This window comes from Erinaceus europaeus, chromosome 13, assembly GCF_950295315.1.
Source record: "Erinaceus europaeus chromosome 13, mEriEur2.1, whole genome shotgun sequence".
NCBI classification, from domain to species: Eukaryota; Metazoa; Chordata; class Mammalia; order Eulipotyphla; family Erinaceidae; genus Erinaceus; species Erinaceus europaeus.
The window spans coordinates 92,388,909-92,460,997 of NC_080174.1; the positions used below are offsets into that span (position 1 = coordinate 92,388,909).

Sequence of the window (72,089 nt, forward strand, 5' to 3'; positions counted from 1 at the left end):
ATAGATTTTGTGGAAAATGGGTTGCTCAATTTGTTTAAGGCCACTAGAAAGATAACAAGCTTGAACTTTCTATAAACCATTGTCTTCTGATGCATAGGGCCAAGAGAATGGCATAAAAGGTAGAATATTAATCTTAATCAATAGGACATTTGCCTAGCACACAGGTACAGGAAGAACAAAAGACACAGAAACGGTGATGTGGTCTCTAGGGCAGAAAGTGCCCCTGGAATATAAACATTCCACAAAACATTCCCTACCTGTGCTGTTCTTACTTGGTGATTTTTGTTTCAATAATCAAAGCCTTGGTGATCTTTGTTTTAACAATCAACACCTTGGTGATTTTTGTTTGAATGATCTAAGCCTTATGAGACTATAAAAAGAAAGTTCTGCTTAAGTAAGACAGAGATGTCTGCTTGAGCTTGATTCAGCATCACCACATTCATCTCTCATTCTTCATTCTTCACCGATGCCCCTCCTCCTTCAGGCTAACCCTAATAACCTGCTGGGGCTGGCCCCTGGCAATAAATACTCTGACAGATAGATGCAATCTCATGCAAAATAGGGCCTGCTAGGTAAATAACAAACACAATAACTATAACTAACACTAGGATGTACCTTGTGCACATGCTCTTGTGCTATTTGGTCCAGTTTGGCCAACCTTAAGTCACCCTTGTCCTTAGTAATCCAAGCAGTGTTCCCTTGACCTTCTGTCACAATCTCAGCCTTTCCCAGTGATTGCATTTTCTTGTCCCTGTAGAGTCAAGTGTCTGGTCTAATTAGTTGTTGGTCTGGGAGGTTCACGTATTCTAAAATTGGTACTTGTCTGATTGCCTCTCGAATAGGGGAGTCCCTATAGAGTCTAGGCCTGTTGTTTAACTCAGAAAATGCCTTTACTATTGCTTCCTCAAGATTTTTATATTCACTGTTTGTTAATTTAGCTTTAATGAGCCCAGTCCATCTCTCTTCATAACCTGCTGCTATTGGGTTGTAAGCAATATGGAATTCCCATATGATACCTAAGTTCTGTGCCCATTGTTGGATCATGTTTCCAGTAAAGTGTGTTCCTTGAGATCAAGGAGCTAACTGTATGACAATTGGAATACCATATACTGATATCCAATTGCATAAAGTAAAAATACCAGATTTTGGGAGGGGCTATTGCCACTTCTTGCTAATCCTAGACCTGTTCATACATCCACTATTGTACAAGCATATCTGTCCCTGTACTGTTTTAGGGGTCCTATACAATCTATTTGTAGGGTATGGTTAAGATGTAATTTTATTGCAGTCTGTCCTGGGTATCTATAAGAAAATCTACTTGTTCTTTTGGACAATTCTTACAGGACCTGATAGCCAAGTGACTTTAGCATTCCTTTCTTTAAACCACTTGTGTATTCCATGATTCCCGGGATGCCCTAAAAACTCATGAACTTCTATAATTTCCTCTAGTGTGATGGGTCTAATCTGGGAGTCCCCTTTTAACTTTAATTTTGTTCCTGTGTTTTCTGTCACTCCCCATCCCCTGTCTATTTTTCCTATAAGAGCTGCTAATTTATCAACCTCATTATTATATTTAGTCTGTAAAGATTCATCTTTCTTATGAGCATCTACATGGTATACCTGAATTTTGATGTCTCTCCCAATCTGGTGTAGCTCCTTCCATGCTTCCTTACTCCAAATCGCCTTTCCATTGATTTTCCAATCTGTATGTTCCCATTTTCCTGACCTTAAGTCTATCTCATTCACTACACACCATGAGTCAGAGAACAAATATAAATCCTTTCTCTCCTTCAAAGACTTTCTGGCAGCTAAAAGAGCTGCTATACCTTCTGCATTGTTGTGTGGCATGGGACGTGCCTTGATCAATAATGATCATCTTATCGGATGGTCGCAGTGCTGCCGCTTTCCATGTCACCATATTTTGTGTGGTAGTGGAACCATCAGTGAACCAGAGAGGGGGAGTATTGTCCTGGTCCCCATCATTCAATATTACCAGTTTTTGGGGAGGGGAGGTGTGTGTGTGGGAGGAATATACCCGCCCCCCAGAGCTTGTTGTAACACCTGCTCAGACACTATGGGTACCATCTGTGGAGGTTAGAAACCAACTGTTACTTGTTAGAGACTTTTACACAGAAACCAACTGTTACTTGTTAGAGACTGTTACACTGAAACCAACTGTTACTTGTTAGAGACTGTTACACTGAAACCAATGGTTCCTTGTTACAGCTGTTAAACTGAAACCAAAGGCTCCTTGTTACAGCCTTTAAACTGAAACCAACTGCTCTTGTTCCCTGTACTATAAAAAACAGAGCAAGAATGTTGTGATCATCAGTGCAGACTCTCCCCTTGTGTGGACATGTGTCAGCCGCCCAATTAAGCGTGTGAATAAAGGCTCTTGCTGTTGCATGTAATTCTAGTCTTCCTTGTGTGAGATCCGGACTCTGTGCACAACACCATCCTCTTTGCTACCAGGGATACCAGGAAGAAACTCGAGAGATACCATTGCCATTGAAGTACTTTTCCTTCCATGGGTAGGCCAGTCCATGCCTCTGCCGGTGACTTGAACAAAGCTAATATGGGCAGGGTAGTTTGGAGTACTACCAGATTATTCCTCAAAATAGACTGGCACGTTCTCAAAGCTTCATAGACTGTCCATACATACTTTTCAAACAAGGAAAATTTGTTCTCTGACCATGGGAATCTTTTACAATAAAATCCTATGGGAGTTAGCCTGCTCTGTTCCGTAACAAATTTATTCCAGTTTCCCCAGCTGAGTTTATAGAATACATCAATGACTATTGTTTGACTTTTTTTTAATATCAGTGTGCTTCTTATATTCTATAAGTCACTTCTTCACTATGCCAAAGGCTTCTTCTTGTTGTTCTCCCCATTCAACATTTTCAGTTTTCTTAGTTATGTCATATAAAGGTTTACGCTCCATTTGTAAGTGTGGTATGTGTTTCCTCCAATACATGAATGTACCTACTATAGCTTGCTGGGTTTGAGACTTATTCTGTGGTGTTCATAGGGCTTTAATTTTGTCTATTGCAGCCTCGGGAATTTTAGGTCCCGTGTTTGACCAATGTACTCCTGAGAACTTTACACTGTTGGGAGTTGGGTGGTAGCATAATGGGTTAAGCGTACATGGCCCAAAGCACAAGGACTGGAGGAAATGTCCCGGTTCGAGCCCCTTGCTCTCCACCTGCAGGGGTGTTGCTTCACAAGCAGGTCTGTAGGTGTCTGTCTTTCCTCTTCTCTCTGTTCCCCTCTCTCCATTTCTTTCCTATCCAACAACAATGACAAAAGCAATAATAACTACAATGATAAAGAACAACAAGGGCAACAAAAGGGAAAATAAATAAAGAGAGGATGACAGAAAGAAAAAGGAACTCTACACTTTCAGCAGGGTTTGGACTTTAGCCTGATTAATAGTCCATCCTTGTCTCAGTTGTTTAATAGAGCCTGTGTCACAGTGTCCTTATTCTTCCCTATAATTAAAAGATCAGCTACATAAGAAAAAAATTCACATCTCTTTGGTAGCTGTAATGTCTCCAGGCTCCATCTGAGTCTGGTCTATGAGCTTTGTGCCATGTGCACTTAACATGCTCCACTATGGTCCGACTCCTGTTTTACTTGATTTTTGTGGATGCTTTTTTTTTTAAATTTTTTAATTTTATTTATTTATTTTTATTTTATTTATTTATTTTTGTGGATGCTTTTGTTGAAAAAAAATTTAAAGGGATGGATAGAGATGTCAGTCAAATTTGTGGGCTTGGTAATGGTCCTAACAGGCAGGATAATTCACTACATGTTTCTATAACCTCTTCTGTTTCCATTACACAGCTAGGGTATTGTACCTTTTATTCACTACAGTTTTTTCCATCTAGGGGACATACTGTCCAGTGAAGAGGCTGTGCTGCTAGATTTAAAGAGAGTCTCAAACTATTGCTGTGATTGACCTTCCATTTTCTGGCCTGAAAGACATTCAGGGAATGAGGAAGAGATGGCAGTTTCTTGGGTAAGTGACTTGTCCCACATCAGATTCTGTTTCTTTTTCCTCTTGAATACTTTGTCCTTTAATTTATACATGTTTAATTTACTGTTTCTGTTTTGCACATCATATTTCTGTATCTCTGTCTCTTTCTCTTTCTTTCTGCCAGGGCACTGCTCATCCTTGGCTTTCATGCCTGGCTTATATCCCTGGCTTATGGTCAGCGAATAGAACCTAGTACCTGAGAACCTCAGGCAGAAACTTTGTTATCTTCCCCTCTCTTCCATTTCTCTTTTCACTTTACTATTTTTTCTTTTATTATTTAATTTTTAAAAGTCTCTTTTGATTTTTTAAAATATTTATTTTCCCTTTTCTTGCCTTTTTAAAAAAATATTTATTTATTCCCTTTTTTTGCCCTTGTTTTTTTGTAGTTATTTATTTGTTTAATTTTTTTAAATTTATTTCTTTTTTTAAAATTTCTTTTATATTTATTTATTTATTTTCCCTTTTGTCTTTTTTAAAAAGAATTTATTTATTTATTAATGAGAAAGATAGGAGGAGAGAGAGAAAGAACCTGGTACATGTGCTGCCAGGAATTCAGCTCAGGACCTCATGCTTGAGAGTCCAATGCTTTATCCACTATACCACCTCCTGGACCACTAAATTTATTTCCTTATTGGGTAATTAATGTTTTACATTCAACAGTAAATACAATAATTTGTACATGCATAACATTCCCCAGTTTACCATTTAACAATACAACCCCCACTATGTCATTTATCATCCTTCATGGACCTGTGTTCTCCCAACCTGAATTTTAAAATTATTTATTTATTTATTTTCCTGTTTGTTGCCCGTGTTTTTTATTCTTGCTGTTGTTATTGAATTTGTCATTGTTGGATAGGACAGAGAGAAATGCAGAGAGGGGGAGAGAAAGACAGACACCTGCAGACCTTCACCGCCTGCTTCACTCCCCTGCAAGTGGGCTCGAATCAGTATCCTTATGCCGGTCCTTGCCCTTTGCGCCACCTGTGCTTAAACACTGCACTACCGCCTGACTCCTGTGAATGATTTTTAATTACCCTGTGATTAAACTTCTTACTGCGGTTATTTATGTTACTCTACTGAGTTGTGTGATAACATATATTGCTGATTATCCTTTTGATGTATATTATGTAAATATGTTTTCTTATCTTTATTACTGCATCTCTTTGTCTTGGTGATAGGTCTTGTCATTATACCAAATATTTTCAGTTTGTTGTAGTCTCAGTGGTTCACTTCTCTATTTGTCTTTGATGTTGAGCTCAGGTCTCTGAATACAAGATTGAATTTGTGGTCCATTATGAGTCGCAATCAAACCCTGCTCACTTAACACTGTCTCCATTTACACAGTGGTGAACAAAAAGTGATTTGTCTTCTAGTTGAAAAATTAAAATGATTAGAGTTACCTAGTGAAAGAAAGTTCCTCAAGTTTTCACACATCACGTCTCTGTAGAGTTTCTTTTCTGAAGGATTCAATAGTGCCCACTCCTCTTGAGTGAATATCACAGTTACATCTTCATAGGTCATTGAGCCCTAAAATATGTGCAATATGTTCATGGGAGAAAATGCGAGTGATAGCAGATTAGCCATTCAGTCTCTACTTTAGGAAGCCTATGAAGGATTGTCTCATCTGCAAACATGTCTTTGGTGATGTGAAAACCAAATACCTGTTAATCATGGTCTAGAAGTTGGTACATTGATTAGAACACAGGTCTCTGCTGTGGACCACCACAGCAGATAAGCAGCAGGAGCGTCAGGGGTCTTGAGGCAACCTCCCCGGTGGGTCAGGAGTTGGTGCAAGGGAGAACAGATAGACATCACACTCTATTGGAGGGTGAATCTGCACTCATTTTAATAGTGAATCTGCATTAGCTTTTATACTTTTTTCAGTTTACATTCAGGTTGCCTAAACAGCTAGCTCATAAGGAAGTAGCAATAAACATCGTAGTCTTGTGGCTTTGGCAGGCTATATGTTACTCCCCTATTTCTGTAAAGAATGGTACAATACTTAGTATAGCCCTGTTCTCAGGGGAGGTCATACCCAGAATTGTTTTTGACTTTTTTTTCATTTTTTAATTGATAGAGACTGTAAATTGAGAGAGAAGGGGGAGATAGAGAGGAAGAGAAACAGAGAGACACCTGCAGAACTACTTTAACACCTATAGAGTGACTACCCTGCAGGTGGAGAGCCAGGATCTTGAACCAGGATCCTAACCGGTCCTTGCTCTTTGCACCACTTGTGCTTAAACTGCTGTGCTACTACCTGACTCCCTTAAGATCTTTTTATAATTTTGAATATTTGTGACTTTTTTTTCAGTATATGTTTTTAGTGAAATCTATTGTTAATGTCTGCTGTTTTGGCTCATTATGTAAAATAATGCCCTGCATCTTGATAATAGAATCAATTACAGTTTTATGTATTATAATGTCATTAATTAATTGTTCATTATTTTTACAGTAATACAGCAGTGAAAATCTCTGAGGGCAAAAAAAGTCAGAATGGTAAAAAAATTTCAAGAATGTGACGTATACAACAAATTATTCACTTATTCTATTCATCTTCAACAACATGAAAGAATTCACAGTAGAGAGAAACCCTATGAATGTAAACTATGTAGTAAAACATTTAGTTGTTCCAGTCATCTTCGGGCACATGAAAGAACTCACAGTGGAGAGAAACACTATGAATTTAAACTATGTAGTAAAAGATTCAGTTATTCCACTTATCTTTGGACACATAAAATAATTCACAGTGGAGAGAGACCCTATGAATGTAAACTATGTAGTAAAACATTCAGGCAATACACTCATCTTCAGGTACATGAAAGAACTCACAGTGAAGAGAAACCCTATGAATGTAAACTGTGTAGTAAAACATTCAGTGATTTTGGTACTCTTTCGAAACATAAAAGAATTCACAGTGGAGAGAAACCCTATGTATGTAAACCATGTAGTAATACATTCAGGTGATCCAGTAATCGTCAGAGTCATGAACAAACTCACCGTGCAGAGAAACCCTATGAATGTAAACAGTGTAGTAAAACATTCCGTTGTTCCGCTAATCTTCAGGCACATCAAAGAATTCACAGTGGACAGAATCCCTATGAATGTAAACAGTGTAGAACAACATTTGGTTGTTCCGGTAGTCTTCAGAGACATGAAAGTATTCACAGTGGAGAGAAACCCTATGAATGTAAACAATGTAGTAAAACATTCAGGCTGTCCAGTAATCTTCGGGAACATGAAATAATTCACAGTGGAGAGAAACCCTATGAATGTAAAGAATGTAGTAAAACATTCAGTCGTTCTAGTAGTCTTCAAAAACATGAAAGAATTCACAGTGGAGAGAAACCCTATGAATGTAAACTATGTAGTAAAACATTCAAGCCATACAGTCATTTCAGGTCATGAACAAACTCATAGTGGAGAGAAACCCTATGAATGTGAACAATGTAGTAAAACATTTAGTTGTTCCAGTAGTCTTCAAAAACATGAAAGAATTCATAGTAGAGAGAAACCCTATGAATGTAAACAGTGTGGTAAAACTTTCAGTTGTTCAAGTCATCTTCAGAAACATGAAAGAACTCACAGTGCAGAGAAGCCATATGAATGTAAACAATGAAGTAAAGCATTCATGGAGTCTAGTTCTCTTCACTTACATGATAGAACTCACAGTGGAGAGAAAGAATGCTCATGGATGTAAACAGTGTAGTCAAACATTCATTTAAGTCAATGTTCTTTGGAGACCAGAAACATCTCACAGTGGAGAGAAACCCAGTGAAAGTAAACAGCAAAACATTGATTCAGGCCAGTCATCATTGTCAACATGAAATAACGCAGAACGGAGAGAAATTTGATAAGTGTAAGCAGTGTTGAAAACATTGTGTTATTCTGGTCCTCTATGTAGACATGAAAGAATTCACAGTGAAACAAAACCCCAAGAAAGTCATCAAGCTTTCCAATGTTCCACTAACTTTGAAACACATGAACATATTCGCAATGGAAATCAATGTTTTTTTTTAACTTCCCTTTTGTTGCCCTTGTTGTTTTAGTGTTGTAGTTATTATTGTTGTTACTGATGTCATCGTTATTTGATAGGACAGAGAGAAATGGAGTGAGGAGGGGAAGATGGGGAGAGAAATATAAACACCTGCAGACCTGGTACTTGTGCATTGCACCACATATGCTTAACCTGCTGCACTACAATCCAACTCCCACAAATCAGTCTTTTGAGCATAATCTGTACTATAGATTAGAGAGAGATGTAACTTGAGACATGATGCAGAGGCTTGTGTTTCAATATAATAGCTCTCAGGTGTGAGCCTCTGCACTACATGGGCTAGAGATATGTTCTGTTTTATGGTCTCTGTATCTGTCCATCTTGTGTAAATATATAAGTAAATATATCTAAATAATTATAGGGATTACAGTGCCATGTGAACCTGTACCTCTGAATATTCTATAAATGTAAGGAATATGAGTAAGTACTTTGATTCTTTATCCTTTTTTTTGGTAATATTTATCTTATTCATTTGTTCCATTTTGTTGCCCTTGTTGTTTTATTGTTGTAATTATTATTATCGTTGTTGTTGGATAGGACAGAAGTGGAGAGAGGAGGGGGAAGACAGAGAGAAAGATAGAGGCCTGCAGACTGCTTCACTGCTTGTGAAGCAGCAACTCCCCTGCAGGTGGGGAGCCAGGGCTCAAACCAGGATCCTTACGAAGGTCCTTGCACTTTTTGCCACCTGTGCTTAATCTGCTGTGCCACAGCTCAACTCCCTCGATTCTTTATCTTAAAGTCTCATATACAAAAAAAACCCACTTGGTACTGAGAACTTACTGATGTCAACAATGCCTAGATGTATTCAAATCAATAACAGTTTTTGCACATATAAAATCATTGGCATTAGAAAATCAATTCTTTCCAGTGTAGACATTCTAGAATGACCTTACAGACCTAGAAAGGAACTTGAACTAGTGAGAACAGTGAATGTAAAACAGTGGAATAATCATGGATCTTACAATATGTGAATCTTTATTTTCTTTTTGCATAAATTGTATCTGTCTAGTTGAAAAGTACATATTCTCTCTAAATTTCTCATTTTATACTTTTTTATTTAAAATATTTTAATATTATTTGGTAAGACAAAGAAATTGACTGGGAGGTGGTAGTAAGGGAAAGAGAGCCACCTTCAGCACTGCCTCCCAGTCTGAAAGCTTGTGCCCTGCATGTGAACACTGGGGGCTTTTACCCATGTCCTACTTCATGGTATCTAATTTTGATTATCAGGTTGCAAGTTGTGAAACAGTGCTGCAGATGTCTTGCCCCCTCTCCCCCTTCTCTGTTGATTTTTGTCTATTCTATTAAAGAAAATACTTAAAAATTATCTCCTGACAGATAAATGATTTCATAGCTAAAAACATCAAATATTTATATAAAAACATGCAGAACACTCCTCCATATAGGTTTGTCAACATGTTCATCACTACAAACTTAGTTGCAAGGAAACCAAAAGTAAAAATAAATGAATACAGTTACATCAATTGAGAAGGTTATATGAAGCAAAGGGAGTCTACCATAACAGATGCTTCCCACAGACTCTGAGAAAAAGTTTTGTCTTACATCAGAGTATTGATAAGCAAAATATATAAAGAATTCATCAATTAAAAGATTTATTCATTGGACAGGTATAGATAGCACAGTGGTTATGCAAAGAAACTTATTCCTGAGGCTCTGATGTCCCAGGTTCAATCCCCCCCTGCACCACCATAAGTCAGAGCTGGACATTGCTATGGTGTTTCTCTGTTTCTGCATCTCTCAAAAATAAAAATATATTTTTTATAATTTATTTCTTTATTGGCGAATTAATGTTTTACATTCAACAGTAAATACAATAGTTTGTACATGCATAACATTCCCCAGTTTCCCATTTAACAATACAACCCCACTATGTCATTCATCATCCTTCATGGACCTGTATTCTCCCCACCCACTCCCCCATCCCAGAGTCTTTTACTTTGGTGCAATACGCCAATTCCATTTCAGGTTCTACTTGTGTTTTCTTTTCTAATCTTGTTTTTTAACTTCTGCCTGAGAGTGAGATCATCCCATATTCATCCTTCTGTTTCTGACTTATTTCACTCAACATGATTTTTTCAAGGTCCATCCAAGATTGGCTGAAAACAGTGAAGTCACCATTTTTTACAGCTGAGTAGTATTCCATTGTGTATATATACAACAACTTGCTCATCCACTCATCTGTTGTTGGACACCTGGGTTGCTTCCAGGTTTTGGCTATTACAGATTGTGCTGCCAAGAACATATGTGTACACAGATCTTTTTGGATGGATGTGTTGGGTTCCTTAGGATATATCCCCAAGAGAGGAATTGCAGGGTCATAGGGTAGGCCCATTTCTATCCTTCTGAGAGTTCTCCAGACTGTTGTCCACAGAGGTTGGACCAATTGACATTCCCACCAGCAGTGTAGGAGGGTTCCTTTGACCCCACACCCTCTCCAGAATTTGCTGCTGTTACCTTTTCTGATGTATGACATTCTCACAGGAGTGAAGTGGTATCTCATTGTTGTCTTGATTTGCATTTCTCTGACAATCAGAGACTTGGAGCATTTTTTATGTATTTCTTGGCCTTTTGGATCTCTTCTGCGGTGAATATTCTGTCCAAGTCCTCCCCCCATTTTTGGATTGGGTTATTTGTTGTCTTGTTGTTGAGTCTGGCAAGCTCTTTATATATGTTGGTTATTAAACTCTTATCTGATGTATGACATGTAAAGATCTTCTCCCATTATGTGAGGGGTCTCTTGGTTTGGGTAGTGGTTTCTTTTGCTGTGAAGAAACTTTTTAATTTTATATAGTCCCATAGGTTTATACTTGCCTTAGTCTTCTTTGTAATTGGATTCGTTTCATTGAAAATGTCTTTAAAATTTATGCGGAAAAGAGTTCTGCCAATATTTTCCTCTAAGTATTTGATAGTTTATTGTCTAACATCCAAGTCCTTGATCCACTTGGAATTTACTTTTGTATTTGGTGAAATACAGTGATTAAGTTTCATTCTTCTGCATGTTTCAACCCATTGTTTCCAACACCATTTGTTGAAGAGACTCTGCTTTCCCCATGTAATAGTCTGGGCCCCTTTGTCAAAGATTAGATGTCCATGGGTGTGGGGCCTCATTTCTGGGCTCTCAATTATATTCCACTGGTCATGTTCCAGTACCAAGCAGTTTTGATGACAATGGCCCTATAATACAGTTTGAGATCTGGGAGTGTGATGCCTCCGGTTCTGTTCTTTTTTCTCAAGATTGTTTTGGCAATTCTAGGTCTTTTCTGGTTCCAGATAAACATTTGTAGCATTTTTTCTATTCTCCTAAAAAATGTGCTTGGGATCTTGATGGGGATAGCATTAAATTTGTAGATGGCTCTGGGTAATATATTCATTTTGATGATGTTAATTCTTCCAACCCATGAACATGGAATATCTTTCCACTTCTTTGTGTCTTTTTCAATTTCTTTGAGTAGTGACTCATAATTTTCAGTATACAAGTCTTTCACTTCCTTGGTTAGATTTACTCCTAGATATTTTATTGTTTTTGTTGCTATAGTAAAAGGAATTGATTTCTGGATTTCAATTTCTTCTTTTTTGTTAAATTAATTTATTTATTCTTTTTGTTGCCCTTGTTTTTTTTTGTTGTTGTTGTAGTAGTTATTATTGATGTCATTGTTGTTGGATAGGACAGAGAGAAATGGAGAGAGGAGGGGAAGACAGAGAGGGGGAGAGAAAGACAGACACCTGCATACCTGCTTCACCGCCTGTGAAGTGACTCCCCTGTAGGTGGGGAGCCGGGGGCTCGAACCGGGATCCTTCCGCTGGTCCTGGTGCTTAGCGCCACCTGCACTTAACCCACTGCACTACTGCCCGACTCCCTTTCAATTTCTTCTAACTTAGTGTTTGCATAGAGGAATGCCACTGACTTTTGAATGTTAATTTTATAAGCTGATACCTTACTGTATTGCCTGATGATTTCCAAAAGCTTCTTGCTGGATTCCTTAGGTTTTTCCATGTATACTATCATGTCATCTGCAAATAAGGAGAGTTTGACTTCTTCTCTTCCAATCTGTATGCCTTTAATTCCTTGCTCCTGCCTGATTGCTATGGCAAGAACTTCCAACACTATGTTGAATAGTAATGGTGATAGTGGGCAGCCCTGTCTAGTACCTGATCTGAGGGGAAATGCTTCCAGTTTTTCACCATTGAGTATGATGTTGGCTGTAGGTTTGCTATATATAGACTCCACTATCTTCAGGAATTTTCCATCTATTCCTATTTTTTGTAGTGTTTTGATCATAAAGGGATGTTGTATTTTGTCAAAGGCTTTCTCTGCATCTATTGATATGACCATGTGGTTTTTGGTCTTGCTTTTGTTGATGTGGTGGATCACATTGATTGATTTACTTATATTAAACCAACCTTGCATGCCTGGGATAAACCCCACTTGGTCATGATGAACAATCTTTTTGATACACTGCTGTATCCGGTTGGCTAGAATTTTGTTCAATATTTTCGCATCTATGTTCATCAGAGATATTGGTCTGTAGTTTTCTTTTTTGGTTGTGTCCCTGTCTGATTTTGGTATCAGGGTGATCTTGGCTTCATAGAAGCTGGCAGGGAGTATTCCAGTGTCTTCAATCTTCTGGAAGACTTTTAAAAGTAGAGGTATTAGTTGTTCTTGGAAGGTTTTGTAGAATTCATTTGTAAAACCAGCTGATCCAGGACTTTTATTCTTGGGAAGGTTTTTGATAACTGTTTCAATTTCATTAGCTGTGATGGGCCTGTTCATGTCCTCCACTTCCTCTTGACTTAGTTTTGGAAATTGGTAGGTATCAAGGAAATCGTCCATTTCTTCCAGGTTCTCTAGCTTGATGGCCTATAGTTGTTCATAGAAGCCTCGCATCATATGTTGAATTTCTGCGATGTCTGTTGTGTTATCTCCTCTTTCATTTAGTACCCATTTTATTTGGGTCTTCTCCCTTTTTTGTTTTGTGAGTCTGGCTAAAGGTTTGTCAATTTTTTCACTCTTTTGAAGAACCAACATTTACTTTCATTGATTTTTTGTATGGTTTTCAATGTTATTGATTTCTGCCCTAACTTTAGTGATTTCTATCCTTCTGGTTGCTTTAGGGTTCCTTTGTTCTTCTAGGTCTTTAAGATGTCCAATCAGGCTGTTTATTTGTGCTTTTTCTTGTTTCCTAATGTGTGCTTGTATGGCTATGAACTTCCCTCTCAGTACTGCCTTAGCTATGCCTCAAATATTTTGATAGTTTGTGTCTTCATTTTCATTGTACTCTCGAAACATTTTGATTTCTGCTTTTACAAATGAATTCTACAAAAAATTCAAAGAAGGTTTTTAAATTTCAAGTGGATCCAGGACTTGGATGTTAGACCACAAACTATCAGATACTTAGAGGCAAATATTGGCAGAACTCTTTTCCACATAAATTTTAAAGACATCTTCAGTGAAACGAATTCAATTACAAAGAAGACTAAGGCAAGTTTAAACCTATGGGACTACATCAAATTAAAAAGCTTTTGCACAGCAAAAGAAACCACTACCCAAACAAAGAGAGACCCCTCACAGAACGGGAGAGAATCTTTACATGCCATACATCAGACAAGAGTTTAATAGCCAACATATAAAAACTGCTTGCCAAACTCAACAACAAGACAAAAATTCGTGGGTTTTGTAATGGTCCTAACAGGCAGGATAACTCACTACATGTTTCCATAACCTCTTCTGTTTCCATTGCACAGCTAGGGTATTGTACCTTTTATTCACCACAGTATCTTCCATCTAGGGGCCATACTGTGCAGTGAAGAGGCTGTGCTGCTAGATTTAAACAGAGTCTCAAACTATTACTGTGATTGATCTTCCATTTTCTGGCCTGAAAGACATTCAGGGAAAGAGGAAGAGATGGCAGTTTCTTGGGTAAGTGACTTGCCCCACATCAGATTCTGTTTCTTTTTCCTCTTGAATAATTTGTCCTTTAATTTATACCTGTTTAATTTACTGTTTCTGTTTTGCACATCATATTTCTGTATCTCTGTCTCTTTCTCTATCTTTCTGCCAGGGCACTGCTCATCCTTGGCTTTCATCTCTGGCTTATATCCCTGGCTTATGGTCAGCGAATAGAACCTAGTACCTGAGAACCTCAGGCAGAAACTTTGTCATCTTCCCACTCTTGCATTTCTCTTTTTCACTTTACTCTTTTTTCTTTTCTTTTTAAAAAATTTTTTTTTGTTTCATGATGCTTTATTTTAAATAATACAGATATTTTCTCTTTTTAAAATTTTACATTTACTTGTAAAGCATTGATTTTTTCGACCCATTTGAATTTTTTTTTTTTTAATTTTTTATTTAAGAAAGGATTAGTGAACAAAAGCATAAGGTAGGAGGAGTACAACTCCACACAATTCCCAACACCCAATCCCCATAACCCACCCCCTCCCCTGATAGCTTTCCCATTCTCTATCCCTCTGGGAGCATGGACCCAGGGTTGTTGAGGGTTGCAGAAGGTAGAAGGTCTGGCTTCTGTAATTGCTTCCCCGCTGAACATGGGCGTTGACTGGTCGGTCCATACCCCCAGTCTGCCTCTCTCTTTCCCTAGTAGGGTGTGACTCTGAGGAAGCTGAGCTCCAGGACACATTGGTGGGGTCTTCAATCCAGGGAAGCCTAGCCAGCATCCTGGTGGCATCTGGAACCTGGTGATTGAAAAGAGAGTTAACATATGAAGCCAAACAATTTGTTGAGCAATCATGGATCCCAAGCTTGGAATAGTGGAGAGGAAGTGTTAGGGAGGTACTCACTGCAAACTCTAGTGTAGTCCTGCTTTCAGGTATATATTTTGCAGTAGTTTATGGATACGTGTGCACATAAACTCTCTCTCACAGAAACTGGTGTATATCTAGGTTATGGGACTTTGTTAGAAAGTGAACTACCTGAGATGAAATTAGAGTGTACTATTAAAGGAAAGGTCTCACCCGAGTAATGAAGCTGAAGGGTTGTCATTCCACACGTGAAGTCTCTGGATACATTCTGAGGTGAAGCATGTTGAGGTAGCAATCGTTGCTCTGGTTAGATTGTGATCGGCAGATGCAATGTTATTTGGTTTGGATTGGGAGATGCATACGGGAAAGTGGGCCCTATCCAAGGGTTCCAGGTCTGGGGGAAGTAGGGGCTCTATAGTGAAGATGTGAGGTTCCTGCTGTCTTAGGGTTCAAAAAGACACTCAATAGTTAATATTATCATCACATTATTTGTTAATTGGGTTAACTTTGAAAAGTCCCTTTGTTATGGTTTGCTGGACAGTACCCAGTATCTTGTATATAGCTGTGCTATTGGAAGCTTCTAATCTACTTGGTCTAGGCTTTTGAGAGAGTCCGCATATCAAATACATAGCCTATATATTTAAAAGATTCAGTTTGTCTTTTGAGAAACTTTGAGACATACAATTGATTTCCCCCTCTCATATTAATTAGCTACTGATTTATATGTCTACATTTTGCTAGGAGTGTACATAAACACCATTCCCACCCCCAAAGGACTGTGACCCATCCCTCCCGCCCACTCCCACCCCCCACTGGCCCAGGAAGCTACATGCCTACCCCTCACCACTGGGTTTTTACTTTGGTGCCTTACTTACAATTTGATCAGGTCCTACTTTTAGTTTCCCTTTCAGATCTTCTTAGTCAGCTTCTGTTTATGAGTGGGATCATCCCATACTCATCTTTATCTTTCTGACTTAGTTCACTTAACATAATTCCTTCTAGCTATGTCCAAGATGGGTCAAAAAAAAAAACAAAAAAAAACAAAAAAAAAAACAAAAAAAAAACAAAAAACAAAAAAAAAACAAAAAAACAAAAAAAACAAAAAAAACACAAAAAAACAAAAAAAACAAAAAAACAAAAAAAACAAAAAAAACAAAAAAAAAAGAAAAAAAATGTTTTGTATTTATTTATTTATTACCTTTTTTTGCCCTTGTTTTTTATTGTTGTAGTTATTATTGTTGTTGTCACTGATGTCATTGTTGTTGGATAGGACAGAGAGAAATGGAGAGAGAAGAGGAAGACAGAGGAGAGAAAGATAGACACCAGCAGAGCTACTTCACCGCCTGTGAAGCGACTCCACTGCAGGTGGGGAGCCGGGGGCACGAACCGGGATCCTTCCACTGGTTCTTGTGCTTTGCACCACATTCGCTTAACCCGCTGCGCTACTGCCCGACTCCCTCTTTTTTATTATTTAATTTTTAAGTCTTTTTTTAGATTTGATTTTTTTAGATATTTATTTTCCTTTTCTTGCCTTTGTTTTAAAATATTTATTTATTTATTCCCTTTTGCTGCCCTTGTTTTTTGTAGTTATTTTTTGTTCAATTTTTAATTATATTTATTTATTTATTTTCCTGTTTGTTGCCCGTGTTTTTTATTCTTCCTGTTGTTATTGAATTTGTCATTGTTGGATAGGATGGAGAGAAATGGAGAGAGGAGGGAAAGACAGAGAGGGGGAGAGAAAGACAGACACCTGCAGACCTGCTTCACCACCTGCTTCACTCCCCTGCAAGTGGGCTCGAATCGGTATCCTTATATCAGTTCTTACCCTTTGCACCACCTGTGCTTAAACACTGCACTACAGCCTGACTCCCGTGAGAGATTTTAATTGCCCTGTGACTAAACATCTTCTTGGTTAAAGAGACTGTATATTTCTTTCTGCACATTAATTGTGGTTATTTATGTTACTCTACTGAGTTGTGTGAGAACATACATTGCTGACTAGCCCTTTGATATATGTTGTAGAGCCAGATGTTGTAGTGCGTGGGCCACAGAGAAGAGAGAGAGAGGGTCCGGAGTGAAGAGGAAACACAAATCTTTATTCGCGCTGGCACCTCAGAGTTGGGTGTTAGAGAAGCAGGTTGGGCCACGTGGAGGTAGAGAAAATGGCCGCCTCACGCAGTAACCTTTCCTGCGTCTGAGCACCAAAGTGAAGCGCCAGCAAGAGAGAGGTGTGGAAAACGCAGGGTTTTTATAGGAGTAGCTTTCGCGAGAATGGGAAGGGGGAGGAGTAACCATAGCACTCCAGGATAGGATGATAACTCTCATGAGAATGGGAGGGGGGAGGAGTAACCAGAGCACTCCAGATATCGCAGGGTTATTGACAATGTCCTGAGGGCACAACATGACTGAACAGGCACTCTGAGAATGTCCCAACTCTCCAGGGAACTAGCAGTAGCCTGAGGGGACAACATGGCAGATGTGACTGCATTGGCACAATTTCCCAGCAAATATATAGCATGTAAATATGTTTTCTTATTTTTATTACTGCATCTCTTTGTCTTGGTGATAAGTCTTGTCATTATACCAAATATTTTCAGTTTGTTGTAGTCTCAGTGGTTCACTTGTCCATTTATTTATTTATCTTTGATGTTGAGCTCAGGTCTCTGAAGACATTTCCCATTCAAATATTATGTACTGTACTGAGGATGACTTCTGTAGACTTTTTTGGAGACTAGTCTAACATCCAAGTGCTTATGTATTTTGAGATGTCCCATGGTGTCATGTGATGGTGTTGTTTGGTTTTTATATGCATGCACTAACTGACTCATTTTCCACATCATTTTTTATAGAGACTTCACCTATTTACATCTATTTCCACAGCATTATTTTCTTGCTTTAAACATGTTCTTAGGTAGGCACCTGCAAAGCTTTCCCCCTGCAGGTGGGGACCGGGTGCTGGAACCTGGGTCCTTGTGCATTGTAACCTGTGCACTCAACCAGGTGCGCCACCACCCAGCAAACCCTTATTTATTTATTTATTTATTTATTTATTTATTTATTTATGAGAAATATAGGAAGAGGGAGACAGAAAGAACCAGACATCACTCTGGTACATGTGCTGCTAGGAATTGAACTCATGCTTGAGAGTCCAATGCTATATCTACTATGCCACCTACTGGACTACCCTATTTATTTCTTTATTTATTTTCCCTTTTGTTTCCCTTGTTTTATTTTTGTATTTATTATTGTAGTTATTGATGTTTTCCTTGTTATATAGGACAGAGAGAAATGGAGAGAGATGGGGAAGATAGAGAGGGGAGAGAAAGAGAGACACCTGCAGACCTGCTTCACTACCTGTTAAGCCAACTCCCCTGAAGATGGGTAGCCGGGGGATTGAACCAGAATCCTTCCACCGGTCCTTTTGCACTTTGGGCCATGTGTGCTTAACCCACTGCACGACTGCCTGATTCCTTCTATTAACTTTTTAAAAAAAAATTTATATTTATTTTCCCTTTTGTTGCCCTTGTTTTTATTGTTGTTTTTTAGTTGTTATTGTTGTTGATGTTGTCGTTGTTAGATAGGACAGAGAGAAATGGAGAGAGGAGGGGAAGACAGAGAGGGAGAGAGAAAAAGAGACACCTGCAGACCTGCTTCACCGCCTGTGAAGCGACTTTCCTGCAGGTGGGGAGCCGGGGGCTTTAACTGGGATCCTTATGCCGGTCTGCACTTTGTGCCACGTGCGCTTAACCCGCTGTGCTACCGCCTGACTCCCTCTATTCATTTTTTAATGAATTAGATACAGAGAGAAAGATACACAGAGAGAGACACCAAAACCAGAGCACTGCTCAGCTCTGGTTTATGGTGGTGCTGGCTATTGATGCTGGACCTTTGGTGCCTCGAGCATGAAAGTCTTTTACAGAACCATTAGGCGTTTCCCCATCCCATCCCTTCGACTCTCCTGAAGGAAAAGTCACAGGAAGCAGACACAAGCTGCCCCAGCTGAGGCCTGAGATATCCCTGCCCTATCTACCTGCAGAACCACAGGAAAATAAACATTTCCCCCAACCACTGGGTTCTGGAGTGTTTGTCACACCGTGATCCATGACTGATTGTCTTATGCTTTACATTGGCTTGTTCTAGCCCTCCCCCCCGCCAAGAGAATTGGATCAGGCCTGCTAATTTCGCGGGCCCGCTTGGCCCCGCCCCAAAAGGAACCCCGGGAGAGGGTTCCTGAGTTCGAGAGTTTGAGAGTTACAGAGTAAGAGAGAGTGCCAGAGAGACAGAGTTCCTGGGTTCCTGAGTTCCAGAGTAAGAGAGAGAGTGCTTGTGCCGCCGCAAAGAGACAGCAAAGTTCTGTTTGGTGATTAGTTTGTCTTAGTTTATGAATCGTTGTTCCTGAATAAAGAAATACAGCTTCCCTGCTCAGCCATTGTCTCCGCGTCTCTGTTACCCGCCCATGAAGCTAGCCAGCCCGGCAAGAGCCCACGAAATTTTAACAACAAATGGCGCCCACGTGGACCTGACCTGCGCATCTCTCAGATAAGTAAAGACAATTTGGCTACCTATGCACTATGGCCTTCTCTTCTGCTTGTGAAGAGATCTCCAAAGGCCTCTGCTCTTTCTTCACGAGACTGTTTTGCTGTTTCTGGAACATTTATCTCTGGACCACTCTGTGGTTTCCACTCGCTCGGGCAAACTTAGAACAGCCAGCGGGAAGAGCCAGCGGGTGGGAGGCGAGGCACGGAGCTGCCGTTTCCACCTGGTTAAACAGCCAGCCAGCCGGCTGTGCCCAGACAACCCCTCGCACTGCGTCTGCAGCCCCGCAGCCCCGCAGCCCACAGGAGGCTGTCGCCAACACACAAGAGCCCCTGGAGCCCAATGCCAACATGCTGGAGCCCTATGCCAACACACAAGAGCCCGAGGCCAGCCCACAGGAGCCAGCTCTCCACCGCGTGGCGCAGGGCACTGGACGCGTGATCCCTCCACACTGCTCGGCCACTGCGAACAGGGCAGCAGACATGGCAGGGCCATGTGGCAGGGCCGCAGCGGCCCATCATGGCCACCACCCCTGGGCACCTAGGCCCACGCCTTCTGCAAAGCTGGCCTGCCTGCCCTCTTTCTATGAATTCTGGAACCATCCCGGGCCTCCCGGACCCCCGGGCTCCCTGCCAAAACTGGGCACACGAGATCTCCAGCTGCTGGTCCGGTCTGAAGGCAGACAAGCTGGAGTACGCAGAGATTTGTGCAGAGATCGCAACCTGCAATTCCTAAAAGTGAAGCTGCGTGAGAAGCCACCTCCGGATGGTGAAACCCCCCCCCCCCCAACAACTAAGACAGTACAGACTTAAATTCGTGTTTAAAATGACATGTCTTCGTAACAAAGGCTTCTCTCCTTGTGTATTAATGACCATGTTTATGTGTATGTTTAAAGTTTGGTAAACAGTAGCTTTAAGGCTAAATTCTTACTAGTCAAAGTTAAATGAAAAAGGTTTTCAACATAATTCTCATAAAGATAAAAATGAACTTACATTTAAAGTCTGAGGTAAAATTTAGTTAACAATCAATATATTTTAACTAAGTTGGTCTAAACAAAAGGTTAAATAGACTTGTTGATATGTAAAACACTACCTTCTCTATTAGAAATGGTAGATCGCACAATGGCTATGCTAATTATTCTCATGCCTGAGGTTGCCTCTCCGGCCCACACCTAGGGTGTGTCTCCATCTTGAATAGGTGTAACAAAAGGTTAAAAGACATTGTTGATATGTAAAAGTCTCAAATTCCTTCTCTATTAGAAACGTTGGATCGTGCAGTAGATATACTAATAACAAGTTTTGTTTCATAGTAAGTTGCAGCCAGCTGCTTGTGGGACTCTAAGCCATTCCCTGCCCCCATGCAATTGCCCGTCGAGGCAAGTAGCCCCCCAGAGGCAAGAAATGTTTTTTTTTCAGATATGGCCCCCTCAGGCCTTCCTTTGGCAACATGCTGGTTTTTGTTATATATGTTTCTGTTCACCCCACACCCTTGATACTATAGTCATTTAGTTAAAAAGAAAAGGGGGAATTGTCGTATGCTTTACATTGGCTTGTTCTAGCCCTCCCCCCGCCAAGAGAATTGGATCAGGCCTGCTAATTTCGCGGGCCCGCTTGGCCCCGCCCCAGAAGGAACCCGGGGAGAGGGTTCCTGAGTTCGAGAGTGCCAGAGTTCCTGAGTTAGACTGAGTTCCTGAGTTCCTGAGTTAGACTGAGTTCCTGAGTTAGACAGAGTTCCTGAGTTCCTGAGTTAGACAGAGTTCCTGAGTTCCTGAGTTAGAGAGAGTTCAAGAGTTCCAGAGTTGGAGAGTTCCTGACTTCCAGAGTAAGAGAGGGAGTGCTTGTGCCGCCGCAGAGACAGCCGAGTTCTGTTTGGTGATTAGTTTGTCTTAGTTTGTGAATCGTTGTTCCTGAATAAAGAAATACAGCTGCCCTGCCCAGCCGTTGTCTCCGCGTCTCTGTTACCCGCTGTGAAGCAAGCCAGGCCGGCAAGAGCCTCCGAAAATTTTAACAACAACTGATGTTCTGCCCATCCCCCTGGGGCAGGGTTGGACCTGCAGGTGGCCCATCCTTTGATCCCTCCCCTCCAAAAGCCACTGAGACTCCTTGCTTAGTATTTGTTTCTTCTTTCCTCCCAGCCTATTTCCAGGACTGACACAGCCGTGCCCACTGCTCTTTATTACTTGAATATATGTTGAAGTCAACAAATGATGCCAGGGCCCAGGTAGAACAGATGAAATGTGACCAAGTTCTGGTGGGTGATGGATAATGAGTAGGGACTGGAAAATCAGTTGTGTTAATTCCTGGTCTGTCACTGGGACTGAGAATTAATGAGAAGATCTGTCTAACTTAATGGTATTTAGACATTAACAGAGTGTGATAGAATTGTCCACCGGTGCTGCCTGGCATCCCAATGACAGGAGGCCTGCACAGCCCGAGGAGCAGCAGGTGTAAGCAGGTAGGACCCAGGCTGAGCACACAGACACCCGGTGGGGTCCCTGCAGCCTCCCACGCTCCCCTGGGTGGGTCCCAGCACTCCCATGTGGGTCTCATTGGCGTGGTTGCCTCCTGCCAAGCGTGGGCATCCAGCTGGCATCTTTGAAGGCAAATGCTCCAGGGTGGATCTCTGGACCTGCTTTGAGGTCACCGCTCCGGACACTCTGTGGGAAGATGGATAGTAGCTGGGGGACAAGGGGGCAGTTCATGTGTCGGCAGGGTCTGAGATACAAGACAGGCCTCCTGGCCCCTCGGCTCTGCCCCCCAAATCGAGGTCCACCCCATCGTTATTGTTGGCGGTGCCTTGAAGTACCTCGTGGACCCCATGGCTGAAGCTGCGGTCAAACTGGAATGTTTGCCTTTCAGACGAGATCAGGCGTGTTCAGGGTGGTATGGCCGAAGACATCTGCCTTTCTGAAGCTCTAAGACCAGGGCTTGTCCCAGCTTGAGCCACCCATGGAGATCACCACCTCCCCCTGGCGCCCAATCCCTGGCATTCACACTTTTCTTGTGTGTGGTTTTCTTTCATGCAGAAAATGTTGACTTGCATATCCAGTGATATAGAAGACATGAGAATATGCAACTCTGAGGGCAGTTTCTGCCTCTGTCTCTCTTTCAGAAATATTTTTATTCATTTATTATTGGATAGAGACAGAGACATTGAGAGGGAGGGGGAGATAGAGAGACAGAGAGACACCTGAGTCCTGTTTCACTACTCGTGAAGTTTTCCCCGAAGGTGGGAACCAGGGCCTTGAACCCAGGTCTTTTTTTTTTTTCAGTGCTTTTTAAAAAAAATTTCTTTCTTTATTGGGGAATTAATGTTTTACATTCAACAGTAAATACAATAGTTTGTATCTGCATAACATCTCCCAGTTTCCCATTTAACAATACAACCCCCACTATGTCATTCATCATCCTTCATAGACCTGTATTCTCCCCACCCACCCACCCCAGAGTCTTACTTGGGTGCAATATGCCAATTCCATTACAGGTTCTACTTGTGTTTTCGTTCCTCATCTTGTATTTCAACTTCTGCCTGAGAGTGAGATCATCCCATATTCATCCTTCTGTTTCTGACTTATTTCACTCAACATGATTTTTTCAAGGTCCATCCAAGATTGGCTGAAAACGGTGAAGTCACCATCTTTTCCAGCTGAGTAGTATTCCATTGTGTATATATACCACAACTTGCTCAGCCACTCATCTGTTGTTGGACACCTGGGTTGCTTCCAGGTTTTGGCTATTACAAATTGTGCTGCCAAGAACATATGTGTACACAGATCTTTTTGGTTGGACGTGTTGGGTTCCTTAGGATATATCCCCAGGAGAGGAATTGAAGTGTAACAGGGTAGGTCCATTTCTAGCCTTTTGAGAGTTCTCCAGACTGTTCTCCACAGAGGTTGGACCAATTGACATTCTCACAAGCAGTGCAGGTATCTCTCTGCCTCCCTGTCTCCCCTTCCCTCTTGATTTCTGGCTGTCTCTTTTCAATAAATAAATGAAGATAAATTAAGTCTCATGCCTGTAACATGTGCTCTCAGCCAGGTGTGCCATTACCCCGACCCGACTCTCAATTTCTCTTTCTCGACTGAAAATAAATACAAATCAAATCAATAAAATAGCAAACAGCTTAGATTGTTCTCACTAAGTCACCATCGGTGCCAGAGCAGCTCACTAATTCATTATCTAGAGCTTCCAGCTCCTTAAAAACCACAAGAAGCCAACCCTGGACCACCAGGCTAGAGAGGCAGCACTGGGCTCCAGGGCAGAGACATCTCTGTTTCCGGGAGCGTCAGCTTAGGCCAGCCCCACAGCCTGCTAGGACTTGTAGTTCCCGCGGCTCTTCTCCCACGGCTGACTGCGAGGAGGCGGACTACAGCTCCCGTTAGGCCTAGCGGCGCAGCGGGGTCCTGCACACGTGCTGTTGGGCGGTCCGTTTGAGTTGCTGTAGCTGCCAGCCGGCTGTGCGGAGTCTGTTGCACGGCGGCCTCAGGTCAGTCGCGGCTGGTGGGTCTCGTGTTGCAGCGGGAGCCGGGGGAGGCCTCGGCGTGACCGGCCTTAAAGACCTGGGGCTCTGCGTGTGTCGGGGAGGTGCGCCAGCCTCGCCTCTGGCCATTCTGCGCCGCCTCCCTGTTGGTCTGGGTCCCGCTTCCCCTCGCCCCGCTTTGGGGCCCTCGGAGCCGCGGGGAGATGCGGGACCCGCGGGCACGGGGCGTGAGCCGCTGGGGCGGGCGCAGGGTGTCCCGGGCAGGCTCTGGCCGGGCTCCGGCGGGCGACCGTGGGCGCGGACCCGCCGCTGGGAGCAGCGCTTAGCGCTGTGGCCTCTGGCCTTGGCTGTGGGCGGACTGGTGCGTCTGCGCAGGCGCGGGGCTGCGGTTCCGGAGTGAGCGCGGCGCCTTCGCGGTTGCGCGGCTGCAGTTGGCTGCCAGCTGCGTGTCTGCGGCCTGGCGGGACTGGCCTGCTGGAGCTGGTCCCGCTGCAGGATCCTGTGCAGCGACTCTGCAGCCGCTTCACGTGCTGCCGTGCTGCCGGTCTGGGCCAGGCCTCGCCATCAGAGAGGTTTGGTCATCGTTTTCTAAGGCTCCGGAATTGTGCTCGCAGAGATAAAATGATTAGTAGCTGCTGCGACTTCCCCAAACGTTTTATTTCTCGATAGAGATAGAAACGCAAAGGGATTGTCCGGAGGCGGCGCAGTGATGGGGCTTTGGACTCTCAAGCATGAGGTCCTGAGTTGGATCCCCAGCAGCACATGTGCCAGAGTGTTGTCTGGTTCTTTCTCCTCCTGTCTTTCTCATTAATAAATAAGATTTTTTTTTTTAATTACTAGAGCACTGTTCTGCTCTGGCTTATGGTGGTGTAAGGATTGAACCTGGGACTTCAGAGCCTCAGGCATGAGAGTCTCTTTGCATAACCTTTGTGCTATCTACCCCCACCCTTCTGTGTAAGTTTCTATGAATTTTTACAAACTGCTTTGAAAACAGGCACAAAGAATTAGAAATATTTCTAAGGCAGTTTACTCTTGTGTAATACTAGTACTAATTGTGGGAGGTCTGCACAGCTTTAGAAATTGTGAGCATAGACGGAAAAATGTCCTACTATTAATTACTTAAATGGGGTAAAGAATTCTGCTGCAGTACTCATTTATTGACTCTAGATGGTGATCTAACACCACGTTGCACTCTAACATCACATTCTAACATTAAAATGTTATTGAAATGCAGTTTAGAAATCTTAATATCCTGACATCAAATTCTTATAATTATAATTATGTATCCAAATACCTCCTCAGTATAAAACAGGTAGGTACACAGGTAAGATCAAGACAAATTATGTCCTCAGGTTAACAAGCTGGTCCAGGCAGAGTTCTTGTCAGGATGGGTCCTGATTCTGGTCTGGATGGGTCCTGGGTCTGGTCCTGAGCTTTTCTGGTTCTGTTCCTAGTAGCTGGTTCCTTTCTTGGTCTGGTGGGGAATCTGTAGACACCTCCCTGACCTTTGGTAAGTTGATTGCCAAGGGATATGCCAGATGGGGGCTTCTGAATTTAAAGACTAGCAGGCAGTTCAAAAGTTGCCATCCGTGTCCGAATGTCCATGGCTTTTATCCCTGAGCTAGGCTGGGTTGTGGATTAGTTAATTTCCAGTCAATGAGAATTGGGGTCTTCCTGTCATGTAGGTCTAACTATCAGGTGATACAGATGTAGGGCCTGCCCTGCACAGGACTTTATCTTATGCTGGTGTAAGGGGCATTTCCTCAGAGGCCGCATTGAGCTTGCCCTGCACAAGACTTTATCTTATGCTGGCTTACAGGTGCATTTCAAAGAACTACGGTGGCCACATAAAGGTTGCTCTGCACTGGACTTTATCTTTGCCTGTGCAGGGCCATTTCAGGGCGTTTATCCTGCATAGGACTTATCTATGCAGGACTTGGGGGCCAAGGGTCTAGGTTTTATCTTTCACTTTCCTTTGTTGCTTAAAACTCAAGAGTAGTTTAGCACTTTACTTTTAACAATGTTTCATCACTCAAATAAGCATCTTAACATTTCAAATTCAAAATAATATTCTCATACTGGAATATTCACTTTAACTCTAACACTCTAAACTGAAACAACTTATCCTCATTATTTCCAGCCTATTTAAACATTTCACAATCAGAGGAATACTTTCACACTTAATATTCTCACACTTCTTATATATGTCTTAAGTACACACTGTTTCATGTACATATTGTTTCAAGTACATATTGTTTCATGTATACACTTTAGTATTATTCTAAGTTCACACGCTTTATAGATTAATATTATTCTAGTCTAAGTTTGGGCATAAGTCACAGCACTAGGTTCATACTCCTTATACATTAATATTATTCTAGTCTAAGTTTGGGCATAAGTTACAACATATTTGTTCAGAAATCCGAGGTCTCAGCCCTTGTGTTGAAGGGGTCGTGTTTTCTTTATCTGGTATATGTAAGGGACACTTAACTGAATGCTTGAATATTCTGGTATGTGACATTCCATCCCCTTGGTCCCAAGGGCCTAGAAGGCTCGAAAGGTCCAGTAGTCTAGAGGGAGCTTGAGAGAAAACTGGGCCTTCCCATATACCAGCTCACTGTGCCTGCACTTACCTGAGGTGCAACATTTTATGTCCCCTCCAATAACTCTGAGCTATGTGTTGGTGAATACATTCCTCGATAAGAGGTTTTAAGATCATATGACTGCGTGTGGTTCTAAAGTTTAGGGCTGATAGGCCTTGTCTGGTGGGGGGGTGTCTAGAGTACCAGTCTCCTTCCAGGAATGTGAATGTGCCATCTGGTTGCCTAATTAACATGTATAAAATAAATACTGTGTATATGATCCTTTATCTGTGTAACAGGCTCACAATCCTGCTGCCCAGGTTGCTGTCTGTAGTAGAGGATCCCTGTGTACACGTTTCTTAGGATTTAATGGGTCATGCCCTATGAGATGGTGTGCTAGAGTGACCAACTGGTGTTCATCTTCTGGCCCTGGCTTTGAGTAAGTTTTCCAAAACATAATACTGTATTTACATGTACAAAATTGGCAACGAATTTCCTTAGGAAAAATGTTTCTACAAAGTCTAGATTGGACATTGTATATATGAAACAAAACAGTAAGCCTTCAAAATGCATTGTGTAACAATTATAGAAAAACCAAAATTGATTACTCCGTGTTCCCAGATCACACTTCCACCCGGAGTCCCACAGAGTTCATGCCGTGTCTTCCAGACCTTAGACATAGTCACAGCAACAGTGGCACACTGCAATGCAAACTCTGACTGTCATTGCTAGAATAACAATTACACAGGTGATCCAAAACATCTGTTTCACCCAATACCACCAATCACAAATATGTATACACAGAAAATCAAGTTGCACAGCTCAGGCCAGAATATCCCCAAATGAGCATCTCTTAATAGCTGTACTAGTGGATCTGTGTACAAAGGTGTTGGGTTGTAATACTCCCACAGTTTCATGTGCATCATGGATCTTTGCCTTGAGCAACTGTTCCTGTTTCTCTATTTTTCATTTTTGTATACTTTTTAACTGTTTCTCTTTCCTTGTGGCAATACCCCATATTTCATTAACAAAACTAAAATGGTTGTAATGTTCCCAGTCTAATTCAAAGTCAAATAGTTTGGTCGTATCAAAATAATGCTTCTCTTCATAGTGTAGAGTGGTGATCAGGGTGGTATTATGCACTGTGGCTTCTGAAGAACTGGTCAGTATATAACACCCCTTTGTCAAAGTATAAATAATGCTTGCTTCTTCCAAGGAGTTTTTTTTCGGGGTATCTCTCTCCCTCTCTGGCGGGGTGGTCTCCAGGGGAAAGGTAACGGGCTGTTTCTTTCTTGTTCACGATGGGTGACATGAATTGAAAGACACCAGGGGACTCTTAGCATGCCTAGTATCTGAGTCTTAGAGTCCCAGAATCCTAGAGTCCGTTTATTAGCAAAATGGACATGAGTTAAATAGAAAAGCAATGGAGGTAATTGTTGTTGAAATATGTCAGAAATTACAGGTTTCTTAACAGTCAGCATGCCCCTAAGGTAGGGGGCTGGTATGACAGGAATTGATGAGATACAAGACAGTTATTTTCCATGACACAAGCAACTTAATTATCCAAAGGTATTTGAGAGAAGCATAGGGGTTGAACCCGTAAGGTGAGACAGAGAGAAGATGAATATCAAAAGGCCATATAGTTTGGAATTTCTCTTGTCTGGGGTCTAAGGTGTGTGATGAAGTGTGTGATAAGGTGTGTTCTGTGATCAGAAGGTGACTTTGAATAAGTGAATCTGTGGCCATGTGGCCTGTGGTTAATGGAGGGAAGTACTGGGGTATCTGTGGGCCTGAGAGTCAAGAAGGAAAGAACCAAGTCTGAGTTTCCCCCCTTATGCTCACCTCAGTTGAGAGAGACTTACCAAGAGGTTATCTTCTCAGACCTCCATCCAAAGATGGGGGTGGTTCTCCCTAAGCTCTGTCAGGCTTACACATGTTACCAACAGGTATTATTCAAATAAGTGCACACTAGTTGAGTGGGCACAGCTGTACATATTAAAAAGGTGCAATCACCCTATTTTGTAAGCATTTTTGGCACTAGTGCCTTTGCTAAATTTGTGGTTGCCAATTTTACCTCGGGGAGGCCTTTATGTGTACATAAGTTTGGTGTTAATTGCAGGCACTCCTCCACAGGTATATACATTGATGTGTTAGTAGTATTCAGATCTGTCCACAAGAAATGGTCCACAGGTATAACCCATTCAATACTCCAGGGTTGAGGAACAACCTGGGTGTGATCGGCTACATAAGTATTACCCAAGAATATTTGCAGCAAACTAGGTTTACCTATTCCATCTTCACACCAAGATTTACCTCGGGGTTTAGTCTAGTTTGAAATTCTCTAGTCCTTCTCCCAATTCCAGTGGTGAATAAAGTATTTAGTTGTCTTTCTAGCTCCTGGAGTGTAGAAGTGTACATCTGATACATCACTAGATTGTGATTCTCCACTATCAATGACAGTGTCCTATTGTATTTTTGTTGGTAAGTCTGCTCCACTGCCTTCATTCAGTCTGCATGGTATTGATAATTATATGCATAGGATCCAATGCTTTAGATAATGCATGGATGCCTCTGATTGAGCCCTTATTCAGTCTCTCCAAATTGGCTATGTCTACTCTAAGGGGCTGCATTAGGGTGGCTGCAATACCACCTCCCAATATGCCTCCAACTATTATTCTAGACATAAATGCTCCGGCTGCTAGGAACAGTAAAGGTTTCCTTCCCATCGCGGGGAGGAGTATTGTAAGTTACGCCTAGGAATATTTTTGTAAAGGCTGTAAGAGGAAAGGAAATCTGTATTGGCCTGACATGTGGTGTTAGTATCATAGTTACAGGTAATTACGGGTTGGGTACCGCCATGGGGGCTCTGGTTATCTTTGGGTTTCCCTTTGGTGGAATTAACCATCCCCTAGGGTAATGAGCAGTCTTGAAATACATAAATTCTGTGTCATTACCTTTCTTATGGTTAAGAGCTCCTCTATCCACTATACATGCTCTGTGGGTTAAGTTACAAGTCAGGAAATTCATTGGTGTATAGTATAGTACATCCCATGGTTGAGTGAATAAATTGGTCATATCCTTTTTGGGTTTCAGTGCTGTCCAGTCAGACATATGCCATATTTGATGTTGCGCATTCCACCACCTCCCCCCTGCTCCATTGCTTGAAGCTGTGGTCTATTTACATAATCATTGTTTTGTCTGAGACCTGCTCTGCCTGCAGGGTGTTGATGTAATCCCCACTGGTTAGATGGAAGCTTGCTACATTCATGCTCTTTTTTTCCTCTCCATCCCCTATCCTACACATTTCCTTTTCTGGCCTGGAAATTCCACTCTGGAAGGTATAAAGGCAGTTCTTTTCTGACCAATAATGGCAGAATTACATTGCGTTCCCTCTCAACCAAAAGTTCCTGCTTCCTCTCTCTCCTTGCTGAGTAAGCAGCAGCCTAGGTTGGTTCTGGCCCAGTTCTCTCCAATCCAGAGAGCATGTGCCTGGGAAGAAACACCTTCATGCTAGCCTGGCAATTTGAGATCCAAACTCTGCCTCTTTAAGAGGTATTACATGTGATATATGGTGTCCAAAGTCCATCTTAATGAGAGGTAGTATATAATAGAAATAATATAGTCGTCCTGTATGTTGTATCTCATGGACTCATTTCATAGTAAGTTTTCATGATTTACACCCTGTGGCCAGCAATTTAAGAGCTGTATGGGTTTCTCTCTCTTGCCTTTATGGTACCCTGGTACAACATAACAAGTGTGGGTAGCTCCCTGTGGTGAACAATACAACTTAGCTTTCTTAGGGGCATTGGATTGCCATGGTTGTGGCCCAGTATCTGTTAAAACTAATGACATCCGATAAGGATATACACCTAGAGTCATGATTTTCATCCACTGTTCCCATAAGGGCCAGTTCTCCAGGGAAGTACTCACAGAAGGCTATACCTCATCATTATAATACCCTAAGTCTCCAAAAAATGGTAGGTTGGGAAATTCCGCTACACACAGCCATAGAGTACTACCACTTGAATTCCTTAAGAACTCATCCTCGCTCTGTATGTTCTCCTTTAAAGACTTTGGGCATAAATTTCCCCATGGAATTGGTAGGGCTGTAACTCACCTTTTAACCAGTTTAGGCTTTACTTATTCCCCTTTATTACATGCAGTCCAACTCATTGGATTGCATGGATCTGCAGATTCAGAGGCAATGACTGATTCACTAAATTCATAATCCTTCCCTTGCATTGCTTCTGCAGACCCATTATGATTTATCCTGTTGTCATCATCCCAAGCATTTTTGACAACCATGGAGAAGAATGCTCTTCAAAGCGTCATGTTCATAGACATACCACCATCAAAAGGATGTAAAGTAAAAACTGCTTGAAACATATCCCCTGTTAGTAGCTTAAATGCCATCTGATGTATGTAGCTAGGTGGCCTCCAGCGTGTGGAGTATGTTACCATGGTATCTGTCTTATTGGTCCAAACTTCTGAGAAATGAAATTTCAGTGGCTTTTTCTCAAAGCTGTTAGTATTACCTAAGCCATTAGTTACCAGCATATATATCTTATTAAGATGGTAAGGGGCTACCCTAGCTCTGTACTGATCACATCCTGGATTCCAGATGTATGTGAGACTGAATATTTCTGCCAAATTGATTGTATGATAGGAACAACATTAGTATATAGGGTCTCATCAGTCCAATAGAGAGGGAGATTCCTCTCAGGGTCCACTTCCTTTGGTGTCCATGTCTCAGTGACTCTGTAGTTGGCAGTTCTGGTATAGTGGGTTTGGGTTTTGCAGGAGTGCTGGTTGTACTGGAGACAGTACTGTTGTCACTGATAGTAGTGCCATCTGCCTGAGTGCTGGTGTTGATGCCAAGAATGTGGTCACTAACAATGCACAGAGTGTCATATTTGGGGTATGTGTAACACTGGGTGTAGTAAGCTCAGGCATTGTAGGGGTAGGGTGTGCGTGGGGGGGTTAAGGTATCTCACTGGCCCACTAGAGATGACTTTCGTTTTCTGAGGGCAATGAGGAGGAGAGTCAATAATCCCCACATCAGTCCCTTCAGGCACTGTCTTTGCTCCTCAGAAAAGTGTGCCTCAGTCCAGCAGATGGTGTAACTAGCTAGCAGGACTCCTAGTCTCCTGTTCCCTGTGATATTGCTCTGGTTGCAACTACAAATTGGCGCAGGTGCCTCAATGCGAGCTGCTTTACGCGGTAGCAGCTTCACAGGAAGTTCAGCACGGCTGGAATCTCCAGGTCAAACTGAAACCATCTCGCCTTTTGCTATGATTAAGCTCTGTGTGGTCTTAGTAATATTTACCTATGGCCAGGCTCAGAGCCAGACCAAATGACAAAAATAATGACAAAACCTTTACTGTACTCTGTAAGATTGGTCATAATGGAACAAGCAGTAGCAGTAATGCAGTATTTTTCAGGAGGCCCCAATAGGAAAAAAATGTTTTCCCCTTTATCTGCACCACTTCCTTTAGTGTTCCCCCTAAAATATGGAAAAAGATTGGTAGTTCCCAGAGTGGAGGGGTCACCTTACATGACATGATTAATGCAAAGTTATGGTACCTGCCTAGATACAATGGGCCTTTTAATCTACCATCCACCACTATGCTCCCACCTCCTTATACAAGAATAGAACACAAGAACCTAGGTTACACAGTGAGCATATACAGAAGATGGATTCTAGCTAGAGAGTTTAACTTGGAACAAAACCAAACAAAACTCCTCGATCAAACATTGGAACAGATTTTGTGAAAAATGGGTTGCTCAATTTGTTTAAGGGCCCTAGAAACATAACAAGCTTGAACTTTCTATAAACCATTGTCTTCTTATACATAGGGCCAAGAGAATGACATAAAAGGTAGAATATTAATCAATAGGACATTTGCCTAGTGCACAGGTACAAGAAGAACAAAAGACACAGAAATGGTGATGTGATCTCTAGGACAGAAAGTGCCCCTGGAATGTAAATGTTCCACAAAGCAGGAGATGTTTCCTACCTGTGCTGTTCTTACTTGGTGATTTTTGTTTCAAAAATAATCAAAGCCTTGGTGGTTTTTGTTTTAATAATTAATACCTTGGTGATTTTTGTTTGAATGATCTAAGCCTTATGAGACTATAAAATAAAGTTCTGGGGTGGGGGTAGATAGCATAATGGTTTTTCAAAGAGACTCTCATGCCTAAAGCTCCAAAGTCCCATGTTCAATCCCCTGCACCACCATAAACCAGAGCTGAGCAGTGCTCTGGTAAAAAATAAAATAAAATAAATAAAGTTCTGCTTAAGTAAGACAGAGATGTCTTCTTGAGCTTGATTCAGCATCAACTCACTCATCTCTCATTCTTTATTCTTCATTCTTCGCCGATGCCCCTCCTCCTTCAGGCTAACCCTAATAACCTGTTGGGGCTGGCTCCCAGCAGTAAATGACAGATAGCTGCAATCTCATGCACAATAGGGCCTCCTAGGTAATTAACAGACACAATAACTATAACTAACACTAGGATGTACCTTGTGCACATGCTCTTGTGCTATTTGGTCCAGTTTGGCCAACCTTAAGTCACCCTTTTCCTTAGTAATCCAAGCAGTGTTCCCTTGATCTTCTGTTACAATCTCAGCCTTTCCCAGTGATTGCATTTTCTTGTCCCTGTAGAGTCAAGTGTCTGGTCTAATTAGTTGTTGGTCTGGGAGGTTCACATATTCTAAAATTGGTACTTGTCTGATTGCCTCTCGAATAGGGGAGTCCCTATAGAGTCTAGGCCTGTTGTTTAACTCAGAAAATGCCTTTACTATTGCTTCCTCAAGATTTTTATATTCACTGTTTGTTAATTTAGCTTTAATGAGCCCAGTCCATCTCTCTTCATAACCTGCTGCTATTGGGTTGTAAGCAATATGGAATTCCCATATGATACCTAAGTTCTGTGCCCATTGTTGGATCATGTTTCCAGTAAAGTGTGTTCCTTGAGATAAAGGAGCTAACTGTATAACAATTGGAATACCATATACTGATATCCAATTGCATAAAGTAAAAATAGCCAGATTCTGGGAGGTGCTGTTGCCACTTCTTGCTAATCCTAGACCTGTTCATACATTTACTATTGTACAAGCATATATGTCCCTGTAGTGTTTTAGGGGTCCTATTAAATCTATTTGGTGGGTATGGTTAAAATGTAATTTTATTGTAGTCTGTCCTGGGTATCTATGAGAAAATCTATTTGTTAATTTGGGTAATTCTTAAAGGACCTGATAGCTTCCTTTGCCGTGTGCCAAGTGACTTTGGCATTCCTTTCTTTAAACCACTTGTGTGTTCCATGATTCCCGGGATGCACGAAAAACTCATGAACTTCTAAGATTTCCTCTAGTGTGATGGGTCTAATCTGGGAGTCCCTTTTTAACTTTAATTTTGTTCCTGTATTTTCTGTCACTCTCCATCCCCTGTCTATTTTTCCTATAATGCTGCTAATTTATCAACCTCATTATTATATTTAGTCTGTAAAGATTCATCTTTCTTATGAGCATCTACATGGTATACCTAAATTTTGATGTCTCTCCCAATCTGGTGTAGCTCCTTCCATGCTTCCTTACTCCAAATCGCCTTTCCATTGATTTTCCAATCTGTATGTTCCCATTTTCCTGACCTTAAGTCTATCTCATTCACTACACACCATGAGTCAGAGAACAAATGTAAATCCTGTCTCTCCTTCAAAGACTTTCTGGCAGCTAAAAGAGCTGCTATAACTTCTGCATGTTGTGTGGAGTGGGACATGCCTTGATCAATAATGATCATGTTATCGGATGGTCCAGTGCTGCGGCTTTCCATCTTACCATGTTATTTTGGGTGGTAGTGGAACCATCAGTGAACCAGAGAGGAGGAGTATTGCCCTGGTCACCATCGTTCAATAGGTATCTGTTTCTGGGGAGGGGAGGTGTGTGTGGGGGAGGTATATACCCGCCCCCCCCAGAGCTTGTTGTAACAACTGCTCGGACACCATGGGTACCATCTGTGGAGGTTAGAAACCAACTGTTACTTGTTAGAGACTTTTACCCAGAAACCAACTGTTACTTCTTAGACACTGTTACACTGAAACCAACTGTTACTTGTTACAGACTGTTACACTGAAACCAATGGTTCCTTGTAACAGCCTTTAAACTGAAACCAATTGCTCTTGTTCCCTGTACTATAAAAAACGGAGAGTGAGAAATTTGCTATCATCAGTGCAGACTCTCCCCTTATGTGGACAGATGTCAGCCACCCAAGCTTAAGCTTGCGAATAAAGGCTCTTGCAATTGCATGTAATTCTGGTCTTCCTTGTTTGAGATCGGAACTGGAACTTCTGTGCACAACACCATCCTCTTCTCTTCCAGGGATACCCCAGGAAGAAACTGGACAGATACCATTTCCATTGAAGCACTTTTCCTTCCATGGGTAGGCCAGTCCATGCCTCTGCCGGTGCCTCAACCCAATAATATGGGCAGGGTAGTTTGGAGGACTACCAGATTATTCCTCAAAATAGAGTGGCACGTTCTCAAAGCTTCATAGACTGTCTATACATACTTTTCAAACAAGGAAAATTTGTTCTCTGACCATGGGAATCTTTTACAATAAAATCCTACGGGAGTTAGCCTGCTCTGTTCCCTAACAAATTTATTCCAGTTTCCCCAGCTGAGTTTATAGAATACATCAATGACTACTGTTTGACCTTTTTTAATATCAGTGAGCTCCTTATATTCTATAACTCTCTTCTTCACTATGCCAAAGGCCTCTTCTTGTGGTTCTCCGCATTCAAAATCTTCAGTTTTCTTAGTTATGTCATATAAAGATTTAAGCACCATTTGTAAGTGTGGTATGTGGTTCCTCCAATACATGAATGTACCTACTATAGCTTGCTGGGTTTGAGACTTATTCTGTGATGTTCATAGGGCTTTAATTTTGTCTATTGCAGCCCCGGGAATTTTAGGTCCCGTGTTTGACCAATGTACTCCTAAGAACTTTACACTTTTGGGAGTTGGATGGTAGCATAATGGGTTAAGTGCACATGGCACAAAGCACAAGGACTGGTGTAAGTGTCCCGGTTCGAGCCCCTTGCTCTCCACCTGCAGGGGTGTTGCTTCACAAGCAGTGAAGCAGGTCTGTAGGTGTCTGTCTTTCTCTCTTCCTCTCTGTGTTCCCCTCCTCTCTCCATTTCTCTCCTATCTAACAACAATGACAACAGCAATGATAACTACAATGATAAAAAACAACAAGTGCAACAAAAGAGAAAATAAAAGAGAAAGGATGAAAGAAACAAAAAGGAACTACACTTTGAGCAGGGTTTGGACCTTAGCCTGATTAATAGTCTATCCCTGTTGTCTCAGTTGTTTAACAGAGCCTGTGTCACAGCGTCCTTATTATGCCCTATAATTAAAAGATCAGCTACATAAGAAAAAATTTCACATCCCTTTGGTAGCTGTAATGTCTCTAAGCTCCATCTGAGTCTGGTATCTTGTGCTTTGCTCCATATGCACTTAACATGCTGCACTACCGCCTGACCCCTGTTCTACTAGATTTTGGTGGATGCTTTTGTTGAAGAAAAATTTAAAGGGTGGGATAGAGATGTCAGTCGAATTTGTGGGCTTGGTAATGTTCCTAACAGGCAGGATAACTCACTACATGTTTCCATAACCTCTTCTGTTTCCATTGCACAGGGTATTGTACCTTTTATTCACTACAGTATCTTCCATCTAGGGGCCATACTGTCCAGTGAAGAGGCTGTGCTGCTAGATTTAAACAGAGTCTCGAGCTATTGCTGTGATTGATCTTCCATTTTCTGGCCTTAAAGACATTCAGGGAAAGAGGAAGAGATGGCAGTTTCTTGGGTAAGTGACTTGCCCCACATCAGATTCTGTTTCTTTTTCCTCTTGAATACTTTGTCCTTTAATTTATACATGTTTAATTTACTGTTTCTGTTTTGCACATCTTATTTCTGTATCTCTGTCTCTTTCTCTCTCTGCCAGGGCACTGCTTATCCTTGGCTTTCATCTCTGGCTTATATCCCTGGCTTATTATAGTCAGCCAATAGAACCTAGTAGCTGAGAACCTCAGGCAGAAACTTTGTTATCTTCCCCTCTCTTTATTATTTATTTCTTTAGGTTTTTAAAATTATTTTTATTTATTTTCCTGTTTGTTGCCCTTGTTTTCTTGCTGTTGTTATTGAATATGTCGTTGTTGGATAGGACAGAGAGAAATGCAGAGAGGGGGAGAGAAAGACAGACACCTGCAGACCTGCTTCACTGCCTGCTTCACTCCCCTGCAAGTGGCTTGAATCGGTATCCTTATGCTGATTCAAGCCCTTTGCGCCACCTGCACTTAAACACTGCACTACCGCCTGACTCCCGTGAATTATTTTTTAAAAATTTATTTATTTGTTTTTATTATTTATTCCTTTTGTTGCCCTTGTTTTATTGTGTAGTTATTATTGATGTCATTGTTGTTGGATAGGACAGAGTGAAATGGAGAGAGGAGGGGAAGACTGGAAGAGAAAGACAGATACCTGCATACCTGCTTCACCGCCTGTAAAGTGACTCCCCTGCAGGTGGGGAGCCGGGGGCTCGAACCGGGATCCTTCTGCTGGTCCTTGTGCTTAGCGCCACCTGTGCTTAACCTGCTGTGCTACCGCCTGACTCCCTCGTGAATGAGTTTTAATTTCCCTGTGATTAAACATCTTACTGTGTTTATTTATGTTACTCTACTGAGTTGTGTGAGAACATATATTGCTGATTATCCTTTTGATGTATATTATGTAAATATGTTTTCTTATTTTTATTACTGCATCTCGTTATCTTGGTGATAGGTCTTGTCATTATGCCAAATATTTTCAGTTTGTTGTAGTCTCAGAGGTTCACTTGTCCATTTATTTATTTATCTTTGATGTTGAGCTCAGGTCTCTGAAGACATTTCCCATTCAGATATTATGTACTGTACTGAGGATGACTTCTGTAGACTTTTTTGGAGACTAGTCTAACATCCAAGTGCTTATGTATTTTGAGATGACCCATGGTGTCATGTGATGGTGTTGTTTGGTTTTTATATGCATGTGGTGACTGACTCATTTTCCGCAACATCATTTAAAAAAAAAATTATTTATCCCCTTTTGTTCCCCTTGTTGTTTTATTATTGTATTTATCATTACTGTCATTGTTGTTGGATAGGATAGAGAGAAATGGAGAGAGGAGGGGAAGACAGAGAGGGAGAGAGAAAGACAGACACCTGCAGACCTGCTTCACTGCTTGTGTAATGACTCCCCTGCAGGTGGGGAGCCGGGGGCACAACCGGGAGCCTTACCGGTCCCAGCGCTTTGTGCCACGTGCACTTAACCCACTGTGCCACCGCCTGACTCCCTGCACCTGATAATTCTTATTTATTTGTTTAACATTCTTGCGTTTTTTAACTTTTTTTTTTTTTTTGGACAGTGACACTACAGAGAGCCTTAATGTGGTATGATCACTCTAAAAGTATAATTTCTATGCTTCCACAATAATGTTAATTTTATAAAGAGCCATGTGTGGCTAGAGATGTTTTTTCCATTTCTAATAAACTTATACTCATCATGTGTTTTTTTATCCCATCTTTTTTTTTTTTTTTTTTTAATCACTGTGGCTTCTTTATAAATTTGTTACACCTGTGGTCCTGGAGGTGGCCCAATGATAAAGCTTTGGAGTCTTAAGCATGAGGTCCCGAGTTCACTCCGTGGCAGCACATGTTCCAGAGTGATATCTGGTTTTTTCTCTCTCCTTCTTTTTCATAAATAAGTAAAAGATTAAAAAAAAATGTATTACACCCAGTGGCCATTTTTTTATTATTTATATTTTTGTGTTTTATATCAGTGAAGAGAATTTAATAAGGCTATTGAAGTAGAGATATCTATATCTCTGTATCAGGTAAAATTATTCATGTATGATAAGTGAAATTAATGTTTATTTTCTTTTAATGAGAAGAACTGCAGGTACTACGAAAACACACCAGACTTTGAGCTCTAAGTCCCCAGGGGCTATAGGTTCCATTCGAGTTATCCTCTACTTTACTGTCCCTATCAAGTTCTCTTTACTTATATAAACTTTACATTATAAATAAGGAAGAAAATATCCACAACTGCTTAGCACTTGTGAAGAGTGCCTCACCTCTGTGCATGTGAGAACTAGGTTATTGGATCTTGGTCCTTTTATATAGGCAGTGTGAGCACCCTTTGAGTTGTACTCCCACACAGCCACTAAGGTTTTATCATCTACTAATTACAAATCTGTAGAGGGGGAACAGTGAGAATAGGTTTATCTCTCTGTTCTCAGGGCCTCGTGAAGGAGAGTCCAATGTTCTAATGAGTGTACCACCTTCTAGAGCATGATTAAGAGGTATTTGGTTTTCAAGTCACCAAAGACATGTTTGCAGATGAGACAATCATTCACAGGCTTCCTAAAGTAGAGACTGAATGGCTAATCTGCTGTTGCTCGCATTTTCTCACATGATCACATTGCACATATTTTAGGGCTCAGTGACCTATGAAGATGTAACTGTGATTTTCACTCAAGAGGAGTGGGCACTATTAAATTCTTCAGAGAAGAAACTCTACAGAGATGTGATGTGTGAAAATTTGAGGAACTTTCTTTCAATAGGTAACTCTAATCGCCTTAATTTTTCAACTAGAAGAGAAATCATTTTTTGATCACCAGTGTAGAAATGGCTATACTGTTCAGTGAGCAAGGTTTTATTGTGACTCATGAGGGATCAAGAATTCAATCTATTTGTATAATTTCTAATACTTTTTATATTTTGTACTTTTAGAAAAGATACAAGAACATTCCACCAAAGGGCAGCATATCTTGCATGGTAATAAACAAAGGTGAGAGTTAAATTTACAATAAAGCGTGATGTACCACCTAAGACGCTACTGTGTTTTCAAAAGTTTTGTCTCTGTAATTTACTGAGATCATTTGCCTGGTTTCCCTGTATAAGGAGACTCATAGTTTCTTAATGGTGTGCTCTCTACTGATGTAGCAATTGCATATGACCCCTTTTCATACAGTTCATTCAGAAAATGAAAGTTATAGTCACTGCGACAAATAGATCAATTTTTAAAATAAGCAAATCAAAAATACTTCATGACTAGGTTACAGAACAGTTGGACAAGTGACTCCAGTGTGATGTATGTGATGTAAATGACTGAAGTTCCCATCTGAGTCACTAAGGACCATAATGGTTTTCTACATTATCTGTCTTTTCTCCACTTTATAGGAAAATCTTTCTGAAATGTAAAAAGTAAATGGAAATTTTTAAAAGGGAGCAAAGTTGCTAAGTATTTATAAAATAGTACACTTGGAAGCAATAAGAATATCCTCAATGTATGACTATATCTATATATTTTTTTAATATTTTTTATTTACTTTCTCTTTTGATGTCCTTGTTTTTCATTGTTGTAGTTATTATTTTTATTGATGTAGCCATTGTTAGATAGGACAGAGAGAAATGGAGAGAGGAGGGAAAGAGATAGGGGGCGAGAAAGATAGATACCTGCAGATCTGCTTCACCACCTGTGAAGCAATCCTCCCCTGCAGGTTGGGTGCCGGAGGCTCAAAACGGGATCCTTTCAAATATATACATTTTATGATACTTAGAGGTAGCCCTTCCAGAAAAGATCAATATTTTCAGTGAAAAATATTTCAACAAAAGCCAAAAGTTGTTACTAACAAATAGAATTTCAATTAATGCATGAAAAATACCTGTAATGATATTATATTTGGCATAATATCTTTATATGAAAGTATGTAGGTATTATTATGGGTTTTTATTTTTATTTAGTTATGTATTGGATAGAGACACCCAGAAATCAATATGAATGGGGATGTAGAAAGGGGAGAGACAACGACTCCTGCATTCCTACTTCACCACTTGAAAAGCTTTCCGCCTGCAGGTGAGGATGGGCGCTTGAACCCTCTTCTTTGCTTGTTGTAGCATGTGCGCTCAGGCAAATACACCACTGCCCAGCTCTTTTAACCATTTTTTTTATCTTACTTTTAACTTGAGATCTTTTTATTATTTTTCAGTGTCTGTGATTTTTTTTCAGTATGTTTTTAAAAATAATTATTATCCCTTTTGTTTTCCCTGTTTTTTATTGTTGTAGTTATTATTGTTGTTGTTATTGATGTTGTCATTGTTGGACAGGACAGAGACAAATTGAAAAAGAAGGGGGAGGACCGAGAGGGGGAGAGAAAGATAGACACCTACAGACCAGGATGCTTACAGTTTGTGCCACCTGTGCTTAACCCACTTTGCTACCACCCGACTCCCTCAGTATATGTTTTATTCAAATCTATTTCTAATGTCTGATTTTGTGGCTTATTAAGTAAAATAATGTCCTGCATTTTGATAATCAATTACAGTGTTATTCATTAAAATGTCATTAATTAATTGTTCATTATTTTACAGTAATACAGCAGTAAAAATCTCTGAGAGCAAAGATAGTGAGAATGCTGGAATGTCTCAAGAATGTGAAGTATACAGCAAATTATTCACTTATCCTATTCATCTTCAAAAACACGTAAGAATTCACAGTGGAGAGAAACCCTATGAATATAAACAATGTAATGGAACATTCAAGAGACCCAGTCATCTTTGGAAACAAGAAAAAACTGACAGTGGTGAGAAACCCTGTGAGTGTAAACAATGTAGTAGAACATTCCGTCAAGCTGGTCATTTTCATGTACATGAACGAACTCAGAGTGGAGAGAAACCCTATGAATGTAAACAATGTAGTAAAACATTCAGTTCTTCCAGTAGTCTTTGCGCACATGAAAGAACTCACAGTGGAGAGAAACCCTATGAATGCAAACAGTGTAGTAAAACATTCAGTTATTGCAGTAATCTTCGGAGACATGAAAGAATTCACAGTCGAGAGAAACCCTATGAATGTAAACTATGTAGTAAAACATTCAGATGTTCCAGTAGTCTTTGGGCACATGAAAGAATTCACAGTAGAGAGAAACCCTATGAATGTAAACAGTGTAGTAAAATATTCAGTAATTCCAGTAGTCGTCGGAGACATGAAAGAATTCACAGTGGAGAGAAACCCTATGAATGTAAACAATGTAGTAAAACATTCAGTTCTTCCAGTCATCTTCGGGAACATGAAAGAATTCACAGTGGAGAGAAACCCTATGAATGTAAACAATGTAGTAAAACATTCGTGCATTCCAATCATCTTCGGAGACATGAACGAATTCACAGTGGAGAGAAACCCTATGTATGTAAACAATGTAGTAAAACATTCAGTGATTCCGGTAATCTTCGGGCACATGGAAGAGTTCACAGTGGAGAGAAACCCTATAAATGTAACCAATGTAGTAAAACATTCAGGCATTCCTGTAGTCTTCGGGCACATGAAAGAATTCACAGTGGAGAGAAACCCTATGAATGTAACCATTGTAGTAAAACATTCAGGCAATCCAGCAGTCTTCGGGCACATGAAAGAATTCACAGTGGAGAGAAACGCTATGAATGTAAACAGTGTAGTAAAATATTCCTTGATTGCAGTAGTCTTCAGAGACATGAAAGAATTCACAGTGGAGAGAAACCCTATGAATGTAACCATTGTAGTAAAACATTCAGGCAATCCAGCAGTCTTCGGGAACATGAAAGAATTCACAGTGGAGAGAAACCATATGAATGTAAACTGTGTAGTAAAACATTCAGGCATTCCAGTAGTCTTCGGGCACATGAAAGAATTCACAGTGGAGAGAAACCCTATGAATGTAAACAGTGTAGTAAAATATTCCGTGATTCCAGTAGTCGTCGGAAACATGAAAGAATTCACAGTGGAGAGAAACTCTATGAATGTAAACAGTGTAGTAAAATATTCCGTGATTCCAGTAGTCGTCGGAAACATGAAATAATTCACAGTGGAGAGAAACCCTATGAATGTAAACAGTGTAGTAAAATATTCCGTGATTCCAGTAGTCGTCGGAAACATGAAAGAATTCACAGTGGAGAGAAACCCTATGAATGTAAACTGTGCAGTAAAACATTCAGTTATGCCAGTAGTCTTTGGGCACATGAAAGAACTCACAGTGGAGAGAAACCCTATGAATGCAAACTGTAGGAAAACATTCCGTGATTGCAGTAGTCTTCAGAGACATGAAAGAATTCACAGTGGAGAGAAACCCTATGAATGTAAACAATGTAGTAAAACATTCAGTTGTTCCAGTCATCTTCGGGAACATGAAAGAATTCACAGTAGAGAGAAACCCTATCTATGATTGCAAACTGTGTAGTAAAACATTCAGTTATGCCAGTAGTTTTTGGGCACATGAAAGAACTCACAGTGGAGAGAAACCCTATGAATGCAAACTGTAGGAAACCATTCCGTGATTGCAGTAGTCTTCAGAGACATGAAAGAATTCACAGTGGAGAGAAACCCTATCTATGATTGCAAACTGTGTAGTAAAACATTCAGTTATGCCAGTAGTCTTTGGGCACATGAAAGAACTCACAGTGGAGAGAAACCCTATGAATGCAAACTGTGTAGTAAAACATTCAGTTATTGCAGTAATCTTCGGAGACATGAAAGGATTCACAGTGGAGAGAAACCCTAAGAATGTAAACTATGTAGTAAAACATTCAGATGTTCCAGTAGTCTTTGGGCATATGAAAGAATTCACAGTGGAGAGATACCCTATGAATGTAAACAGTGTAGTAAAATATTCAGTAATTCCAGTAGTCGTTGGAGACATGGAAGAATTCACAGTGGAGAGAAACCCTATGAATGTAAACAATGTAGTAAAACATTTAGTTCTTCCAGTAGTCTTTGGGCACATGGAAGAATTCACAGTGGAGAGAAACCCTATGAATGTAAACAATGTAGTAAAACATTCGTGCATTCCAATCATCTTCGGAGACATGAACGAATTCACAGTGGAGAGAAACCCTATGAATGTAAACAATGTAGTAAAACATTCAGTGATTCCGGTAATCTTCGGGCACATGGAAGAGTTCACAATAAGTCAGAAACAGAAGGATGAATATGGGATGATCTCACTCTCAGGCCGAAATTGAAAAACAAGATTAGAAAAGAAAACACAAGTCGAACCTGAAAAGGAATTGGAGTATTACACCAAAGTAAAAGACTCTGGGGTGAGTGGGTGGGTGGGGAGAATAGAGGTCCATGAAAAATGATGAATGAAATAGTGGGGGTTGTATTGTTAAATGGAAATCTGGGGAATGTTATGCATGTAAAAAAAAAAAAAAGTAGAAACGCAAAGCAGAAATTGACTGAGTTTGGAGTATGGCACCAAAGTAAGAAAGCAGAAGTACACTAGAGTTTGCAGTGAGTACCTCCCTAATACTTCCTCTCCACTTTTCCAAGCTTTGGGTCCATGACTGCTCAACAATTTGTTTGGCTTCGTATGTTATTCTCTTTTCAGTCACCAGGTTCCATGTGTCATCAGGATGCCGGCCAGATTTCCCTGGATTGAAGACCGCACCAATATGTCCTGGAGCTCAGCTTCCCCAGAGACCCACCCTACTAGGGAAAGAGAGAGGCAGACTGGGAGTATGGACCGACCAGTCAACGCCCATGTTCAGCGGGGAAGCAATTACAGAAGCCAGACCTTCTACCTTCTGCAACCCATAATGACCCTGGGTCCATGCTCCCAGAGGGATAGAGAATGGGAAAGCTATCGGGAGAGGGTGGGATATGGAGATTGGGTGGTGGGAATTGTGTGGAGTTGTACCCCTCCTACCCTATGGTTTTGTTAATTAATCCTTTCTTAAATAAAAAAATATAAAATAATGGAAGAGTTCACAGTGGAGAGAAACCCTATAAATGTAACCAATGTAGTAAAACATTCAGGCATTCCTGTAGTCTTCGGGTACATGAAAGAATTCACAGTGGAGAGAAACCCTATGATTGCAAACTGTAGTAAAACATTCAGTTATGTCAGTAGTCTTTGGGCACATGAAAGAACTCACAGTGGAGAGAAACCCTATGAATGCAAACTGTGTAGTAAAACATTCCTTGATTGCAGTAGTCTTCAGAGACATGAAAGAATTCACAGTGGAGAGAAACCCTATGAATGCAAACTGTAGTAAAACATTCCTTGATTGCAGTAGTCTTCAGAGACATGAAAGAATTCACAGTGGAGAGAAACCCTATGAATGTAACCATTGTAGTAAAACATTCAGGCAATCCAGCAGTCTTCAGGAACATGAAAGAATTCACAGTGGAGAGAAACCCTATGAATGTAAACAGTGTAGTAAAATATCCCGTGATTCCAGTAGTCGTCGGAAACATGAAAGAATTCACAGTGGAGAGAAACCCTATGAATGTAAACAGTGTAGTAAAATATTCCGTGATTCCAGTAGTCGGAAACATGAAAGAATTCACAGTGGAGAGAAACCCTATGAATGTAAACTGTGCAGTAAAACATTCAGTTGTTCCAGTAGTCTTTGGGCACATGAAAGAATTCACAGTGGAGAGAAACCCTATGAATGTAAACAATGTAGTAAAACATTCAGTTGTTCCAGTCATCTTTGGGAACATGAAAGAATTCACAGTGGAGAGAAACCCTATGAATGTAAACTGTAGTAAAACATTCAGGCATTCCAGTAATCTTCGGGCACATGAAAGAATTCACAGTGGAGAGAAGCCCTATGAATGTGAACAATGTAGGAAAACACACTTATGCCAGTAATCTTTGGGCACATGAAAGAATTCACAGTGGAGAGAAACCCTATGAATGTAAACAATGTAGTAAAGCATTCGGGCATTCCAGTCATCTTCGGAGACATGAAAGAATTCACAGGGGAGAGAAACCCTATGAATATACACAATGTAGTAAAACATCCCTGCAGTCTGCTGGTCTTCAGAGACATGAAAGAATTCACAGTGAAGAGAAACCCTATGAATGCAAACAGTAGTAAAACATTCAGTGATTCCAGTCGTCGTCCGTGACATGAAAGAATTCATAGTGGAAAGAAACCCTGTGAATGTAAACAATGTAAAACATTCAGTGATTCCGGTACTCTTTGGGCACATGAAAGACTTCACAGTCGAGAGAAACCCTATGAATGCAGTGTAGTAAAACATTTAGTTGTTGCAGTAGTCTTCAGTAACAGTAACCTGAAACGTTTAATAAAAATGGAAAACAAAGGCAACAAAAGGTAAAAAAAATAAAAACGTAAAAATATAATGAGGAAAAAGATACAAAAACCTTTATTTTGGTTCAACACTCATGAAGTTTTCCCTTTTGCAGTTAGGGAGCAGGGCTTGAATTTGCTTACTTTTGCATGGTACCATGTGCACCTCACTAAACCCTACCACCAAGTACCCATTGAAAAAAATTTTTTAATACAGGGTAAGGTTTTGCATCTAAACCAGACCAAAAAAAAAAAAAAAGAATATTGGGAGTCAGGCTGTAGTGCAGGTGGCAGAAAGCCCAAGGACCTGTGGCTGAGAAAGCTGTGGTATACACATACAATGGAATACTATGCAGCTGTTACGAACAATGAACCCACTTTCTCTGACCCATCTTGGACAGAACTAGAAGGAAATATGTTATTTGAGCTAAGTCAGAAAGATAAAGATGAGTATGGGACGATCCCACTCATCAACAGAAGTTCAGAAAGAAGATCAGGAAGGGAAAGTAAAAGCAGGATATGACTAAATATAGAGGACAGTGACACAAAAACTCTGGTGAGTTGGAGGGTGGACATTTGGCTGCCTGGGATGGCAGGGGAGGGGTTTCAAGGGTGGGTGGGTGGAATGGGACACAGTCTTGGTGTTGGGAATGGTGTTTATGTACACTCCTATGAAACTATAGTCATATAAATCACTAATATGAGGGGGGAAATTGATTGTATGTCTCAAAGTTTTTAAAACAGACTTTTGAATGCATAGTCTGAGTCTTTGATATGCGGACTTTCTCAAAAGCCTACACCAGGTAGAACAGAAGCAACCAGTGGCACAGCTACACGAGATACTGGGTATTAAACAGCAAACCGTAACAAAGGGACTTTTCAATGTTAACCCAATTACGAAATAATGTGACTATAACAACTATCCATTGTCTTCTTGAGCCCTAAGAGACTCTAAGCCCCTGGCTCCCCACCTGCAGGGGGATTTCTTCAAAGCAGTTAAGCAGGTTTGTGGGTGTCTATCTTACCTCCTGTTTATCTTCCCCTTGTCTCCATTTCTCTCTGTCCCATGCAACATTGACGACATCAATAACAATAACTACAGCAATAAAAAGGCCAACAAAAAGTGAATAAATATTTTTTAAAAATTAAGAGGAATGTCGCCAGGTCTGGAGTTGGGTCACTGAGTGAAATGTCTGCCTTGCTCCGTGTGCAGCCATCTTCCAGCCAGCCCTGGCCCTGTCCTGAGGTCGAACAATTGAAGAGCCCCCGTTTCTTTGGTTCTTGGGACAATCAGCAAAGAACTGAAGAGTGAAACACAGGAGTTTGAAGCAAAGAAGTTTTCATACAGTATTAGCAAGCAGACATACACTCTGGGGGGTTTCTGTAGAGTGACTCGAGTTACAAAGTATTTTATGGTTTTTACTCAATAGGGAAACTGCATCTCTGAGGTGGAAATGACGTGCCTGATTGACAAGCTGGGTGACAGACACCCTGTATGTGCTCAGTGTCTGTAATTATAATTCTTACAGAGAAGCTCTAGGGGGCGGTGTGGAGCAAAAGCCATAGTGGTTATTTATGCTGTCCTTCAAAAAATTTATTATCTTTATTTCTTTATTGGATAGAGACAGCCAGAGATCAAGAGGGAAGGGGGAGGCAGAGGGAGACACCTGCAGCCCTACTTCAGCAACCTGAGGCTTTCCCCATGCATGTGGAACCCACAGCTTGAGCCCAGGTCTCTGTGCACTGTAATGTGCAAACACAGTTCCCACCACCAGATTTCTCCATTGGGATCACCCTATTCTTTACCCCCCCTGAGTGCATGGACTAAAGATCTTTCTGGAGTGCAGAAGGTGGAAGGTCGGGCTCCTGTAATTGCTTCTTCACTAGACGTGTGTTGGTAGGTGGATCCACATCCCCAGTCTATTTCTGTCTTTCCCTAGTGGGGCACCTTCTCTCTGGGGTGGTGAGACTTTGGGACACATTGGTGAGGTCCTCTGCCCAGGTAAGTCAGTATGCTGTCATAGTAGTATCTGCATAACAACTTGGTGACTGAAAGTTGCAAAGATAGAAAGCAGGACAAGTTGTTTAATAAACAGGATCCAAAAGTAGAAATAGAGCAGATGAAATTAGGAGTCTTCATGTGGGAAGATGCTAGGAATTTTAGGTATGTTCTGAGTGGCCCATGACTTTTAATAAAGCCCCCTGGACCTCAGCCTCCTGGTCCATCGCAAGGGTCCCGGAATAGTGTGCTCCTTGGTCAGGAAGTGGGAAGCACCATCCATGTTTGAAAACTTTGCCTGGCTGAAGCTGCAGAGTCCTACGTTCAGGTTGTAGCGTGGAAATAAGAGGAAGATGACAGAGATCCCACCATAAAGTTCAGCTGGTTGTGGTTATAAGCTGATTTCTACATGAGGAATTATCAGAGAATCAGTCATGTTTCAGGGAGGCAAGCACTTACTGAGAAAAATCAGAGAGAGAAAAGGCAAATACATGATTCAGACATATATCCTCCAAAGACAGAGAGAGGGGGGTATTGAATTGTCTGTTGTTTTTTTTTTTTCCTTCTCCAGGGTTATTGCTGGGCTCAGTGCCTGCACCATGAATCCACCGCTCCTGGAGGCCATTCCCCCCCCCCTTTTTTGCCCTTGTAGCTTCGTTGTGGTTATTATTATTGCCCTTGTTGACACAATTCGTTGTTTGATAGGACAGAGAGAAATGGAGAGAGGAGGGGAAGACAGAGGAGGGGAGAGAAAGACACCTGCAGACCTGCTTCACCGCCTGTGAAGCGACTCCCCTGCAGGTGGGGAGCCGGGGGCTCGAACTGGGATCCTTAAGCCGGTCCCTGCGCTTTGTGCCACATGCGCTTAACCCACTGTGCCACCGCCCGACCCCGAATTGTCTGGTCTTCTAACTTTTACTGTAGATTCAGTGGAATTCCAAGGCAATTAACTTCAACCTTTGTCTCCTAATGTGCACATCTGCATGTCATTTATTTACTTTTCTAAAAATTTATTTATTGGGGCATTAATATTTTACATTAAACAGTAAATACAATAGTTTGTACATGCATAACATTCCCCAGTTTCCCATTTAACAATACAACCCCCACTATGTCATTCATCATCCTTCATGGACCTGTATTCTCCCCACCTACCCACCCCAGAGTCTTTTACTTTGGTGCAATACGCCAATTCCATTTCAGGTTCTACTTGTGTTTTCGTTCCTCATCTTGTTTTTCAACTTCTGCCTGAGAGTGAGATCATCCCATATTCATCCTTCTGTTTCTGACTTATTTCACTCAACATGATTTTTTCAAGGTCCATCCAAGATCAGCTGAAAACGTTGAAGTCACCATTTTTTACAGCTGAGTAGTATTCCATTGTGTATATAGACCACAACTTGCTCAGCCACTCATCTGTTGTTGGACACCTGGGTTGCTTCCATGTTTTGGCTATTACAGATTGTGCTGCCAAGAACATATGTGTACACAGATATTTTTGGTTGGATGTGTTGGGTTCCTTAGGATATATCCCCAGGAGGGGAATTGCAGGGTCATAGGGTAGGTCCATTTCTAGCCTTCTGAGAGTTCTCCAGACTGTTCTCCACAGAGGTTGGACCAATTGACATTCCCACCAGCAGTGTAGGAGGGTTCCTTTGACCCCACACCATCTCCAGCATTGGCTGCTGTTACCTTTTCTGATCTGACATTCTCACAGGAGTGAAGTGGTATCTCATTGTTGTCTTTATTTGCATTTCTCTGACAATCAGAGACTTGGAGCATTTTTTCATATGTTTCCTGGCTTTTTGGAGCTCTTCTGTGGTGAATATTCTGTCCACGTCCTCCTCCCATTTTTGGATGGGGTTATTTATTGTCTTGTTGTTGAGTCTGGCAAGCTCTTTATATATGTTGGTTATTAAACTCTTATCTGATGTATGGCATATAAAGATCTGCTATTCTGTGAGGGGTCTCTTGGTTTGGGTAGTGGTTTCTTTTGCTGTGAAGAAGCTTTTTAATTTGATGTAGTCCCATAGGTTTATACTTGCCTTAGTCTTCTTTGTAATTGGATTCGTCTCATTGCAAATGTCTTTAAAATTTATGCGGAAAAGAGTTCTGCCAATATTTTCCTCTTAAGTATTTGATAGTTTGTGGTCTAACATCCAAGTCCTTGATCCACTTGGAATTTACTTTTGTATTTGGTGAAATACAGTGATTCAGTTTCATTCTTCTGCATGTTTCAACCCATTGTTTCCAACACCATTTGTTGAAGAGACTCTGCTTTCCCCATGTAATAGTCTGGGCCCCTTTGTCAAAGATTAGATGTCCATGGGTGTAGGGCCTCATTTCTGGGCTCTCAATTCTATTCCACTGGTCAATGTGTCTATTCATGTTCCAGTACCAAGCAGTTTTGATGACAATGGCCCTATAATACAGTTTGAGATCTGGGAGTGTGATGCCTCCAGTTCTGTTCTTTTTTCTCAAGGTTGTTTAGGCAATTCTAGGACCTTTCTGGTTCCAAATAAACATTTGTAGCATTTTGTCTATTCTAAAAAATGTGCTTGGGGTCTTGATGGGGATAGCATTAAATTTGTAGATGGCTCTGGGTAATATATTGATTTTGATGATGTTAATTATTCCAACCCATGAACATGGAATATCTTTCCACTTCTTTGTGTCTTTTTCAATTTCTTTGAGTAGTGACTCATAACTTTCAGTATACAAATCTTTCACTTCCTTGGTTAGATTTACTCCTAGATATTTTATTGTTTTTGTTGCTATAGTAAAGGGAATTGATTTCTGGATTTCAATTTCTTCTAACTTAGTGTTTGCATAGAGGAATGCCACTGACTTTTGAATGTTAATTTTATAGCCTGACACCTTACTGTATTGCCTGATGATTTCCAAAAGCTTCTTGCTGGATTCCTTAGGTTTTTTCATGTAAACCATCTGGTCCATGACTTTTAATTTTGGGGAGGTTTTTGATAACTTTTTCAGTTTCATTGGCTGTGATGGGCCTGTTCATGTTATCTACTTCCTCTTTACTTTGTTTTGGAAGTTGGTAGGAGTCTTGGAAATCGTCCATTTCTTCCAGGTTCTCTAGCTTGGTGGCGTATAGTTGTACATAGAAGCCTCACATGATATGTTGAATTTCTGTGGTGTCTGTTGTGGTATCCCCTCTTTCATTTACTCTCTGATTTATTTGGATCTTCTCCCTTTTTTGTTTTGTGAGTCTGGCTAAAGGTTTGTCGATTTTGTTCACTCTTTCGATGGTGGCCGCCAGCTGCATGTCTGTGGCCTGCCAGGACTGGCCTTCTGGAGCTGGTCCCGCTGCAGGATCCTGTGCAGCGACTCTGCGGCCGCCTCATGTGCTGCCCTGCTGCCGGTCTGGGCCAGGTCTCGGCATCAGAAATGTTTGGTCATCCTTTTCTATGGCTCCAGAATTTTGCTCACAGAAATAAAATTATTAGTAGCTTTTGCGACTTCCCCAAATGCTTTATTTGTGGATAGATAGAAACACAAAGGGAGTGTCCAGGAGATGGCGCAGTGATGGGGCTTTGGACTCTCAAGCATGAGGTCCTGAGTCGGATCCCCAGCAGGACATGTGCCAGAGTGTTGTCTGGTTCTTTCTCCTCCTCCAGTCTTTCTCATTAATAAATAAGTTTTTTTTTTTTTTTGCCTCCATGGTTATCAGTGTGGCTCAGTGCCTGCACTACAAATCCACTGCTCCTGGAGGCCATTTTTTCCCACTTTGTTGCTCTTGTTTTCATTATTATTGTTGTTGTCATTAACGTTGTTGTTGGGTAGGACAAAGAGAAATGGAGAGAGGAGGGGAAGGCCAAAGGGAGAGAAAGACAGACACCTGCTGACCTGCTTCCCTGCCTATGATGCGACTCTCCTGCAGGTGGGGAGCCGGGGGCTTGAACGGGGATCCTCACACTGGACTTTGTGCCACCTGCTCTTAACCTGCTGTGCTACCGCCTGCCGCGCAATAAATAAAATATCAAAAATAAAAGGAAGGAAGATCTACGGGGGGGGGGGAACAGCAGAAGAGAGACACTGAAGCCTTGTCTCGGCCCGTGAAACTTCCGCTGCAGATGGGGATGGGAGAAGGACGGACTGAGACCCAAGACACCATCTGATTAATTTTTCCATACACCCCTCCCCCCATCAGCTATGGTCATATTCCCTGATGTAGAGTTCATGTGAACATGGCCCTTTTCTGTGCTAATTTCTTACTTGCTTGCTTGTCTGCTTGCTTGCTTTATTATTACTAGAGCACTGCTCAGCTCTGGCTTATGGTGGTGTAAGGATTGATCCTGGGACTTCAGAGCCTCAGGCATGAGAGTCTCTTTGCATAACCATTGTGCTATGTACCCCCACCCTTCTGTGTAAGTTTCTATGAATTTTTACAAACTGCTTTGAAAACAGGCACAAAGAATTAGAAATATTTCTAAGACAGTTTACTCTTTTGTGATACTAGTACTAAATGTGGGGGCTCTGCACAGCTTTAGAAATTGTGGGCATAGACAGAAATATACCCTACTATTAATTACTTTAATGGGGTAAAGAATTCTGCTGCAGTGCTCATTTATTGACTCTAGATGGTGAGCTAACACCACGTTACACTCTAACATCACATTCTAACAATAAAATGTTATTGAAACGCAGTTTAGAAATCTTAATATTCCTGACATCAAATTCTTATAATTACAATTATGTATCCAAATACCTCCTCAGTATAAAACAGGTAGGTGCACAGGTAAGGCCAGGACAAATTATGTCCTCAGGTTAACAAGCTGCTCCAGGCAGAGTTCTGGTCAGGATGGGTCCTGATTCTGGTCTGGATAGGTCCTGGGTTTGTCCTGATCAGTTCCGGTTCTGTTCCAAGTAGCTGGTTCCTTTCTTGGTCTGGTAGGGAATCTGCAAGCACCTCCCTGTCCTTTGGTGTGTTGATTGCCATGGGATATGCCGGATGGGGCTTCTGAATTTACCGACTAGCAGGCAGTTCAAAAGTTGCCATCCATGTCCGAATGTCTGTGGCTTTTATCCCTGAGCTAGACTGGGGTGTGGATAGTTAATTTCCAGCCAATGAGAATTGGGGTCTTCCTGACATGAAGGTCTAACTTTATCAGGCAATACAGATGTAGGGCTTGCCCTGCACAGGACTTTATCTTATGCTGGTGTAAGGAGCATTTCAGAGAACCCAGGGGCTGCATTGAGCTTGCCTTGCACAAGACTTTATCTTATGCTGGCCTGCAGGGGCATTTCAAAGAACTATGGGGGCCACATAAAGTTTGCTCTGCACTGGACTTTATCTTTCGCCTGTGTAAGATAAAGGGCCATTTCTGGGCGTTTATCCTGCATAGGACTTATCTATGCAGGCCTGCAGGACTTGGGGACCAAGGTTCTAAGTTTTATCTTTCACTTTCCTTTGTCACTTAAAACTCAAGAGTATTCAACAAGGGCAACAAAAGGGAATAAATAAATAAAATAAATATTAAAAAAACTCTAGAGTATCTTAGCACTTAATTTTAATAGTGTTACATCACTCAAGTAAGCATTTTAACATTTCAAATTCAAAATAATCTTCTCACACAGGAATATTCACTTTAACTCTAACAAACACTCTAAACTGAAACAACTTATCCTCATATTTCCAGCCTATTTAAAGATCTCACACTCAGAGGAATACTTTCACACTTAATATTCTCACACTTCTTATATGTCTTAAGTACACACTTATTGTTTCATGTACATATTATTATTTCAAGTACATATTGTTTCATATATACACTTTAGTATTCTAAGTTCATATACCTTATAGATTAATATTATTCTAGTGTAAGTTTGGGCAGAAATCACAGCGCTAGGTTCAGACTCCTTATACATTAATATTCTAATGTATCCTTATGTCGGTCCTTGCCCTTTGCGTTACCTGCGCTTAAACACTGCGCTACTGCCTGACTCCCATGAGAGATTTTTAATTGCCCTGTGACTAAACATCTTCTTGGTTAAAGAGACTATATTTCTTTCTGCACATTTACTGTGGTTATTTATGTTACTCTACTGAGTTGTGTGAGAACATATATTGCTGATTAGCCCTTTGATATAGCATGTAAATATGTTTTATTTTTATTACTGCATCTCTTTGTCTTGGTGATAGGTCTTGTCATTATACCAAATATTTTCAGTTTGTTGTAGTCTCAGTGGTTCACTTGTCCATTTATTTATTTATCTTTGATGTTGAGCTCAGGTCTCTGAAGACATTTCCCATTCAAATATTATGTTCTGTACTGAGGATGACTTCTGTAGATTTTTTGGAGACTAGTCTAACCACCAAGTGCTTATGTATTTTGAGTTGACCCATTTTGTCATGTGATGGTGTTGTTTGGTTTTTATATGCTTGCGGTGACTGACTCATTTTCCCCCAACATCATTTTTTATAGACTTCACCTATTCACTTTTCAGCATCATTGTCTTGCTCTAAACATGTTCTTAGGGATTTTGATGGAGGCTGCATAGCATTTATATGCAACTTTCAAAATGGTCATTTAGTTTAGAAAATCATTAATAATCCACCAGTAATCAACATTTTTGTTTGCCTTATATCTTTATTTCACAGCAATTTATAGTTTTGAAGATTATTTCTTGAAAAAATTTTGTTGCAAATGTATGGGAGTCAGGCAGTAGCACTGCGGGTTAAGTGCATGTGGTGCAAAACAGTTTTCTATTGCCCAGTGTTCTAATGAATGTACCACCTTCTAGAGCATGATTAAGAGGTATTTGGTTTTCAAGTCACCAAAGACATGTTTGCAGATGAGACAATCATTCACAGGCTTCCTAAAGTAGAGACTGAATGGCTAATCTGCTGTTGCTCGCATTTTCTCACATGATCACATTGCACATATTTTAGGCCTCAGTAACCTATGAAGATGTAACTGTGATTTTCACTCAAGAGGAGTGGGCACTATTAAATTCTTCAGAGAAGAAACTCTACAGAGATGTGATGTGTGAAAATTTGAGGAACTTTCTTTCCATAAGTAACTCTAATCGCCTTAATTTTTCAACTAGAAGATAAATCATTTTTTGATCACCAGTGTAGAAATGGCTATACTGTTCAGTGAGCAAGGTTTTATTGTGACTCATGAGGGATCAAGAATTCAATCTATTTGTATAGTTTCTAATACGTTTTATATTTTGTAATTTTAGAAAAGATTGAAGAACATTCCACCAAAGGGCAGCATATCTTGCATGGTAATAAACAAAGGTGAGAGTTAAATTTACAATAAAGTGGGATGTACCACCTAAGAAGCTACTGTGTTTTCAAAAGTTTTGTCTCTGTAATTTACTGAGATCATTTGCCTACATGGTTTCCCTGTATAAGGAGATTCATGGGTTCTTAATGGTATGCTCTCTACTGACTTAGCAATTGCATATGACCCCTTTTAATACAGTTCATTCAGAAAATGAAAGTTATAGTCACTGCCACAAATAGATCAATTTTTTAAATAAGCAAATCAAAAATACCTCATGACTAGTTTATAGAAGAGTTGGACAAGTGACTCCAGTGTGATGTATGTGATGTACATGACTTAAGTTCCCATCTGAGTCACTGAGGACCATAATGGTGTTCTACATTATCTGTCTTTTCTCCACTTTATAGGAAAATCTTTCTGACATGTAAAAAGTAAATGTAAATTTTTAAAAGAGAGCAAAGTTGCTAAGTATTTATAAGATAGTACACTTGGAAGCAATAAGAATATCTTCAATGTATGACTATCTATATATATATTTTAAATATTTTTTATTTATCCTCTTTTGATGTCCTTGTTTTTTATTGTTGTTGTAGTTATTATTTGTTGTTAAAGTTATTGATGTAGTCATTGTTAGATAGGACAGAGAGAAATGGAGAGAGGAGGGGAAGACAGAGGGGGAGAGAAAGACTTGCTTCACCACCTGTGAAGCAACGCCCCCCTGCAGGTTGGGTGCCGAAGGCTCCGAACCGGGATCTTTGCAAATATCTATATATATTTTTTCTTTTTTTTTTTTCCTCCTCCAGGGTTATTGCTGGGCTAGGTGCCTGCACCATGAAACCACTGCTCCTGGAGGCTATTTTTCCCCCCTTTTGTTGCCCTTGTTGTAGCTTCGTTGTGGTTATTATTATTGCCCTTGTTGACGCAATTCGTTGTTGGATAGGACAGAGAAATAGAGAGAGGAGGGGAATACAGAGAGAGAGGGGAGAGAAAGATAGACACCTGCAGACTTGCTTCACTGCCTGTGAAGCGACTCCCCTGCAGGTGGGGAGCCGGGGGCTCGAACCGGGATCCTTATGCCGGTCCCTGCGCTTTGTGCCACATACGCTTAACCCACTGCGCCACTGCCCAACCCCCAAATATCTATATTTTTATGATACTTAGAGTTAGCCCTTCCAGAGAAGATCAGTATTTTCAGTGAAATATATTTCAACACAAAGCCAAAAGTTGTTACTAACAAATAGAAGTTCAATTAATGCATGCAAAATTCCTGTAATGATATCATTATATTTGGCAGAATATCTTTATATGAAAGTATTTAGGTATTATGGGTTTTTACTTTTATTTATTTACTTATGTATTGGATAGAGACACCCAGAAATCAATAGGAATGGGGAGGTTGAAAGGGGAGAGACAATGACTCCTGCATTCCTATTTCACCATTTGCAAAGCTTTCTGCCTGCAGATGGGGATGGGCGCTTGAACCCTCTTCTTAGCTTGTAGCATGTGTGCTCAGGCAGGTACACCACTGCCCAGCCCTTTTTTTAAAAAATTATTTCTTTATTGGGGAATTAATGTTTTACATTCAACATTAAATACAATAGTTTGTACATACATAACATTCCCCAGTTTCCCATTTAATAATACAACCCCCACTATGTCATTTACCATCCTTCATGGACCTGTATTCTACCCACCCACCCAAACCAGAGTATTTTACTTTTGTACAATACGCAGGTTCTACTTGTGTTTCCTTTTCTGATCTTGTTTTTCAACTTCTGCCTGAGAGTGAGATCATCCCATATTCATCAGTGTGCAAGGATCCAGGTTTGAGCCCCCGGTCCCCACCTGCAAGGGGAGAGCTTCACAAGTGGCTTAGCAGAGCTGCAGGTGTCTTTCTGTCTCTCTCCCTTTCTTTCAACTCCTTCCTTCTCTATTTCTGTCTCCAATAAACAAAGACAATAAATTTTTTTAAAGATTTTATTTATTTATTAGAAAGATTGGAAGAGAGAGAGAAAGAACCAGATATCATTCTGGTACATGTGCTTCCAGGGATTGAACTCAGGACCTCATGTGGAGAATCCAATGCTTTATCCACTGCGCCACCTCCTGGACCACTATAAAAAATAATTTTAAAACTGGTCTGGGAGGTGACACAGTGCCTAAGGCACTAGACTCTGAAGCATGAGGTCCTGAGTTTGAACCCCAGTAACACATGTACCAGAGTGATGGCTTGTTTGTATGCTTCTAAATTCTGCTTCTAAGACCCCTTCTGTTACACTGCTTGAGGCTGTAGTCTATTTATATAATCATTGTTCTCACTAGCTTAATCCCCACTGGTTAGTATGCTATTCTCCCCACCCCCTATTCTATGCACTTCCTGTTCCTGACACTTCCAACTCAGGAGATAGATAGGACAGAATTGTGATTAGAGATTAGGTTTTTGAACTGCATCCCCGCTCATGAATAAAGATTGAACTGCGTTCCCAGCTCAGCCATGAGTCCCTGGTCGTCTGTCTCCACCCTGGAAGCTAGCCCCGCAATGGATGGTTCTTTCTCTACTCCTATCTTTCTCATCAATTCATAAATCAATTCTTTAAAATAAAAAAGTCTTAAGTAATCCAGGAGAAAGTTGCTGGAAGCTATTAGGCTGTATAGCAAGGAGTCAGGCTACAAAATCGAGTGTACAAAAATCAGTGACATTTCTTTTTGCAAATACTAAATCCAAAGAAGAGGATATCCAGAGAATTCACTTCCATTTTTTATTTTTTATTGGATAGAGACAGAGAGAAATTGAAAGAGAAGGGAGAGACAGAGAGGAAGAGAGACAGACACCCGCAGACCTGCTTCACCGCCTGCTAAGCGACTCCCCTGCAGGTGGGGAGCCAGGGCTCGAAGTAGGATCCTTACGCTGGTCCTTGTGCTTTGTGCCACATGTGCTTAACCCACTGCACCGCCTCCTGACTCTCACACTCCCATTTTCTGTTGCAGCAATATCAGTAAAATACCTAGGAATAAACCTGACATGAAAAGACATGAAAGACCTGTACACTGAACTGAGTCAGTATTCAAAGAAATAGAAAGTGATAGGGGCTGGGAGGTGTTACACCTGGTTGAGCGCACGTTACAGTGTGTAAGGACTCAGGTTTGAGTCCCCATTCCCCACCTGTCTCTCTTCTTCTCTAGTCCCCCTTGCCTTTCAATTTCTGGCTGTCTCTATCCAATAAATTAATTAATTAAAAAAAAGGAGTAGAGGGGTCAGGCAGTGGCGCACCTGGTTAAGCACACACTCTATAGTGCACAAGGACCCGGGTTGAAGGCCCTGGTCCCCACCTGCAGGGGGAAAGATTCACGAGTGGTGAAGCAGGGCTGCAGGTGTCTCTCTTTCTCTCTCCATCTCTATCTTCCCTTCCCCTCAATTTCTCTCTGTCTTTCTCTAATAATAAAAATAAAGTTAAAAAAAAAGAATTTTAAAAAGTTAGAAAAAAAACTATCATACAAACAAAGGGATCCTTCAGATGTTATGTTGGGCTGAGCTTCACTGATGGGAGACAGACGACCCAGGACTCATGGTTGAGCTGTACACAGTATCTCTTTATTCATTCAGGATACAGCACAATCTGAGCCGAGCTAAGCTAAACTAAAACTAAACTAGAACGAACAATGTTGTCTTTATATATATACTTCCCAGTAGGGTGTGAACAGGATGTGACATAGAGAGGGTGGAGAGAAAAGTGACTGGTGAAAGATCACGGTGTGACAAGTAGAGGGGGCAGAGCAGGCAAGAATTCGACCACTGAACCACCAATGCCCTGGAGGGAGGGTGGTGCTTTATGTAAATGTAAAAGTGATTTATGTAAATAGACCACAGCTTTGAGTGGGATCAAACCAATCCCTATACAGGCATACTGGTGCTTGGTTAAGCAGAAGCCAGGGGGAGCTGCCATACTACCCAACAATGTTAGAGTGTGCAAAGACCCAGGTTTGAGTCCCCAGTCCCCACCTGCAGGGGGAAAGCTTCACAAGTGGATAAGCAGAGCTGCAGGTGCTTCCGTGTCTCTCTTCCTCTCTAGCCCTCTTTTCCTCTCAATTTCTGGCTGTCTCTATATAATATATAAATAAGTAAAAAATATTTTTTAAAGAAAATAAGTAGAAAATGGTAATAACCAGTCAATGGGACTACATCATATTGAAAAACTGCACAGCCAAAGAAACTATCACACAAACAAAGGGACACATCAGAATGGAGAAGATCTTCACATGCCATACATCAGACAAGAAATGAATAACCACATATACAAAAAGCTCAGCAAACTTAGCAACAAAAAACCAAATGTCCCCAACCAAAATTGGGCAGAGATATGAACGGAATATTCATAACAGAAGAAATCCAAAAGGCTAACAAACACATGAAAAATTGCTCCAGGCCACTGATTGTCAAAGAAATGCAAATAAAGACAACTTTGAGCTAGCACCTCACCCCTGTTGAGAATAGCAGACATCAAAAAGGACAGCAGCAACTAATGCTGGAGAGGTGGTTGGGACAGAGGAACGGTTCTGCACTGCTGGTGGGAATGTAAATTGATCCAACCTCTGTGGAGATCTGTCTGGAGACCTCTCACAAAGCTAGTCATGGACTTTCCATATGAGCTAGTAATTCCTGTCCTGGGGATATACCCCAAGGACACCATAACACCCAACCAAAAAGATACACCTATACACCTATGTTCATAGCAGCACAATTTGTATTAGCTAAAACCTAGAAGCAACCCAGCTGATCAACAACAGATGAGTGGCTGAGAAAGCTGTGGTATATATACACAAATGAATACTATGTAGCTAATAAAATCACTGAACCCACCTTCTCTGATTTATCTTGGATGGAGCTTGAAGGGATTTTCTATCTTTTTATAGTAGATTTTTAAAAATGTTTGTTTGTTTATTTATTAAAGGATTGAGATGGAGAGAAATGGATGGGGCAGGGGAGATAGCAAGGGAGACACAGAACCCTGCAGCCCTCCTTGTTTTTTATTGTTGTTGTACTTATTATTGATGTCATTATTGATGTCATTGTTATTGGATAGGACAGAGGGAAATGGAGAGAGGAGGGGAAGACAGATAGGGGGAGAGAAAGACAGACACCTGCAGACCTGCTTCACCATCTGTGAAGCGACTCCCCTGCAGGTGGGGAACTGGGGGCTCTGACCGGGATCTTTCTCCTGGTCCTTGCACTTTGCACCATGTGCACTTTACCCACTGCACCACCGCCCGGCCCCCTGCCTAGTTTCTATGTATGCTTATCTTAATCTTTTTGTAAGATATTATAAAATTCAGTAAATCTACAAAAGGATATTAAACCAGAATTACTCTCTTTTTAAAAAATGAAACTTTATTGTTCTAATATGCAGGTATCTGACACTCAGGGACTGTGAGCGATTTTTAATTGCCCTGTGACTAAACATCTTGGTTAAAGAGATTATAAATGTCTTTCTGTACATTTATTGTGGTTTTTCATGTTACTCTAATAAGTTTTGTGAGTACATATATTGCTGATTAGCACTTTGATGTATAGCATGTAAATATGCTTTCTTATTTTTTTTTTTACTGCATTTCTTTGTCTTGGTGATAGGTTTTGTGATTATAGCAAATATTTTCAATTTGATGTAGTCTCAGGGGTACATTTTTCCATTAATTTTTTTATCATTGATGTTGAGCTCAGGTTTCTGAAGACATTTCCAAATCAGATATTATGTACTGTATGAGGATGACTTCTATAGGTTTTGGCTACTGTTGTAATATCCATGTGCATCTTAAGGAACAAAATACTATGGCCCAACCCTAAACCAGGGTTATTTCCTGAGCTCATTGTGAGAACTTTGAATCCACTCCTGCAGAATGCCTTTTTTTTCTTTCCATTTTATTTGATAGGAGACACCTGCAGTCCTGTTCACTGCTCATGAAGTGTCCCCCACTCAGGAGGGAAGCAAGTGTCAAACCTAGATCTTGTGTCATGGTGATATGTACCCTTAACCAGGTGCACCCTGGCCTGCACCTGTTAATAATAAAGAGCTGTGTGGCTTGAGATGTTTCATTTCTTTTTTTTAAATATTTTATTTATTTTTGAGAAAGATAGCAGGAGAGAGAGAACCAGACATCACACTGGCACATATGCTGCAGGGGATCAAACTCGGTACCTCATGCTTGAGAGTCCAAAGCGTTATCACTGTGTCATCTCCCGGACGTCTTCCTGTTTCATTTCTAACAAATTTATCATAATCATCACATGTGTTCTTTTTTTTTTTTTTTAAGATTTTGTTTATTTATTAATGAGAAAGATAGGTGGAGAGAGAAAGGACCAGACATCACTCTGGCACATGTGCTGCTGGGGATTGAACTCAGAACCTCATGCTTGAGAGTCCAAGAAGGCATGAAAGCCTTTTTGCATAACCATCCCTGAGTGGTGAAGCTGGGCTGCAGATGTCTTTCTGTCTCTTTCCCTCTCTGTCTCCCCTCCCCTCTCAATTTCTCTATCTCTATTCAACAATAAATAAATTAAAATTTTTTTTTAAAAACAAAATGATCTTATCCACAGAACTTTAGCAAATGAACACTGGGCTCAGACCTCATTGTCCTGACTTGTTCATACTTAGTGAGAATTAGTTTCCTCTTGTCCTTAAAGCTTCACCTAAATTCTGTCTTTTTAGACAAAAAAAAGTCTGTTTGCGTGCATGTTCTCTTATCCAGTGAGACAGCCAATAGAAATCCCGGACTCAGATACAATTGAATGAACTGACAGATGTCTCCCCGGAGCCACTGTTCTCCCAGCCCTTTGTGCCCTGGCCCCAGGTGTGTGCCTGGACCTGCCTCTAGAAACAGGGTCCATGAGAAGGGAACACAGCACAGAGACAGGATGCTCACTCTTGGAGCAAGTCTGCTCCCCGCCTGTGTACTGTGTAATGTGTACTTCCTTCCAATAAATCCACACTCTTTCCTGTGTCATCTGGCTTGTCTGGGAGTCTTTCCTACAACAAAAGCCAAGAACCTAGCCAGATAGCTGATAACTTCTGTTCAAAAAGTATTATCTGGGGTGGGGTGGGGGTGTCTCACCTGCTTAGACACGCACAGTGCTATGCTCAAGGACCTGGGTTCAAAGCCCCACTCCTGACAGGCAGTGGGGACACTTGACAAGCAGTGAAGCAGGTCTGCAGGTCTCTTCCTTTCTGTCTCCCCTTCCCTCTCAATTTCCCTCTGTCCTATCCAATAAAATGGTGGAGGTGGTGAGAAATGGCCACCAGGAGCGGTGGATTCATAGTGTCAGCACTGAGCCTCAGAGATAACCCTGACGAGAAAAAAAAAAAAGAAAGAAAATATATTATTTTTTGTTGGGCAGTATGCCAGCTTCCCCCTACTTAACCCTGTGGTCTGTTTACATAACCTGTTACCTAAGAACCGCCCTGCCTGCAGGGCACTGGTTTAATCCCACTGGTTCCAACTGTCTTTTTGCTCCGCCCTCTCTCCTAGTCACAGCCTGATTTCTACCAGTCTCTACGTCACATCCTGTTTCCACCCTACTTGGTGAGTATATATACAGCTGCTCTTCTGGTTGAATACACTTGGGAAGAAGCACCCTCAGGCTATCCCAGCAATTTTTATTTATTTTACACACACAGAGAGAGAGAACCAGAACACTGCTCAGCTCTGGCTTTTGGTGGTGCTGGGGATTGATCCTGGGAGCTCAGATGAGCCTCAGGCAGGAGAATCTTTTGCATAATAACCATTATGCTTCCCCGCCCCCAGCCCCAGCTGGTAACTTCTTAAGAGTCATCATTAAATGGTCACATCCAGAAACTTCAGCCTCCACTGAACTTTGGTGAGTGGTCTCTCCCTCTCCAGGATGGGGTAGTTGTGGAGGCTGTTGAAAGACCATGGCAGCAGGTGTCACTGCTTTCCAGAAAATACAGCTTTTTGTCAAGCAGGATTTCATGCCAGAGTCTTTTTCTGGAAGGCCTGAGTGACTCTGGGAGGTGTCCCAGTGGGCCTGAGGGCGGAATCTTTCTGCATCTGAGAAGGCTCTTGTTTCCTCTGAAGCAGTAAAACCCGAATAAGCTTCTGGGAAGCCTTCTGGAGTCTTGGACAACCTTCTGAATAAAGTCTCTTGCACATTATTTTATTTTTTTCTTCTTCCTCCTCCAGGGTTCTCGCTGGGGCTTGGTGCCTGCACTTCGAATCCACTGCTCCTGGAGGCTCATTTTTTTCCATTGTTGTCATTGTTACTGCTGTTGTTGTTGTTAGATAGCACAGAGAGAAATCGAGAGAGCAGGGGAAGACAGAGAAGCAAGAGGATAGACACCTGTAGACCTGCCTCACCTCCCATGAAGCGATTCCACCTAAGGTGTGGAGCTGGGGGCTCGAACCGGGATTCTTGTGCCAGTCATAGCACTACGCACCATGTGTGCTTAACCATGTATGTTACCACCTGACACCCCCATCTTGCACACATCTTTAGGAAACCATTAGTCAGAAGCCAACACCTTCGTGGCATGGTCACTCTCGGTCACACTCTGTCGGTTTGACCAACGCATATGAAATTTTCCAGCCCACATCTTCTATGCTCTGCTGTTCTGGATTAATCACATTCAAAGGTAGATTTTGGAGCCGGGCCCGGCCTGAACTGTCACTGAGAGGACACATACATATTGGTCAGGGCAATTTCAAGGCTGGGTAGGGGCAGGAGAGGCCTTGGTTGTGGGAGCTGTCAATTAGGTTAGGCTCAGTTGGACAAATGGATTGATGTTGGCTTAAGGGGATCCCTTGAACAAAGGGAGATAAAAGATGACTTTAGTCAAGACGAAGCTGCATCTCCCAGCCAGCAGCCATTGTCAGTGCCTGAGAATGTCTGTTCTGGTCTGTTCTGGTCTGCAGAGGCCCAGCCTGTCTCCGTTGCCCAGGACTCTGCACCTGTGCCAGGCAGGGGTGTGGTCAGAAGAAGGGCATGGTTGTGGGGGTTAGGAGGTGAACAGCAGGTCAATGTCAGCTGCTTCCTGAAGACTCAAGGTTCTTTACTTTTAATATTTATTTATTTGGGGGACTGGGCAGCAGCCCTCCCTGTAGAGCACACACACATTGTGCCTGATGACCTGAGTTCAAGCCCCTGGTCCCCACCTACGAAACGAAAGCTTCATGAGGGGTGGAGCAATGTTGCAAGTGTCTCCCCTGCACCTTGAAAGGAAAGAGGAAAAAAAAAAAACATCAGGAATGGTGGAGTCATGCAGGCACCAAGCCCCAGGGACAACCCGGGTGGCACAAATATAGTTAGCTCCTGGAGAGGAAGAGGGAGAGGGAGAGGGAGACCAGGGGTCGGGTGGTAGCACAGCGGGTTAAGCGCACATGGCTTGAAGTGCAAGGACCGGTGTAAGGATCCCGGTTAGAGCCTCCAGCTCTCCACCTTCAGGGGAGTTGCTTCACATGTGGTGAAGTAGGTCTGCAGGTGTCTATCTTTCTCTCCCCCTCACTGTCTTCCACTCCTCTCTCCATTTCTCTCTGTCCTATCTAACAATGACGATATCAATAACAACAACAACAGCAATAAAACAAGGGCAACAAAAGGGGAAAAGAAAACTACAGGAGCAGTGGATTTATGGTGCAGGCATCAAGCCCCAGCAATAACCCTGGAAACGAGAGAGAGAGAGAGAGACCCAGAGCATCACCCTGGCATATGCCATGCCAAGAATTGAAACTGGGACGTTATGTTCATGAAGACTCTGGTTTTCTGGCATGAAAGTTACTTCTTTTTCTTATTTTCCTCCCCCTTCCCCTCCCCTCTCCTCTCCCTTCCCCCTCCTCCTCCTTCTTTTTAACCAGAGCACTGCTCAGCTCTGGTTTATGGTGGTGCAGGGGATTGAACATGGGAGTCTGGGACCTCAGGCCTGAGAGTCTCTTTGCATAACTATTGTGCTATCTACCCCTGCCCTGAAAGATATTTTTCATGTGATCCAACGACTGCCGGACGTCATGTTTATGGATATAGACACTTTCAAGCAAGTCCAACAAATACGTGTGTTTAGGCCAAGAGCCTGAGAGTTCATTTTGGCTTGACTGTAGCTTCTTAAGTTCCCTACCAGTAGCTCCCTCAGCCTTGACTCACTGACCCTTGTCTTTCATCAGTGCTGAATACAGACACCTTCCTGATGAGGGCAGGGGCTACTGTGGGTCCACTCTCCTCCTTTGCACCATATGGGCTTGGCCGGATGTTTTCTTATGGAAACAGTAGAACCTTTGAGAATCAATCAAATGTATTCCTTCTGGTTGGGGAGCTGAGAGGGGGCAAACTGATCTCTATATTTGAGAAAGGTAGGACTTAGCCAAGCTTTCTAAAATCTGATGGCACCTTTTTCAATTTGCAATTGGGACTATGAGTGTTTAAAAAATCATTAACATCCAGGCTCTACCCAGATATTTCTCACTGAATTGTTGGAGTGGGGAGTGTGGGGCAAGATCAGGCATCATTACTGTCTCCTAAACATCCCAGATGGCATTAATATGTGTGAGGGGGCCAGGGGCCCCAATTTCAAGTCCTCAGGCTGAAAGGACATACACAGCTGTGAGTTTGCGTCCTCTCTCTCAGAGAGGACTATTCACTCTTAGAACGGGAGGATGGTGCCCCAGGGTTTGGCATATTCCTGTCTCAGAAGTGTGCACACAGTAGGTCCTCAAGTGTTTAAATATGGATTATTTCTGTGGAGAGTCTCTCCCTTAGAAATCTTATCTGCTTGAGACAGTGACGACAAGTTTAAATGCACTGGAATCTGGGGATGCTTCAGGGATGTCTGGGCCAGCTGGACCTGCTGCAGTTCAGCAGAGCACTGAAATCTCTAGACAAAGAACCTTCCAGACAGGGAAACATAGGGTATATTTTTCTTCTTCATCACCATCACCTGCTCTTCCTCCTCCTTCTGTTTGTTTTGGTCTAGTCTCTGATAAGCCTTATCTTTTTTTTTTTACATTTTTTATTAGTGATTTAATAATGATTGACAAGATTGTGGCATAAGAGGGGTACAATTCCACACAGTTCCCACCACCAGAGTTCCATATCCCAACGCCTCTATTGGAAGCTTCCCTATTTTTTTTTCTTTGCCTCCAGAATTATTGCTGGGGCTCAGTGCCTACACTATGAATCCACTGCTCCTAGAGGCCATTTTTTCCCCTTTTTGCTGCCCTTGTTATCGGTGTTGTTACTATTATTGTTGTCATTATTGTTGGACAGGACAGAGAGAAATCGAGAGAGGAGGGGAAGACAGAGATGGGGAGAGAAAGATAGACACCTGAAGACCTGCTTCACCACCTATGAAGTGACTCTCCTGCAGGTGGGGAGCCGGGGGCTTGAAATGGGATCCTTCTGCCTGTCTCTGCATTTTGCGCCACCTGCACTTAACCCACTGTGCTACCGCCCGACTCCCTGCTTCCCTATTCTTTATTCCTCTGGGAGTATGGACCCAAATTATTTATGGGGAGCAGAAGGTGGGAGTTTTAGCTTCTGTAATTGCTTCTCTGTTAGGCATGAGTGTTGGCAGGTGGATCCATACCCCCAGCCTGTTTCTTTCTTTCTTTTTTTTTTTTTTAACTTTCTTTATTGGGGAATTAATGTTTTACATTTAATGGTAAATACAATAGTTTGCCCCCAGCCTGTTTTTATCTTTCCCTAATAGGACAGGGGTCTGGGGAAGTGAAGTCCCAGGACACATTGGTGAGGTCGTCTGTCCAGGGAAGTCAGGGTAGTCTTTTTTTTTTCCTTCTATAACTTGCTGGGGGAAGATGATCTTGTCTAGTTTTATAGAGAGAAGTCTGACCACAGTGCCACTCATCTAAACACTCCTGGAAGCATCCCCTGCAGTTGTGCCCGGATCCTCCATTATGATTCAAGTACCTGTAGGCTTGGACACTTCATTCTGATAAAAAAATAAAAGGTGTGTGTTGGGGGGAACTTAGGAAATCTTGAGTATATATAGCAGCAAGCTAGAAAGGGTGCGAGAGGGGATGGGATTGAAGAGCCTCCCCATCTCTCTGCACAATAGCGCCTCTGCCTAGGAGTTAGGCTTTATAAATTGACCCTAAGAGAGGAGCAGGGCCACGTGTGGGCTGTAGAAGGCAGCAGACACAACAAGGGAGATTCTGAAGCGGTTCAGAGGCTGGAGAGTGCTTCACAATTAAGCGCTTAAAATACCTTGAAGAGTAGATGCCTTGCCTTTCTCCTTTCTTTCCTTCCCTTGGGTCCTGTCCCTTTCTTTCTTTCTTTCTTTCTTTCTTTCTTTCTTTCTTCCTTCCTTCCTTTCTTCCTTCCGTCCTTCCTTCCTTTCTTTCTTTCCCTCTTCCTTCCCTCCTTGCTTCCTTATTTTTTATTTCTTTTTTCTTCCTTCCTTCCTTCCTTCATTTCTTTCTTTTTTTCTTTTCTTCTTCTTTTTTGCCTCCAGGGTTACCGCTGGGGCTGGGTGCCTGCACTACAAATCCACTGCTCCTGGAGGCCATTGTTGTTGTTGTTGTTGCCCTTGTGGTTGTTGTTAATGTTATTGATGCTATTGCTGTTGTTGTTGTATAGGACAGAGAGAAGAGGGGAAGACAGAGAGGGGGAGAGAAAGAGAGACACCTGTAGACCTGCTTCACCACCTGTGAATCGAAACCCCTGCAGGTGGGGAGCTGAGGGGCTCGAACCGGGATCCTTATGCCCATCCTTCTGCTTTGCGACATGTGCACTTAACCCACTGTGCTACCACACAGCTCCTTTTTCTTTTTTTCAAGGCAATGAAAGAAAGGGAGAGGAGGAGGAGGGGGAGGAGGAGGGGGAGAGAGACTTGGAGCACAGCTATGAAGTTGTAGAAGGAGGTATGGACACTGCAGAGCAAGCTGCCTTGGTGTAGAGAAGGGAGAAGACAGTGGGGACAGAGTCCTGCCCAGAGAAGCCTCCTGACCAGAAGAGGGAGAGGTCCCTGAGTCTGCCTGGTCTCTGCCGACCCAGCCTGGCTCGTACTTGAATGGGAGACAAGCAGGGGGTGAGGGGCTAAGATCCCAGGCCTGACTGAGGCAGGCTGGAGAGCAGATGGAGAGCTGCACTCTTCTCAGGTAAGAAAGTGAGACCACTTGTTGGGGTGAGAGGGTTGAGACCTCCCTGTGGACAAAAGAAGGACTGTGACAGAGCCCAGGGATTCCCTGAGCCATATTCCACTCTCACAGAGTCCCCTCTCCCCTCCTGCAGCTGCCTTTTTCACTCAGCCCTGCAGCTACCCTGTGCTATCCCACGAAGGAGGTGTGGGGGTGTCTGCCAGGCTGCCATCACCCCCAGAGGTTTCTGGAGATTCTCACACAGACTGGCCGTTGATTCCAGGGGTCTGGGCTGAGACCCCAGCATGTGTGCTCCTCCTCCTCCTCTTCTCCTCCTCCTCCTCCTCCTTCTCATCCTCCTTCTCTTTCTCCTCCTCCTCCTTCTCCTTCTCCTCCTCCTCTTCTCCTTCTCCTTCTTCTCCTCCTCTTCTTCCCCTTCTCCTCCTTCTTCTCCTTCTCCTCCTCCTCCTTCTCCTCCTCCTTCTTTCTCCTTCTCCTCCTCCTCCTTCTCTTCCTCCTTATTCTCCTCCTCCTTCTCCTTCTCCTCCTCCTCCTCCTTCTTCTCCTCCTCCTCCTCCTCTTCTCCTTCTTCTCCTTCTCCTCCTCTTCTTCCCCTTCTCCTCCTTCTCCTCCTCCTTCTTCTCCTTCTCCTCCTTCTCTTCCTCCTTCTTCTCCTCTTCCTCCTTCCTCTCCTTTTCCTTCCCTCCTCCTTCTCCTCCTTTCTTCTTCTTCTCCTTCTTCTTCTCATTTTCCTTCTCCTTTCCTCCTCCTCCACCTCCTCCTCCTCCTTCTTCTACTGAGCACTGCACACAGCAAACTCTGAAATTCCCTCCATCTCCTTCCCCTCCTTCAACACGGAGAGTGACTGAGGCACAGGGACTTGGTCCTGGAGTCTGTGGTGGTGTGGGAGAGGACAGGGTGGAATCATTTGCAGAAACCGGTGGGTGTCGAGTGACTCAGGGAAGGAGGATGAGCAGAGCAGGTGGCTGTGTCCCGGATTCGGCAAAGTGCGGGGGCTCTAACTGTCACGGTAATGGGGTTTGCTTCTCCCAGACACACACCCCTGGGCCTGGGCCTGGCTGGGGGCTCTGTCACCGTAATGGGGTTTGCTTCTCCCAGACACACACCCCCCCGGCCTGGGCCTCGGCCTGGGCCTGGGTCTGGGTCTGGGCCTGGGCTGCCCTTCTATGAAGAATTCTTTGCCTCTTGCTGGAAAATGTGATATGCCAGTGACCACACAAGAGACTCCGAAGATCTGTAAGAGATCAGTACATCCGAGGAGAACTAGCCTGTTCTGAAATATCAAGGTTATTCTAAAGGAGACATGAGAAGAGGCGGGAGGGTGTGGGGAGGGCTGTTGAGAATGGAAGGTGATCTGTGAGTCAGTTTGTGTGCAGCACTGCCCTCTGCTGGTCTGAGGAGGTCCTGCGGCTCTAAGCAAATAGCATCTTTCTTTTTCTTTTTCTTTTCTTTCTTTCCTTTCCTTTATCTCTCTTTTTCTTTTCCTTACTTCAGAGTTTAAAATAGGACTAAAAAGCTGGATCAGGGCAGAGAGTAGCTCCCAAATGTGGGAATCGTATATAAATACCATTAACTGTAAACCTCGTTGATTGACCTAAGACCTGTGTCTATTCCTGTTCAGCACAGGAGCCTGTGTGGCCTCTACGTCCCAGTCAGTCTGAGCTCGAATTCCATGGTCACAACTAGGAACACTCCAGGCTGCTCTCATGTCAGGACCCGTCTTCCTCGAGTGGCAGAGCAGGCTGACCAGCCTCCCTTCAGAGAGAGGGCCAGTTTCTACCATAGTTGTTCCACATTGAGGACAAGGTCCTGGAGAGGCCCTCAAGAGGGTTTCTGATGTTGTTCCTGATGGAGATGACCAGTGCCTTCTTAAGCTCTAAGACGGCAAGGAACCTTCCTTATACTCTATAAAAACAACAACAACCCATATTTCTCTTAGTCCTGGGACCTCCAGGGCTTTGCACTTTTTCTTTCACGCTTCTCTTGATCCCGACCATTTGACATTGTGTCTGCTGAGCTCAGCCAAATCAGTGCAACCAGGGCTACCTCCTACCTCCACATGTTTCACTTCAGACTGTGTCCAGGGACGCCAGGCCTGGGGATGTCAGTCCTCCAGTTCCAGTACTTGGGGTCGCAGACTCTCCCTTTGCTTGGAAGGGTGTTGGTGGCCCAAGCTTAAAGTTTGATAATAAAGGCTCTTGCTGTTAAAAAAAAAAAAAAAGGTTTCACTCAGGTGAGACCTTTCCTAGCTCACAGGACTCCTTAGTTCCATTTTGGATGGCACACTTCCAAACAAAGTTACAGAACCTAGATACAGACCAGGGCCCATGGGGTAGGGCACACGTGCACGTGGATCTGTAAGTTGGGGGGAAATACACACCTTAAAGTAAAAATGTGCAGTAGTCTACAGTGACTCATTAAGTGCAGCAAGCAAGTAGAAAGAAATAAAGAGGACACTGTAAGGTACTTAATCAGATAGTTTCTACTTAGACCTAGATACCCTCCTCACCTACTTCCTATTTCACTTCCCTCAATCACTCCAGGAATAACCTTGTCAGACAAAGTCAGGACTCCACAAACTGGATAAGGGCAAGAGACCAGAGCACACTTGAATGATGGCTCTTTTGTTCACTACCAGGTCGTTCCATCATCCGGGGCCCTAGTCAGGGAGTCCTGGTATTCCCACACAGACTTGATGGGCCTAGACTTCTAACATCTTTGTGTTTTTGACTAGATCCTGGAGAGGAAGGGTGAGTGGGGCTTTGAGTGAGTGTAGATGAAGTCATGAATTATCATTAAGTCCACCCAGATCACTCTTCAGGGATCAGTGGAGCCTTCCACTTGGAAATGTGGCAGTTGACTGTTGAAATAATGACCCAAACTGCCCAGTAATACATTAAGACCTGGAAAAAGTTTCCTTGAAAGCATGCCCGTACAGGGAGGGAGTTGGGCAGTGGTGCACCCAGTTAACCAAGCACACATAGTACTAAGGGCAAGGACCCACCCAAGGATCTGGGTTCAAGTCCCCAGCTCCCTACCTGCGGGGTGGATGCTTCATAATCAATGAAGCAGGTGTCTCTCTTTCTCTCCCCATCTCTATCTCCCCCTCCTTTCTCAATTTCTCTCTGTCCTGTCCAATAAAATGGAATAAAAGGCCATCAGGAGCAGTGGATTTGTAATGCTGGATCTGAGCCTCAGCGATGACTCTGGAGGGAAAATAATAATAAATAATGAGTGCATGTCTGTATGTGGTACCAAGAGATAAGCTGCAAAGGCAGACTTTCTTCCTAAAGTTAATAGATGAGCTTTCAAAAAAGCTTTGTTACTTTGCTGCTGTTAAAAAATGGTCATCAGGGAAGTTGGGTGGTGGCACAGTGGGTTAAGCGCAGGTGGCACAAAGCACAAGGACCGGCGTAAGGATCCCGGTTCGAGCCACCGGCTCCCCACCTGCTGGGGAGTCGCTTCATAGGCGGTGAAGCTGTTATGTAGGTGTCTGTCTTTCTCTCCCCCTCTCTGTCTTCCCCGTCTCTCTCCATTTCTCTCCGTCCTGTCCAACAACAACAACATCAATAACAGCAACAATAATAACTACTGTCGGGAAATTGTAAGGATGTGGTTGAGCTTGGCAGGGCTCACAAAGCACCCTTTATTCCTGATACTATGGCCTATCTACATAATCATTGTTTTGCCTGAAAGATCCCCAACCATTCCATCCCTTTGATCTATCTTCTTTCTATCCTCAAGACCCTCTCTGCCTGCAGGGTATTATTTTTATTTATTTATTTATTTATTTATTTATTTATTTATTTTACAGAGCATCACTCTTATCACATGAGATGCCAGGGATCAAACTTGGAACCTCGTGTTTGCAAGTCTAGTGCTCTAGCCACTGTGCAACTTCTGAGTCACTAAATCAATATTTTTTAAAAAAGAAAAGAGGTCCCCACCTGCAGGAGAGAAATCTTCATGAGTGGTGAACAGGGCTGTAGTTGTCACTCTGTCTCTCTCTCCCTTTCTATCACCCCTCTCAGTTTCTGTCTGTGTCTATCCAATTAATAAATAAAGATAATAAAAATTTAAAAAAG

General features: G+C 42.0%; 1 protein-coding gene across 1 annotated transcript; it reads left to right on the forward strand.

Annotated features, from left to right (window-relative positions):
- The first annotated feature begins 24,088 nt into the window (after window positions 1–24,088).
- On the forward strand, window positions 24,089–42,746 carry LOC107523681 (zinc finger protein 883-like). Its single transcript, XM_060204962.1, has 8 exons — window positions 24,089–24,176; window positions 24,261–24,345; window positions 28,658–28,786; window positions 30,721–30,828; window positions 31,268–31,385; window positions 36,024–36,096; window positions 39,295–39,352; window positions 41,179–42,746. Exons 1-8 carry the CDS (start codon window positions 24,089–24,091, stop codon window positions 42,602–42,604), a joined length of 2,085 nt encoding a protein of 694 aa, XP_060060945.1. The 3' UTR covers window positions 42,605–42,746.
- Window positions 42,747–72,089: the final 29,343 nt, after the last annotated feature.

Excerpts from the sequence above, each read along its gene's own strand:
- LOC107523681 (XM_060204962.1), top strand. The coding sequence starts at position 24,089 with ATGCGGGACCCGCGGGCACGGGGCGTGAGCCGCTGGGGCGGGCGCAGG. Across the intron at positions 30,829-31,267 it reads CATACCACCATCAAAAGGAT|GAGTGCTGGTTGTACTGGAG; the intron begins GTAAAGTAAAAA and ends TGGGTTTTGCAG. Across the intron at positions 39,353-41,178 it reads TTGCATGGTAATAAACAAAG|TAGAACATTCCGTCAAGCTG; the intron begins GTGAGAGTTAAA and ends TAAACAATGTAG.